This window comes from Martes martes (assembly GCF_963455335.1).
Source record: "Martes martes genome assembly, chromosome: 14".
Classification (NCBI taxonomy): Eukaryota; Metazoa; Chordata; class Mammalia; order Carnivora; family Mustelidae; genus Martes; species Martes martes.
The window spans coordinates 36,339,875-36,411,963 of NC_137902.1; positions in this window are offsets into that span (position 1 = coordinate 36,339,875).

A 72,089-nucleotide genomic window follows, 5' to 3' on the forward strand; every position below is an offset into this window, starting at 1 on the left:
TCCTCACCTCCAGTGAGTTTTCTCCGCCTTCAGCCACTCGGTCTTATGGCCATAAGACTTTGTTACATAAAAACTATTATACCAAGCAATCATTAACCATGCATCCCACCATCTGCGCACTTCCTTTTGCTTTAACAACAACTCCTACTTCAACTATTCTTTGACCCCCATGTGATCTTCAGTCCATTTATCTTTCTGATTTCCCCCATTCATTATCCACTTCCTTTTCCCCTTAATTAGAGTCAAGTGTCTATCATTTTCATTACACTCTTACTGATACCCTAAGATCTTTTGTCTCTATAAATTTATATAAACTTAGAAAAATGATGACAATAACTGAAAAAGTAGATTTAAAACTCACTATGAAGAATAGCATGAATTTTATAAAATATGTATATGGATGACTGTGTGTATATATATAGAAAAATATTCAGAAGAATATTCCCCAGAATATTAACCAAGATAATGTGGAGATTTATAGGTAAACTATATTCTGACTCTCTTTAACAAATACATACCAATCTTACAATCAGGAAAAGCATATTATTTTCAAAATGGAAACTTTTTTTTTTAAAGATTTTATTTATTTATAGGCAGAGAGAAATCACAAGTAGGAAGAGAGGCAGGCAGAGAGAGAAGGGGAAGCAGGCTCCCCGCTGAGCAGAGAGCCCGATGCGGGGCTTGATCCCAGGACCCTGGGATCATGACCTGAGCCGAAGGCAGAGGCTCAACCCACTGAGCCACCCAGGCACCCCCAAAATGGAAACTTTTTAATAAAGAATTGTGGAGGGATGTCTTGACACCTCTCTTTCCTTCTTGGGGAGTCAGAGAGTACTCTTGTTAGAAAGGTGTTTGACTAAACAGGCAGAATTCCAAGAGGGGTCTCACCCTGAGTTGTGGCTGTCAGAGAGGCAGATGGGATGTTGTCATTGTTCTTACAAGAGGTAATGCTGTCCCATGATGAAGGTAGGGGGCCTAGGATTCTACCATCTGTTGCTCAGTGATCCGGTTAGGGCCGCCTTTGCAATCTTCATGAAGAAGGCTTTTGGTTCCCCAAATGTAACCCACCCGGGAACACTTCTGCTAACAGATCATCCTTGGATAGAAAAATTTAGACGTTTCTCATTCCTTGGAAGCAAGCTTTCGCACATCAGGATTATACCCATACATATAATAAAACTTAGAAGCAGAAAGGACTAGGAATAAAGTCTGTCCTTTTGACTGAAAAAATATAAACCAGCATCCTTTCTCAAATAATATGAATGAGTCATAGAATCAAAGAATAATTTGTCCCTTAGCTGACATGAGAGAAGAGAACCTATAACAGAAGCTCTAACACTTCAGCCATTGCTTTTATCAATATCAAATAATGAGAAGAAAAAAAATCGGGGGATCAGATGGACCCGCATTTAAATTCTAACTCTTCTAGAGACCAGTTGTGTGAACTTCTGAAAGTGTCTACTATTCTTTCTGAGCCTCATTTTCTTCATTGACAAAGTGACTATGACAGCATTCACTTCGGAAGGCTTCTGTGAAAATAAAAGGAGGCAATGGTGTAAAACTCCCCGCTCAGTTTGGGGTGCCCAGTGCACATTCTAGGTACCTAGTGCACTATTAGTCCCCTAGCATTTTCTGTTCGGTCACTTGTCTTGAGAAAGCTTCAATGTCAACACGTGATAGATGTCTTGCTACCCAGAGATGGGAGGTTGGCTTGACCCCGTTATCACTAATAAATGTCTCTTTTGAATCCCTGTAATGCTTCCTGCCTTTACAGTTTCAATGATGGTAGTATAATTATACCAGTGTACTTTTGGTTTACATCATATACCTTTTTCTACTTTTTTACCCTCAATATTTCTATATAATTTTTTAAAGTGTTCTCCAGTAAGCAGAATATAACTGGATTGTGTTACTTTTACCTAGTTGGATAGACTTAGTCTTTAAGTTAAAGTATTATTTCATTTACATTTAATAGAACTACTGAAGTATTTGGAATTAAACATCTTATTATTTGCTGTCTATTTCTCTATCTCCTTTATATTTCTTTTTGTTTTCTTTTGCACTAATTTTTTAAGATTTTGTTTATTTATCTGGCAGACAGAGATCACAAGTAGGCAGAGGCAGGCAGAAAGAGAGGGGGAAGCAGGCTCCCCACTGCCCAGAGAGCCCGACTCAGGGCTTGATCCCAGGACCCTGGGATCATGACCTGAGGCGAAGGCAGAGTCTTTAACCCACTGAGCCACCCAGGCGCCCCTGTATTAATTTTTTTAAACCTCCCTCTCCTTCCATTAACTTGTTTACTATGCTTTATTTTATTATTCTTTTAGTGATTACTGCAGAGATTATAACCAGTATTTTGGCATATTTTAGTAGAATATAAATTAGTGTTTTTTTTTTTTACCATTTCCCAGACAATGCAAAGACCTCTTTCTCACCTTTTATCATTTTTGTTGTGTTTTTCAATTCTCTTCATTATTGCTATTTCTGTATAGTCAACATACACTTATATTTGCTCATGTTTCTCCTTTCCAATATTCTTCATTTCTTCCTGCATGTCTTTGCTTTCTCTACCATCATTTTCCTTCTACCTTTACTCTATTTCTTACTTGTCCACTGGTGACATTTTTTGTCAGTTTGTGCTTGCTTGGTTTTATTTTTTCATAGAACCCAGGTTGACAATTACTTCTCTTTCAAAACATTAATCCATAATCCTACTGTCTTTTACCTTCCACTCTTTTTATACATTAGCTGTAATTCCTTTGAAGATAATATATCTTTCTTCTCTCGCTGCTTTGAAGATTTTTTTTCTTTTTGTCTTTGTTTTTCATCAGTTTTACCATAATGTATGCAGGTTTGATTTTCTTAGTTATTATCCCATTTGAGTTCATAGTGGTTCCTGGATCTGTGACTTGATGTCTATAATTAGACTTGAGAAAAAAAAATCCAGTCATCACCTCTCCATTTGTTGCTTCTGCTTCATTTTCTCATTTCTTCTTCTGCAACTATAATTATATACCTACTAAAATTTTTTGCTATGCTCTATCTTCCTTGTATCTATTTTTTGGAATCTCCTATTCTTTCACTTCACTTCTCTTTAATCTGAATATTTTCTTCTGATCTTTCAGTTCATGAATTTTTTTGTTTAGCTGCTAAATTTAATATCCTGTTAAACATACCTATTGACATCTTAATTTCTGTTATTATGTTTCCTATTCTACAAATTTCCATTTGAAATAGAAATTTTACAGTTTCCTGTTTTCCTCTTTTATGGCTTTGTACATATTAAGCATAAAAAATTTTAAATCCCATGATAAAGAACTTCATTATCTGGATGCCTTCTGGAATTATTTCTTTTTGTTGGTTTGTTTTTAGTCAAGTATTCTATTTTTATGCATTTAAAAAAATTTGCTGGACATTATATATATAAAATTTGTGGAAATAATATGACAAGAGATCTTGAAAAGAAGGTTTGAGGATTTCCACTACCAGAAAGTCTTATTATAAAGTTACAATAACCAAGACAGTGAGTTATTAGCACAAGAATAAGCAAACAGACTAATGGAATAGAATGTCCAGAAACAGATCCTCACATAAAGATATTTGATTCATGATAAATGACTGCAGTGGAGTGGTGAAAGGATTTTCTTCTAATAAACTGCACTGAGTCAATTAGATATTTATATTGGGGGAAAAAATGAATCTAGACCCCTATCTTTGTGGAGTGCTGGTAATGTTCTGTTCTGGGTTTGGGTGCTTGTTGCATGTATGTGTTTTGTGAATATTCATTGAGGTGTATACTGTTTGTATATATTTTATACTTTAATGAGTGTTTTTAAATTACCTGTGAAAACCACTTTTTTAAAAAAAGATTTTATTTACTTCTTTGACAGAGACCACAAGTAGGCAGAGAGGTGGGGGGCTTGGGGGGAAACAGGCTCCCTGCTGAGCAGAGAGCCCAATGTGGGGCTCGATTCCAGGACCCTGAGATCATGACCTGAGCCTAAGGCAGAGGCTTAACCCACTGAGCCACCAGGCACCACTGTGAAAACCACTTTTATACAAAGCCATGAGTTCTCTTTAGAGCCACATTATAAAAGATAAATAAAAATTAAAATAAAATTTAAAAGTAAAAATATCAAATATTAGCTTCCTGAGCATGGCCTTATCATCTTGACCTGAATTGTCCAATATGGTAGCCATTAGCTACATGTGGCTATTGAGCACTTCAAACATGGCTATTAAGCACTTCAAATATGGCTAATCCAACTGAGAAACTGCTTTTAAATTTTTATTGAATTTTAAAACTTATCCATAACATAGTTATTGGGGGGGAAATGAGTGTGGAACAACTTGGGTATGTGAATTTACTTTTTCAACTGTAAGTTTTATAAAATCTTAAACACAAAGCAAGTATTTCTGAAATGCTAAAAATTTAGCAGCTGAATTGAGATGTACTCTAAGATACATGAGATTTGGTGTGGAAAAAATGTAAAAATCTCATTAATTTTTATATTGATTACATGTTGAAATGATAATGTTTTAGACATAATAGATTTAGTAACACATAATTAAAATTAATCATACCTTTTTATTTTAGTTTAATTTTCCCTGCGCATAATTGGTTTATTGAAAAATCTGATTCATTGTGATACAGGTATAGAATTGCTTTGTTGTTTTTCTTTTCCTTTTTCTTTTCCCCCTCCCACTCCCCCCAGTCCCATATGCTCCACACCAGTGGAGAGCCCAACACAGAGCTCAAAATCAACCATGAGATCAAGACCTGAGCCAAGATCAAAAGTCAGACATCCAACGAACTAACCCACCCAGGTTCCACTCTTTTTTTTTTTTTTTTAATTCCAGTATAGTTAAGTTACAGTGTTATATTAGTTTCAGGTATACAATATAGTAATTCAGTAATTCTATATATTACTCAGTGCTCATCGTGACAAGTATATCCTTAATTACCTTCACCCTTTCCCCCACCCACCTCCCCTCTGGTAACCATCAGTTTGTTCTCTATAGTTAAGAGTCTGTTTCTTAGTTTGTCTCTTTTTTTCTTTGTTCATTTGCTTTATATCTTAAATTCCACATATGAGTGAATCATATGATATTTGTTTTTCTCTGACCAACTTATTTCACATAGCATTATACTCTCTAGATCCATCCATGCTGTTGCAAGTGGCAAGACTTCATTATTTTTTATGGCTAAGTAATATTCCACTATGTATAGATATAGATAGCACTTCTTTGTCCACTTATCTAGTGATGGACACTTGGGCTACTCCTATAATTTAACTATTGCAAATAATGCGGTAGTAAATATAGGACTGTATATATCTTTCCAAATTAGAGTTCATTTTCTTTGGGTAAATACCCTGTAATAGAATTACTAGATCATATGGTAGGTCTATTTTTTATTTTTTGAGGAACCTCCATACAGTTTCCCACAGTGGCTGCCCCAGTTTGCATTCCCACCAACAGTGCAAGAGGGTTCCTTGTTCTCCACATCCTCACCAACATATGTTGTTTCTTGGGTTTTTTATTTTAGCCATTCTGACAGGTGTGAGGTGATATCCCATTGTGGTTTTTTATTTGTATTTCCCTGATGATGAGTGATGTTAACCATCTTTTCCTGTGTCTGCTGGCCATCTGTATGTTTTCTTTGGAGAAATGTCTGTTCATGTCTTCTGCTATTTTTAAATTACTTGATTTTTTTATGTTTTGAGTTATGTAAGTTCTTTATATTTTTTTGGATACTAATACTTTGTCAGATGAGCCATTTGCAAATACATTTTCCCATTTAGTAGATCATCTTTTAATTGTGTTGATAGTTTTCTCTGCTGTGCAGAAGTTTTTATTTTGAGGTAGTCCCAGTACTTTATTTTTGCTTTTCTTTCCCTTGCCTGAGGAGACGTAACTGGAAAAATGTTACTACAACCAATGTCGGAAGAATTACTGTCTGCATTCTCTTCTACGTTTTTTTATGGTTTCAGGTCTCACATTTAGGTCATTAATCCATTTTGAGTTTATTTTTGTGTATAGTGTAAGTGGTCCAATTTCATTCTTTTACATGTAGCTGTCCCATTTTCCCAACACCATTTGTTGAAGAGACTTTTTCCCTTTGCATATTCTTGCGGCCTTTGTTGAAAATCAGCTGACCATATAATTGTGGATTTCTGGGGTCTCCATTCTGTTCCATTTATCTATGTGTCTATTTTTGGGCCAATACCTTATGGTTTTGATTACTACAACTTTGTAGTATATCTTGAAATCTGGAATTGCAATACCTCCATTTTTGTTCTATTTTAAGATTGCTTTGGCTATTCTGGGTCTTTTGTGGTTTCATACAAATTTTAGGATTGTTTGTTCTAGTTCTATGAAAGTGCTGTTATTTTTAATCAGGATTACATTAAATCTATAGATTGCTTAGGGTAGTATGGACATTTTAATAATATTTGTTCTTTCAATCCACAAGCCTGGAATATCTTTCCAGTTGTTTATGTCATCTTCAATTACTTTCATCGGTGTTTTATAGTTTTCAGAGTACAGAACTTTGACTTCCTTGGTTAAGTCTGTTCCTAGGTTATTTTGTTATTTTTGATGTAGTTGTAAAAGGGATTATTTTTTCTTTCTTTTTAAGATGTATTTATTTATTTTAGAGATAGAGCACATGCACATGTGCAAGCACGACCATGGGTTGGGGTGGCAGTGTGGGGAGGAGATAGTTTGGACAGAGGGAGAAGAAGAGGGAGAAAAGAAGACTCCCCACTGAGCATAGGGCCTGACATGGGGCTCACTCCCATGACCCCGAGATCATGACCTGAGCGGAGATCAACAGTCAGACACTTAACTGACAGCCACTCAGGTACCCTGGGATTGTTTTCTTAATTTCTCTTTAGGCTTCTTCATTATTAATCTACATAAATGTAATGGATTTCTGTATATTGATTTTGTATCCTGTGACTTTACTGAATTCATACGTTAGTTCTAGTATATTTTTTTTTTTGGTGCAATGTTTAGGGTTTTCTATACATAATATTATGTCAAATGCAAATAGTGAAAATTTAACTTCTTCCTTGCCAATTTGGATGCCTTTTATTTCCTTCTGTGTCTGATTGCTATGGCTGGGACTTCCAGTACTATGTTGAATGAAAGTAATGAGAGCGGTACTTTAGTTTTTGCTAATGTGGCTCTTAGAAAGTTTAAAATTGCACATAGGGATTGCATTTTCTTTCTATGGGACAGAAATGACCTCGATGAAATAAACGTGGGAAAAAACGTGAGGGAAAGGTTCTCTTTCCAGTCTTCACTCATAAAATGCATCAGCCTAATTAAAGATAATAAACATCGGTAAATATTCCTCAATTTGGATTTAATCATAGGTCAGATTTTTCTCAAACACTTCTGGAATTGTTTGTTAAATGTAAAAATACTTTTACAAAGTAAAAAAAGTAAAAGTATACAAAAACAGGTAGAATCTGTTTTCATTTCAAGTGCATTATTGTCTCCTTTGCTAGACAGCAAGCTCCTTAAGACTTGAGACCAAGTCTTTTACCTCTATGCATCCTTAACACTGGCTTGTCTGAACAAGTGTTAGGCACTCAATAAGTCCTTGATGGTTAATTTCCAGAAGCCCTTCTGTGTAAAAGCTGAAAAACATCCAGTCTGTGAGAAGTGTTTTATTTGAAAAGCTGGGCTTTCATTCTTTGTTGCTACTATATTGACTAGAAATGGAAAAACCAGTATTTGCTGTTCTTGTCTAGAAATTTATCTGTTGCTGCTTTAGATCCTGTGAACTATAAAACTCCTACTGAAATCAAAGCCAAGGTATAAAAGTAGATAATTGGATAATAAAGGAGACCTAGTAAAGGTCTATACTCTGGACTTTGTTTAAAATGTTTACAGATTATGGGGTGCCTGGGTGGATCAGTTGGTTGAGTGTCTGCCTTCAGTTTAGGTCATGATCTCAGGATGCTGGGATCCAGCCCCGCATCAGGCTTGTTGCTCAGTGGGGAGTCTGTTTCTCCCTCTTCCTCTGTGATCTCTTCATTTTCACTCTCTCTCAATAAATTAATAAAAATCTTTAGAAATTAATCCGTAAACATTTTACTTAATTTATTACTCACATTTACCATTCCTCTTTCCTAAAACTCCACTATATTCCAGAGAAGGGATAAAGACATACACCTGTGAGGATGAAAAGAACAGAAAACAGCAAAGATAGCAGGTGCAGAACTTAGATTGGTGGAGATGGGGCAACTGTCTTGGCAAATCATAGAGTACAAAGCTAACTATGTAAGGAGCAAAGCCAAGAAGCAAGAGGGTTTATGGTAAAGGACCCCTGAAGTCTCATAAATTGGAGGTTCCAGGGACCTCTGAAGTATGGTAGGCACAGGAAAGAAGAGAGTGGTTGAAAGTCTGCATAGGGAGACTTGAGATTCTTTTCCTCACGATCTCCTTTTCAGAGGAGAATGCGTTTACCTGATATTATACAAAAAAATAGCAAGTCTTGGCCTGATAACCCTATAGTAAATCCAACCACTTAACCATGCATATATGCATGTGAACTGCTTCTGGAACAGAACATCAATCTTTTTTTTTTTTAAGATTTTATTTATTCATTTGACACACAGAGAGAAAGATCACAAGCAGGCAGAGAGAGGGGGAGAAACAGGCTCCCCACCGAGCAGAGAGTCCAACGTGGGGTTCGATCCCAAGACCCTGAGACCATGACCCAAGCCGAAGGCAGAGGCCTAACCCTCTGAGCCACCCAGGTGCCCCCAGAACATCAATCTTAAACATGAAATTACAGCTAAGAATCAGAAGACATTTAAGAAAACCCTGCATATAAAAGACAGATACTAAACAGAAATAAGTCTGACAAAGAGACAAAGAATAAGAGAAGAAAATTTACCCCAACACACTCACAATATGCAAAAGAAAAAAGTTTCCTTCTCCAGAAAAGAGGAGGAAGCTATAAAAAGGAACATCAGATTTTTTTTTCAAGTTTATAACTTTTGAGGTAAAGAGAAGATTCTAAGATCTCTCAGTGAAGGAAAAACAGTCACCTGAAAGGATCAGTAATCAGAATTTCATCGGATTTCTCAATCACGATACAAGAAGCTGCCATGTAGATGACCATGTGGAAGACAATGGGATGACATTCAGAGTCTTCAGGAACAAGATGTATACTGCATTTCTAGATGCAGCTAAACTCTAAAATGAGAGCAGTGGTAGGAAAAGAAATATTTCCAGATATGTCAGGTCTCAAATTATCTCGCAAGAACCCTTTCTCAGGAAATCAATGCAAGATATCTGACACCAGAAGGAAGGTACAGTCCAGGACAGAGGGAAACTGAGCTCCCAGAAGACAGGTGGTCTACCCAGCAGAGTAGGAAACAGAAGTCTCTGGCCAGTGGAGAAGGAACAATCCCAGGATGAACACTATGCAGCAGCCCAGATTCAAACAGGATGACAGTGAGCTCCAGAAGGAGAAGATAACACTGAGAATGTTTTAACATACATAGATGAGGTTTACTCTTCTAGTGCAAAGTTTGGCATGAATGATTGATAGGTACAGTAGAAATTCGCAAAAAAAATTTTTTTAAATGAAGCAATTGGTAAGTTCAGGCAAAACAAAGTTTAGTCATCGCAGGAACTGCATGATTCAGCTCTGAATAATAAGGTAAACAATGAATAATGATTTAACCATAAAGATGACACAACTATATAGGGGTCAGGGAAGTGTGTGTGGTGGGGGAAGAGCATAAGACAGCAAATTCTCGTTTGCCAGGCAGTTTTTTTTAACAGATATTAATATTGAAATATTAATAGATATCAGTAGATATCTGATACTGATATCAATAAATATTAATAGAAATATGCTATTTAGAAATCAGTAGATAGGGGCTTAGTTGGTTAAGCATCTGCCTTAGGCTCGGATTGTGATCCCAGGGTCCTGGCATTGAGCTCCACATTGGGCATCTTGCTCAGCAGGGAGTCTGCTACTCCCTCTACCCTTCCCCTTGCTCATGCTCTCTTTCTCTCTGTCAAATACATAATCTTTCAAAAGAGAAAAAAGTAATCAGTAGATAAATTCCAGAATATATATTCCCCAAAAACTTCATAGTGATTGCTTCCAAGAAATCACCCCTGGAAAATGAGGGAAGTATGGAGGATAAGGGACTATATCTCTCTCGGCTATGTGTATGCATTGATTTTTCTTTAAAAAAGAACATCTAAAATTTACTCTTTTAAGTAAAAAAAAATACACTTTATTCTTCAGCAGTTTTGAAATCATATACGTGTCTCATTTGAATGTGACTCCACTCCTTGGCGCCTTGGCGTCCCAACTTCATCAGTTTAATCCTGAACATGACCCATCCTCCTGGTGCTGGGAGAGATGCTTTCCTGATATTCACCCATGGAATCCTCACAACAACCATATGAGGAAGTTTACTGAAATTCTGTTTTCAAATAAAGAAACAGAGAATCTGAAACAGAATTAAAAAAAAAAAAATTTCCCAGCATTCCTTGGAGTCACCGCTGATTCAGTGACCTATTTCTGGCCAAGGAGATGTACTTCATGTTTCTGCATGTAGCAGAAACGCAGGTAAGGTATGCTGCAGCCTTCCTGAAACGAGGAACATACAAGCCACACACAGAGAATGAAGGCTGGAAAAAATGGAAAAAGCTTCTTAGTGAGCCACCAAGCCATTCATGAGTATCTACCTCCAGACTTCTTAAGTGAGGAAAATAGAAGTGTTTAAATACTTAAGCCACTCCAGTAAGATTTCTGGTGCACAACCCAGTAGATACAGGCTCCAAGCCTCTTCTCTTTCCCAGATCCTGTTGCCCCTCAGATGCCAAATTAAAACCATCAGGGGAGAAGAGCGCGGTTCCAAGTACAGATTTCCCTCTTGGAGATGTTCTTTCACATTCCTCTCAGAAGGTGCACGAAGGTGGGAGGCTCCTGAGAAAGTGCTGGTGAACTGCAAAGTCACAGAAGCAGCCAACTTCCTGAAGCATGAGTCATTATTTCCTTGGCTCAGTGGGCTAATCAGTGGAAACTTTCCTTTGGAAGCCTGTTGCTGGACTCACTTAGGATGGCAGAATGGCATGAGGACAGCTGTAGCCCAGAGCTAAGCAGGAATCATACTGGACTCAAATGGCTTTTTTTTTTTTTTTTGCATTTTTAAAGTTAACTTATTTTGGCATAAGTAACAAACATAGGAAGGACATTAAAGAGTAAAGAAAAAAATCACCTCTACCACAAATGTTTTCATCTTGAGTTTTGAGTTTATTTAGAATCCAGGTACTCACGTGTGCTTACTTTTCATCACTATAATCGTATATACACATTTCCACATTGCCTTAACATTATCACAACAAACCCTAACAGCTTTTCCACACTCCTCATTTTAATAACATATTCTTTTAATAAATATCTACTATGTGGTGGGCAATAATGTGAAAACTACAGACTGAATAATATTTCATCAAGTAGCTGTATCATGGTTTACTCAACTATTCCACTAAGAATGGATATTTAGTTCTTTTCTCCAGTTTTTCCTTTTATGGATAAAAGATGCTGCTGTGATCATCTTCATAGGCAGACCTTTTGGCTTCCAATCATTAGTTCCAATTGTGAGTAATGAGATTACTGGATCAAAGAGTAAGAATATCTGAAGGCTCTTAACCATAAATATTTTCAATGGGGACCTCAGCTACCTTCACCAGAGTTGCACTGTGCTTCCTTCTTCAGGTCAGCATCTTTTGAACCGAAATCTCAAATGTTTGACTTTGATTAGAAGAACCCAAGTTACGTGTCTTTGTTGTAGTAGTGAGGAAAGTTGGAAAAGAAGTGACTATCTAATTTCTACCTTGAGACACTGAGATATATGGGGGAAATTTCCCAACATAGAAATGTGTTTAGAAAGTATTAGCCCCTGGGTGGCACCTGGGTCACTCAGTGAGTTCAGCTTGATTTCAGTTCAGGTCATGATCTCAGGTTCCTGGGATTAAGCCTCACATTGGGCTCCCTGCTCAGCAGGGAATGCTTCTCTCCCTCTCTTTCCCTGACCATCAACCCTCTCGTGTGCATGCTTTTTTGCTCTCTCTCAAATAAGAAATCTTTAAAAAATAAAAGAAGTAGTAGTAGCCAGCCCAAACTCATGCTATCTTTTCTTATGACTGAATTGACTAGGCCAGTTCTCCCAGTAGACCCTACAATATGGCTTCATCTTTTACCACTCAACTGACATTATTCTTAAGACGGTCGCACTTGACCTTATATCCACCAAATCTACTAGTCACTTTTTAGCCTTTCTCTTGCCAAGTGCCCTAACTTTATTTTGGTAATTCCTCCTTCTCTTTGAAACTTAATGCTTTGGTTCCCATCGCATTATTCTTGACGAGTTCTCTTTCTTCATATCAGACAGTTCCTTCTTGGTGTCCTTTTTGATCTTCCTCCACTGATCCCCAAATATTGGTATTCTTTGATGTTTCACATGTAACTGTATCTTCTCATTACTGTAGATACTTTTCTCAAGCAATATCAATTTCCCTCATCAATTTAACTATCACCTTATATCAGTCAGGCTTTGGATAGGAAAAAAGAAACCACTTTATGTATGTCAAATATAAAGGGCTTAAAAACAGGAAACAACAAACCTTGAAAGGACTATGGATAGTGAAAGTCAGAGGAGCCACCACAGATGTTCTCAGAGGTCATTTTGGCTCTCTTGACTTGTGTGAGTAGTTATAAAGAGCTCTCCTACAGGCTGCTTTGAACCTCACATCTCCCCTATATCTGCCTGCCGTTGGCTCTGGAAAGTAATGGCCTCTTCTCTTCTGTCTTCCAACTCTCTAGTGCATCCTGTCTTAAATCTCTGTACTATACTTTCTAGAGCAAGAGTATCCAGTCACAGAATCCCCAGAAAAGATGAGATTCACTGTGTTTGGACTCTTCTAGGTACACATTCAATTCTAAACCAATGCCCAGCTCTCTAGGTGACACACATGACTTGTCTATGCTCATCAGTACATGCTCCCAAACTCAAGGTGATTGGCTTAACCTAAGTCACATGCTCTACACCCACGGAACCACAGGTGGAATCAGCTTCCCAGAACCAAATAGATCCCAGCTGAAATCAAAGTCTCTTGTAGAGGGGGAAGAAGGAAAACAGGAATCCTCAGGTGTCCACTGTCCAACCCTACTTCCACTGTCTTCATTTTCTCCTGCAAAACCACAGGAGTCTTGTCATAACCAGTAACTCCTTCCCTATTCCATGTTTCTCACTACGGCCAGTCACTTATGTAACATGTAAATCCGACGCTGTCAGTTCTGTCCCCTTCACCTAATTCTAGATAAAGTCCCTGTGATCTGGTCCCATTTACCTTACACTCATCTCTCTCTAATCCCAGCCTCACTTTTTATGCCCCAGTAGCCTCCAAATACAACATGCCTGCCACCGTGCCTGGCATGCGGTATGTGCTCTACCAGTGGTTACTGAGTAAGTAAATAAATGAATAAATGAAACGAGAGGAGAATATTGACTTTCATTCTAAAATAAAACTAAGGCTAAGGTAGATTTCTGGTTCTTTTTGTATCTCACTTCCCTCCCATCCTGCACAGGGGCTCTATGCACAGTGGGTGTTCAAAGATCCTTGTTAGTTGACAAAATTAGCACATTCATTTTACCACCCAAGAAAGAGCTCCATTGAATTTTGATTCCTGGCAATTTAAAAAGATTTTCTGGGTGTTATAATTATTGGCCCGTTGTAGGAAAAAAAGTGGGTGAAAGAACTCATTAGCTCATTAAAATACAATGAAAGGAACATAATTAAAACATTTAGCAATTTCTGGATCACAGAAAATGAATAATCAAGAGGTACAAAACAAACTCTCTACCAGTCCTTGGCTGCGGCAAGCGACACTTCCTGCTTTCCCTTAACACTGTCAACTGGCTGGCTCAGAGCCCTCTCCTCTACCCCTCCTCTACCCCTACCCACAAGAGAATGGGTTTTAATGAGCTTTATTCTTAGCCCAGAGCCTGGAAGTAGGGGCAGCATGGAGCTTGGCAGGGAAGCCCTTGAATACCTCAAGGGGAGAGCTGGGCTTTCTTACCTCTGTCCCTGCTCTTAGAAGTTTGTTTTTTGGCCCAACAACTGTATTGGCCACTGGGCTGAGCACCTTACACATACCCCACTGAGTCCCCACAGATGAGTTACATATAATTCTTTCTTTCGTGGATGAAACTAAGGCTCAGTACTATGCCCAAAGTCACACAGGCTGCTGATAGAGTCAGAATGCACTTAAACAGTACCAACCAGACTCAGGAGCTCCTGCTTTTAATCACTATGCAAACCTGAATAATCAGAGGATTCTCCTTCTGTGATTTCAGTAGTGTTTGGTCCTGCAGGTCGTAGAATGGGAGGATTCAGTCTGCCCCACCTGTCCCACACCAGCAGGCACAGAGGCCAGCTCTCTGCATGTTGATGGGTGGCTGATGTCATTTCTGTTGTCCTCACAACCCTACTCCTTGAAGCTTTCACCCTCACACCTCCTGTTGCCCCATCATCTCCTCACTCCCTCAGGTCTCTTCACCCCGCCCCCACCCACAAGTTCCCAGCAATCACCAAATGTCCTTGAGCTCCTCCTAGTGACATGGACTCTCTGGAGATCTGATGACGCAGAAGGAATAGCAGTGTCTCATCTGAAGATGCTCAGAGGAAGAACACAGGATTACAAACCTCTGGCAGCAAAACCCAAAGGGAGAAGTACTGTCGGGCAGGTAGGCTGGGACCAGGAAATGGGAACAAGTTTGATTTTGACTTTAGACCAGTCTTGAGGACATCTCGTATTAGACATTATGCCAGAAGTTTTCATATTCACTACGTCATATATTCCCACTATGAAGCCACATAACTCATCTACTTACTATCACATTGTGCCACAAACTGAGATTTTGACCCCCAGGGCAAGCCAGTCAAGTCAGTTTTCTAAACGAGACCTGGTTCTCAGTGGTTTATTTTTTTTTTTTTAAGATTTTATTTATTTATTTGATGGAGAGAGAGAGATCACAAGTAGGCAGAGAGGCAGGCAGGGAGAGAGGAAGCAGGCTCTCTGCTGAGCAGAGCGCCTGATGCGGGGCTCGATCCCAGGACTCTGAGATCATGACCTGAGCTGAAGGCAGAGGCTTAACCCACTGAGCCACCCAGGCACCCCTCTCAGTGGGTTTTAATAAAATTTTTTATCTTCTCATTTAGGTTAATTATTCTTGCTAGGGAGAAACAGGGTCTGGCTCAAGGCAGTATGTAACAAAATTTTTAAGTGTAAACTATTTCTTTAAATATTAAAAAATTATATGTCTCTGTTATTAATGCCCATATATCAGTCTGAATCTCAAAGCAGAAAATAGTGACTGGCACATGACAAAGATGGACTTATTCCCCTCAGCTTCACTAATATTTATACAGGTTTTTTTCCTTGACCTCCCTTTTCTTAGAGCATAGACTTTGGAAAACTTGCAATTATAAATTCTTTCTCTGGCTCTTTGAGATGTAAATCTTCTCCCAGGTTTTTACCAGTTTTACAACCCAGGAGTGGCATTCTCAAGAACCTGGGAGTCAGGGTGCCTGGGTGGCTCAGTGTGGGTTAAAGCCTCTGCCTTCGGCCCAGGTCATGATCCCAGGATCCTGGGATCGAGCCCCACATCAGGCTCTCTGCTCCACGGGGAGCCTGCTTCCTCCTCTCTCTCTGCCTTGTCTCTCTGCCTACTTGTGATCTCTGTCTATCAAATAAATAAATAAAATCTAAAAAAAAAAAAAAATGTAAGAACCTGGGAGCTATCCCTTTGGAATGTAATCATGGAAAGAGCTAGCACCCCTATCCCCTCCCGGTCTCTGTGGGATGGTAGGAGCCTGTGTTAGTCAAGGTTTTGCAGAGAAACAGGACACAATCCAATCCATAGAATGTATAGACATACCTTTCACACTCTTCTCCTTGACACAGTCCCAAAACATTCAAGACAATAGATGGGAAACCGAGAGTGGAATCGGGAGACAAGTTCAATCAATCATTGGAAAGGCCAGAGTTGAAATTGCAGCTGCCTGAATTTCTGCCTGAAGTCTTGAAAAAAAAAATGTGTCTGAAGAAATAATAGAGCTAATATCATAAATGTTCAGTGAAGGGAGACATGCAGAAATGGCAGAAAGAAAAATGTATCAAGGTAGAGGATGAACAAGACTCTATTCTTCCAGAAGCACTGAATAAAAGCAGACCGGCCAGAACTGCCCAGCCAGGGAGGGATCCCTGGTTCCATCAGTGTGAAGAACACCTGGGCCTCTTGCTTCTCTCCTTTGCGTTGTTTCCCCTATGATGTAGCACCCATGAGATGCTAATCGCTTCAGCTCAGAAAGAACAAGGAAAGGAGGGAGGAGATAAAAGGGATGATGAAATTCAAATCCTTTATTAACAGTTCTGGGCAAGGACCAAACTTCCTGTTAACCAGGACAAAGGCAAAGCTAGGAGAAAGGGGTTTCCTTCCCGGTAGATCTTGGATCTTCCAGTTGGTGGAATCCAGGAAGAGACCCCTGTTACCCATTTTCTTCGAGCCACCTTATGTCACATTCCTCTGGCGCAGTTAAACCTCCCTGGGCTCTGACGGCAATGATGGGGTATGTCCCTTTCTCTAGGAATCATCTGATTGTTTGGCATCCAGTTCCTGGGTCTCCCCTCCCTATTCTGGTGGCTTAGCACCCCAGAAAGTTTGGCTCCCTCCATAGTTCTTTTTTTCTTTTTCTTAACTAAGGTACATGCATATAATAAAAAAAACAAAACAAAACAAAAAAAAAACCCCTGAAATATCCCCCCCAATCCTCCTGGTTTTCCTCTCCAGAAATAACCACTATTCCTGATGCATCTGGACAGAGAAACTTTATACTTTGAAGTGCTTAATAATCAGTGCATTTTACATACAATTATACAACAATCTGTGCCCATGGGCAGTGGGTATATGTAGACCCCATATTATCATTTACTTCAGGGTTGCTGTAATTTGTTTTACTATTATAAGCAGACACTACCAGGGTGAAGTACATTAAGGTTATAGCTATGAATCAACTTGACACTTTCAAAGTGCTAGACAAATGTGTTATCATTTGTTGTTTGTTTTTATTAACGGGATTAAAATTTTATTTTACTTGCCATAAGGAGTTCTACACAAAAATGAATGGGCTCACCCTGCCAGCTCTCGTTTAATGGCACTTTAGTTAGCTAGAAGAATTATGATGGGGGAAACCGTTTGCCACAGTCCTCCCAAGCCAGGCCTCATAACTGAATGGAGCAGTTTATAAAGAGCAGCATTTTCATTTATCATGTGTAGTAAACAAAGAAGACAGGGGTACTGACTTCCCATGTTCAACATACCCCACCCCTGTCCAAGAAAAGGGTACCTGTATAGACCTGACATTCTCTTCTTTACAGTGTACATGGTTGGTGACCAATGCATCTTTTATAACCCTTCCTAAAACTTAACTCAGTTTCCCCTGCAAGGCTCCTGCTCAAGAAAGGGAGTCAGAAAAATAAGATCAAGACTCAGAGCAGGAGGGGCACCTGGGTGGCTCAGTTGGTTAACCATCTGCCTTCGGCTTAGGTCATGATCCCAGGGTCTTGGGACTGAGCCCCACGACAGGCTCCCTACTTAGCAGCGGACCTGCTTCTCCCTCTCCCTCTGCCTGTCGCTCCCCCTGCTTGTGCATTCTCACTCTCTCTCCCTCTTTCTGTCAAATAAACAAATAAAATCTTAAAAAATAAAAAAAGAGCAAGAGAATGAGATACCTGAGTTCAACAGTCTCCTCACCTGGGGCAGCTGGCTCTGAAGCCCATTCACAGGGTAAAAATCTTATATCACCAAATTGTCCTTGAAAATTTATTATAAAGGCATTACCTTGTTGTTGTACAATCTCTTAGTAAATCCAATTAGTGATCCAACGCATCACTGATTCTTCAGTTGAGCTTCCGTGGAAGTCTTTGGTTTGTGTTTAGAGGCATATTCATGAGGAATGCAAATCACCAAACACTAGAATCACCCTCCACACGGTGGTTCGCTCACGCTGGAAGATGCACTTGGGGAACGAGAGAAAAGCAGATTCACATCTCCCATTCCTTCTTTCTCTTCGGCGTAGACTCACCAAGTGCAATGGGCGGCAGAATCACCGGCACTATGAAATGACTTTTCTCCTGAGTTCCACTTCCATCCACTTTCAGACTGCTGGCTGAGTCTGGTTGATTACCTAACAGTTAGAAGCTTAAAAGATACAGCAGCACTCCACAACAACCAACAACCCCAGACTTGTAACTATGGTTCAGATATTTTACAGTGCTCCCTATACATCCTGCATTATTGCCCACCAGATCCCCCAAGAACTGCCCTCCCCTGAAACTGCAATATACGAAGAGTGCTCACTTCTCACTGGCATTCTGTGAGCCTCGGATACAAGTGGCAGCCTAATTACTAGTGGCTGAACAGCTGTGTCTTCCTAATGAGAAATCCACTAATTCTAAGAATCAGTATTTTTATAACCAGGTAGGTCATGATAACCAGTACCAAAATCGTTTCTACTTTATTTGATTTCTACTTATTTATTTCTCATTAAAATAAATTCAGTACATTTTCTACTCCTTTCCCCTGACAAAATCATCTTTGAGTAATATTCTGAAGGGACCTCCTTTAATTTCTTCTCCTCCTAATGTGAAATAATCACAAATGGAACTTTAGGAAATCTCCCATACAGATGCAAGAGGGATTCTATGGTCATAAGAGTGTGATACCAAGAGAAGATGTTTATTTTCAAAGTACATTTTATTCTCTGCTAGATCTGATGACTATCAGTAAATCTCGCTTAGCCTAACAAACAGAAAACCTAATATAAGCTATGCTCTGTGACTGCATTTTTCAAAATTTGTTCTCTGGAACACTATGTCCACAGAATTCTTATAGGTATTAGAACAAGTCACTTTGGGAAATGTTTTTGGTTTTGAAGAGTTCATTTACTGCGGGACTTCTCAGAGCCTTTAGTGTGCTAATATTCATGGTATATCTCCAAGAGGAAGATACAATATGTTCCCAAATGTATATGGTCATAGAACCCTTTTCACAGAATATCTCATGGGACTAGTATTCCATGGAGCATACTTTTTTAATATATTGAGCATAAGCCAGGATAGGAATGGTCCAGAGACAATGGAATCATTCAGAAGTACAAATATCAACAACCACTATCTTTCCAAGCCCATTTACAGAATTGGGCCCTGCCTCTGGGATCTGCAGGAAAAAACTGTAAATGTTTATGGGAGGTCTAGATCCACATTCAATAGGGCTAGTTAATGAAGATTATTCTCTGGGGAAAAGGTACCAGACACCAAACATCAAAAGTCAAAAAATGTTCTGGAAAAAGAAAGGGATAGAAACAAGATTAGAGGGCGAATGGGATCGAAAATAAGAAAATAAAAGGATAGAGTACAAACAGGAAAGAAGAGAAGCTCTGGAATTAATTCCACTATTATTGGAGCTCCCACCAGGTACTTCTCACTGGGTAGATGGGCACATTTTTCTGGACTAGGGACCCTCTAGCTAGGTCTGTGTAGCCCTTCACAGATTCCAGGCAAGCCTCTTCTTCTTTCTCTGTGGCCCTGCCTGGCTGACCACAACTGGGTCCAATCACAGATGTCCTTAAAATCTTACCTTATCTTACTCCCTGACTAATCCAACTCAAAGCCAAGTGTATATGAGCTTCAGCATGCCAGTGATAAGAAGTATGATTCCAGGTTGCTTCCCAAAACCCTTTTGCCAGTTAGAACTAGGAACAGAGCCCCAGGAATGACTATCCAACATCTGTGTCCCTTCTACACTGATGGACCTCAGATCACCTTCAACCCTCCAGCCCCTGCCTTTGGCTCAGTCAAGGTTCCTGACTGACCGCTACACCCATGCTCCAATGTAAATTCCTCCCAGGACTGTCATCTTCCTTGAGCCAGAGCCTTGACTTTTGATTTCTCAACGTCTGAATAGTACCATTTACCTGAAAAAAGTTCAGAGAATAGTCCATCATGAATTCATCATTGCTATGCCCTTCTCAAATGGTAGAATTTGACTATTTCATCTTTAAGGCCCATTTCACTACACCTCTGCCTCTCATAGAAGCCAGCCCCTTAAACCTGTACCTTGCTCACTTAGGTCAGATCCCCAGAGCCGGAAAGCTTGCTGCTGTCTTCTGCAATGTTGTTTTACAAGAGTTGTTGTCTAGCCTTCTGTACCCATTCCAAGATGCTAGAGTGTTTCATTAGTCAAAGTTCATTGGTGACACCTTGAGGCCAGGATTTTCAATCTTTCTTCCAGGATAATTGAGGATCACTGTACTTTTTCTGAGGTCCACATGCGGGTTCCGTAAGTTTCCTAACAGATCTGGTATTCCCATATCTGAGATCAAGCATTTGCAATTACCAAGCAAGAACTGGGGCCTCAGTGTCCCATTATTGTCCACCACCTAATCTATACTCACATGAAAGAAGACATTCACATCCTTTGTCTCTTCCAGCTCTTTAATTCTATGGGAAAACATACAGACTTGATAATACCCCACAGCTCATTAAAATTCTTCCACAAGAGGACACAAATCTAATATCAAGATACCTCTGTATTGCCACTTACCTTATGTAAGGTACCTAACTTTTTGGAGCCTGTTTGTTTTCCTATAAAAAGGAGATAGTGTTTTAGAAGGATTCAAACAGATAAGGTATACGAAGTGTTTATCATATCGCCTTCCTCGTGACTAACATTTATTAAGTTCTACTGTTTTTATTATTATTAAACATGTGTGGATTTGTGGACTTCATAATTTGAAACAATCACTTCCATTTCAAAGATGAATAAGAAGAAAAACTCACAGTGATGGAAGGCCTGCATGTCCCTACTCTACAAAGCCAAGTTGAAAAATGATTATCGATGTCACCTGACCCACTATTCCTCTGTCCCAAAGACTTCCTTCCTGAAAAACAAAAATCATGAAAGCAGAAAGCAAAAAGCAAAGCAGAAAGTGACATATGGTTAGCAATAAACCATGAATTGAAAAGGAAGGAAGGCTTAAAGGACAGGGGAGGCATGCAGAGATTTGCTGGGAAGTAGCTACCGAGCTGCCTTGAAGAAGTCTCTGGCCAAATTAAAGGCAGATTCGGTTAAAAATCGGAATATATGAGTCACAAGTACAATGATGTTCTTCAAACATTTTGGTCATGATGGAACAAGAGAAAAAAAGCAGTTGAGAGAAATTACAGAGTTGTAATGCTGTGTTGGGGTAAGAAATTGATACCAATAGTCCTGGGGTTTTTTTTGTTGTTTGGTTTGTTTGTTTGTTTGTTTTTTCCCATGTACAGCTTATTCCCAGAGGCAGAGAAAGGACTTTTATTCCAGCTATCAAGACTTAGTATCCCATTTCCTTTTCAAAAGTCCATTGGTCCAAACGGACTTTCCCCACCTCCGTCTGTGGACACCTAAGAATCAGTCCTGGCAGGAAAGAGAGGACTGAGGGTCACCTGGTCTCACGGCTGTGCTGCTCTGCTCTCCAACCCCAGGTGAGGCAGTGGCCACTGAGCCAGGACAGGCTGAGGGCGGCCAGCCTCGGCATCACCTACTACAGCCAGGACACCCAACACCGTGTCAGAGAGCTTCTCCCCTCTCCCCCTGCTGTTTCCATACATGGCTTGTGTTGGGCCAAGATTTGGATGATGAAAACAGCCCCTAGAAGAAGAAGAACAAATCTCGTATCTTGCACCTGTGGTCCAAGCATGCCCCCCCCACCACCACCACCGAGGAGAAGGTAGGATGCTTAAACCTCGGGCTCTTCAACAATTGTTACCAGGCTTGCATACTTTATGTTTCCTTGCTCTGAGGCAAAGTCCTTGTTCACTCTCTAGTGGTAAAATGTCTAATGTTTTCAACAACTTTGGCCCTGTGCGATTCCCCAGAGCTGGATTTGAACACTTCTTAAAATGCAGTAAACAGTTACTCAGAATTCCCTAGAGATATGTTTGCAGGTTTTCTGTTCCAATGGCTGTCACCTTAATGCAGGTCCTAATGAGCCCAGGCCTGACACTTGCCAGCTGCCCTGAAAAAGGATGTTGGCTAATGGGTTGCCCTGCACAACCCCACAAGAATCATCTTTCCAACCAATACCTTTGGGGCCTTCTTCATGCACACCCCCAGACTCCTGGCTCACATTCCTCATCTCCAACGTCCCAACGCCCTCTCTTATCCTCAGTGATGCAGACCTCCTTCCTGGCCACACCCCCTTCCCCTTCCACCTTCTGTCACTGCACCTGCCAGCCCCCAGCCTGTGGCCAGCCCCTAGCTTCCCACTTCTCCATCAAACCTCAGTCCCCATGTCTTCCGAACTCTGCCTGAGACTCATCTTTAATCACAAGTGAACTTCCTCTTTTCTGCACCTTAGACTGGCATATGAGAGCCTCGGAACTCCAAGAGGGTCTGGGAGATTTTGCTCCAGTGGTTCTCAATGTATGCTTGCAAACACCTGCATCAGAATCACCTAAGAATTGACTAAAAATACAGATTCCTTGGACCTTATCCCAGACATACTACATCAAAATCTTTGAGGAAGAAGCCCCCAAATACTTTTTTAACCATTTCCCTAGATCATATGCCCATTTGATTTAAGGACCCTAGATTGTTCCAACCTCTTCACTTGATAAACAATGGCTTCCGTTCACTAAGCACAGACTATCTGCCAAGCATGTGACATGCTTTCATTTATTTAATCCTCACAACATCATTATGAGATGTGTGCTATGCTCCATTTTACAGATAAGGAGTCTGGAAGTGGCAGAGACAGAACTCAAACCCAGGTATGACTGAGGCCCTGAGAAATGTAGTCCTAGACCCAGAGGCTGCAGAATGGAAGGTACATTGAGCCTCATTAGAAGTTTACTTCGAAATTTATATTCTTCTGCTACAAAAGCAGCACTGACATGCTTGCATTCACCCAGGAGGAGAAGAGACTGAGAGCACTCAATGGGTTCCTGTAGATCCTGGGCCTGGATCACTCTGAAAAAATCATAATGTCAGTGTTCCTTCAACAACAGAACCTTTGGTCTTATTCATTTCAGATTCTTGCCTCTACTTCTCACTCCCTGGCTACATAGAAATAACCTCAAGGAGACTTAAAAAGGAAACAAAACAAAACACCCAGCAAGTGTTTCCATAAGGATCTTCATGCTTGGGAGAAAGTGTTTTTGTAATGATGAACAGTTTCATTGCCTCTTCAGTAAGGCCCTTTATTAGTAATGGCTTTTGAGAAAATTGCTGACTGGGGTTCAACTCAAGCACCACTCAGAGATATGAGCCAGGCACCCAATTCTGATTCAGACAGTTCTAAGGAAAGCAACCTTTCTGATAGGAAGCCCCTCTGGAAATTATTTAATGCATGCAAGTTTTCTCCAATGACATAGTTTTCATCCCAACGTATCCCTTCCTTGTGTCTTCTAAATACTCTTTGATTGAAAAAGACAAAACAAAGCAATATGGTAGTTGTTTCATTAATTTAGTGGGTAGATACCAAGATCCCAAATACTTGAATTAGGTATTTACTGACACAATGGTTCAAGCCAGAATGCTAGGAATTTTTGCCTACAATGATTTAAAACCTGAAAACATGACTAGTTGGGAAGGGCTTTGGGGCTCAGTGAGTGTTATTTTTATTTGATGGATAGCAAATCAATCATGTCCCTGTGGAATCTGCTTCTGCCCCTGAAGGCAAGGAGGGTGAGACACTCAATCCCTTGATCTGAGTATCACCGTCACAAGATGGACAGGGTGTGATGGGACACAGGCATTAGCCAGAAGAAAAACTTTGGATCTGGGAGAAAAGAAGCCCAAATTTTAACAAGTTCTTTCATCATAGCATCTCTGAGGTTCAATTATACTTCAAATATACCTCCATTATATAGAAATAAGACTTTCTCCCCCCACACACTTAGGATCTCTTTTGTGAATTTTACTTCCTTTACTCTCTCTTAAAAGTCAGTGGGTTTGGGCTTCATTTTTCTATATGGGGGCCTCTTGGGAAACTTCATATGCACTCATAGGACATTAACAAGTCCAAGTTAAGGATGCCTGAATCTTTATTTCCAGCAAAATCTTTATCTCCTGAGCTTCAGATCCAAGCATCCAACAAAAATACTTCACGGGCATCTCTGCACTGCCCATAAGGCCTCACTTTACCACATCTGAACCATCTTTTCCCAAATACACTGCTCCTCTCTGATCTTGTCACTGTCAGCAGCTGAGCCAGGAATCTGGGCATCCCAGGAAATGCCCCCGCCCCTTACCAAACACATCTTCCGGCCAACCCCACACATACTGGCTTCCCACACCTGCCTCCCCATCCTTCCCATCCCGTTAGCCCCAGTACTTAGTCCTGCAGCTCAGGACTCATCTTGCCCTCACTCAATAATTCCCCAGCCCTCTCCCTGACCTCTGCATCTCTGGTCTCTCACCCTTCAGACCATCCTCCTCTACATGGCTCTGGCCCTAGAGAAAGTTTTCTTTAATAACAAATTTATATATATAAGCACATAAAATATATAATGACACCCATGTTTAATGATCATTATATAAGCACTATATGCAAATAGTAAAAACTTCAGAACATACAAAAATACATGGATTGAGAAGTGAAATGGATTGAATTATTAGCTCCAATACTTCACCCTTGTGTTATGTGGCCAAATAAGCAGTGTTATCTGGCTTTATTATCCTTCCCGAAAAGCACAGTGTGATCCCCATCTGATTTTAGGCTCAGCCAGGGGGCTTGTGGTGAATGAGTGGAAGTCATCACGTGGCCATGCGGGACCTAGCCTGACAAGGCCCCTCATGTTCCCTCTGACCTTCTTGCACCAACATCATGCCATAAGAAGACTATCCAAGGAAGAGTGAGAGACTCGTAGAGTCTACCTCAACCCAATCGGCAGAGTTGCCCAACAACATGTGAATGAAATAAGAGCTTATTATTTAATTGAGTTCTTATGGTTGGTTATTGGCTGCGATAGTCAACTTGGTCCAAAACTACCTATCACCCTCTTTATTTGCCTGTCCATATATATTTACACAGATACCTGTTTTTCTAATGGAATCTTTTTGTTCCTTTTCCATCTATTTCATTTTGTATATCTTTCCATAGTAGAAAAAAATTAAAAATAGGGCACCTGGGTGGCTCAGTCTATTAAGCATCTGACTCATGATTTTAGCTCGGGTTGGTCTCTGTGCTCGGTGGGTAATCTGCTTGAGGATTCTCTCTCTCCCCATCTCCGTCTGCCTCTCTTCTCTCTCTCTCTCAAATAAATAAATCTTTAAAAAATTAAAAATATAAATGGAGGCTTTATGGCTGTCATATGTAATAATGAAAACCAGGCCTTGCTATAAGTACAAATTAAACAAATTTTCTCTATCAGTCAGGATGCTTTTGCTTACAAATTTTTAAAAACTGAGTCAAACTGACTTAAAGAATAAGGATATTTATTATCTCATATAGCAAAAGGAGCAAAGATAGGACAGGTTCCAAGGACTGTTGATCCTGTGGCTTAGTCATGTCATCAAGCACCTAGGTTCTTTCCATCTTTTGACTCTGCCATTCTTAGGGCTGGCAAAATGAAACAAAATGGCCAACCAGTTCCAAGCATGATATCCAGAAATATCCAGAGGAACAGCTGCATCATCTCTTCCTGCTGTCTTTTACAAAGTGAAGAAATGTTTTCCACAATTACCCCCAGAAAACTTCCCCTCACACTTTGTTCCCATTTCTAAACCATTCTGCCAGCCCACTGCTCAGCTCCAAGGCTATAGACAATAAAGTGATAAAGCACAGGCCTGACCTCCAGGAGTTACCCTCTACACACTTTACTATTTGCAAAAATTATTTATATAATGATTATAAGTATAATCGTTACATATATGTTTATAAGATATATATATATATATATATATATATATACACACACACACACACACACAACTTTGTCACAAAAGAAAAATTGGATGACAACATGTTACTCATCACAGGAATATTTAAATTTTATTACACATTATGATTTCAAATGAGTATCTAGTTTAGGAAGGAAATAAAAAGAAGAGAGAGACTATAGTTAATATCCAAGAAATCATTAATAATACTGGAAATTCAAGCCCCAGGAGTTAGTTTCCCCTAGTTCTCCCATAGCAACAGTTATTTGCAAGTTGACCCTACTTGAAACCATATCCAGGGCTCCCACCTGGAGTCCAGTTCTCTTTCTCTCCCTTAGATAAGTGGAGGAAAAAGAAATGTGGGTTGAGTTTGGGGGATGGAGAGCACAGGAGGAGAAATCTCAAAAGTTTACAGAAGATCACAGCCCAAAGGACAATACAAAAGATTCATTCTTCATACCACCCAGGGAGAGATGGCACAGGATTCCAGATAAAGACCCTTAGTCTTGATTCTCAAGAGAAACTAACAGCACCTACTTACACACACACACACACACACACACACAGAGTAATATTCAAAATCATCAGACTCAGATGCCAGCATCAAGGAGTATCCCCTCATGCATCATTAGCATGCTTGGCTCTATAGGTGATACAAATAAAATCAAAAGAGAGCAGGAAAACAGCTGAGGTGTGGAGTGAATCAAAAGGTCTGGGCTTGAACCTGGATCCCGCTTCTCAGAAGCCGTGTGTCCTTAGGCAAGTCAGCTACCACCTCTAAACCTTCTGAAGTCAGCTACCACTTCTGAACCTAAATTTAGGAAAATCCCAACATCAGACTTTTTGTTTTATTTTGTGAGTACAATGAGCTTACCGATGTGAAAACTTCTGGAGAACACCAGCTGAGTGTTCTTCCTGGTTTGAGTAGCAGGCCAGGAGTAGGCTACACAGACTTGCTTCTTTTTTTTTTTTTTTTAAGATTTTATTTATTTATTTGACAGACAGAGATCACAAGTAGGCAGAGAGGCAGGCAGGGAGAGACAGAGAAGCAGGCTCCCTGATGAGCAGAGAGCCCGATGCGGGGCTCGATCCCAGGACCCTGGGATCATGACCTGAGCCGAAGGCAGAGGCTTTAACCCACTGAGCCACCCAGGCGCCCCACAGACTTGCTTCTATTCTGGGCCCAGAATGTGATCATAATTCATGCCCAGGGCTCTTCCCCACCTTGGGGACGCCATCCGTTCTGCAGAGCTGTGACATCCCTGACCTCTGTGGTCCCAGCATATCTATGCTACCCGGATACTGCACACAGTTCACACCAGAGGAATTCTCTTGGTATCATCATGTGGGACATTTCCTGGGTCATTTGTTCCAGGAGAGGGCTGGAGCACAGTCCCAGTCCTGGAAGAAAAGAACGAGATTTTATGTTGTTTACAAAAGAGTGGGATGACTTTTGCACAGCAAAAGAAACAGTCAACAAAACCAAAAGACAACTGACAGAATGGGAGAAGATATTCGCAAATGACCTGTCATATAAAGGCCAGTATCCAAAATCTATAAAGAACGTATCAAACTCAATGCCCAAAGAACAAAGAATCCAATCAAGAAATGGGCAGAAGAGGGCGCCTGGGTGGCTCAGTGGGTTAAGCCGCTGCCTTCGGCTCAGGTCATGATCTCAGGGTCCTGGGATCGAGTTCCGCATCGGGCTCTCTGCTCAGCAGGGAGCCTGCTTCCCTCTCTCTCTCTCTCTCTCTGCCTGCCTCTCTGCCTACTTGTGATCTCTCTCTGTCAAATAAATAAATAAATAAATAAATAAATAAATAAATAAAATTTAAAAAAAAAGAAATGGGCAGAAGACATTTCTGCAAAGAAGACATCCAAATGGCCAACAGACATATGAAAAAGTGCCGAACATCACTCAGCATCAGGGAAATACAAGTCAAAACCATATTGAGATACCACCTCACACCAGTCAGAATGGCTGAAATTAACAAGTCAGGAAATGACAGATGTCGGCTAGGATGCAGAGAATGGGGAAACCTCCTACACTGTTGTGGGAATGCAAGCTGGTGCAGCCACTCTGGAAAGCAGTATGAAAGTTCCTCAGAAAGTTGAAAATAGAGCTACCCTATGACCAGGCAATCACACTACTGGGTATTTGCCCTAAAGATAAAAATGTAGTGATCCAAAGGGGCGCGTGCACCCAAATGTTTATAGCAGCAATATCCACAATAGCCAAACTATGGAAAGAACCTAGATGTCCATCAACAAATGAATGCCTAAAGAAGATGTGTTGTATATATGTATATATATACACATTATACACACACACACACACACACACACACACACACACACACACACACGATGGAATACTATGCAGCCATCAAAAAAGGAAATCTTGCCATTTGCAATGATGTGGAAGGAACAAGAGGGTATTATGATAAGCAAAATAAGTCAATCAGAGAAAGACAATTATCATATGATCTCTCTAATATGAGGAATTTGAGAGGCAGGGCAGGGGGTCGTGAGCGGTAGGGAGGGAAAAAATGAAACAAGATGGGATCAGGAGGACGACAAAACATAACAGAATCTTAATCTCATGAAACAAACTGAGGGTTGCTGGGGGGTGGGTGGTAGGGATAGGATGGCTGCATTATGGACATTGGGGAGGGTATGTGCTATGGTGAGTGCTGTGAAGTGTGTAAGCCCGATGATTCATAGACCTGTACCCTTGGGGCACATAATCCATTATATGTCTTAAAAAAAAAAAAAAAAAGAGTATGGTGACCCTGACTCTATTATAATTCAACACAGACTGAAATCTTTATTGCAGACTACTACCATCTCCAGACTTATCTCGGGTAATCTTGAGAAGTTTATCTTAAAAGGCCAGTCACTCCACATTCTTCCTTTCTATGAACTGCATAACTCATCATATTTTCCAAAAAGTAAATATGAAGTTTATGTATATCTGTATCATATTGGCCAGCTTCTCCTTGACTTTGATATCAGGGAAAACTGACTTGTATGAGGACTAGATTAGCTACTAAGAGCACAATACAGACATTCACACCATCTCCAACCACCCACACATTGGTCAGAAGATCAAACAATGCCAAAGCATCTTTACAATACAGAGAAACTTCTACAAAATGCTACTGACTTTCCATATTTCTTTTTTTTTAAGATTTTATTTATATATCTGACACAGAGAGAGAGAGCACAAGTAGGCAGAAGCAGGCTCCCCACTGAGCAGAGAGCCCAATGTGGGGCTCAATCCCAGGACTCTGGGGTCCTGACCTGAATGGAAGGCAGATACTTAACCAACTGAGCCACCCAGATGCCCCAACTTTCGTATTTCTATAGCTCTCTACCTGTTACACATCAAGAAAAAAGAGCTCTTTTTAGAGATAACTCCTCCTAACATTTGTTATGTCATAAGTTTGGATTTGCAGAGCTAATATTTCATGGTTTCCTTGCTCCGGAGGGCTAGTTCTGTAACTCCAGCGCTACTGGTCAAGGACCATAGTCTGAGGATAACTGGATCACAGGCGACAAAGCAAATGTTTCTATTCAATTATGCTTTAAAAAAATATATTTAACATTTTAATATGAATTAGTCTTAATTAATTAAACCTCTTAATTAATAAGAGGTTTACTGAGAAGTTTCACCTCCTTGGAGTATACACGTGACAGGATTTTATTTTTGTCCAATAATTTTCCCAATTACAGTATGTAAAATTCCCATTGCCTACCCAGCAATGTCATTTGCAGGGGGATTCCAGAAGTTTCTAGTCCAGTTTAATTTCATATCCCATCCAAAACACTCTCATCATCCCTACTGTAGGTTAAACATATAATTTGAGTGACTCAAAATGTCTTACTTTTACATGCCTTCTTTTCCTCGCTCTTCTAGGCTCTAACTCTTCTGGGCTTTAAGGCAAGAAAGAGGGATAGGAAGTGAATTGTGTGGCTGGATAACACATAACCCTCAACACATAATGATTTAATACTATCACAATTCTATATTACCTTTCAGAATTTGTGTGGGACAAGAAGTCAGGAGCCATTTAGCTGGGTGTTTCTGTCTCAGCATCACTCATAAGGATGAGGTGGTAGTCAGATCTTGGCCAGGGTCGCCGTTACTTAAAGGCTAGACTTGGGCTGGGGTAGCTCACTCCTATGACTGGCATGTTAATGCTGGTTGTTGGCAGGATGCAGCAGTTGCCCTCTTCACAGGCCTCTGAGAGCTACTTGAGTGTCTCATAGTATGGCGGCTGGATCCTCCAGAGTACACCACATAAGACAGGTGGAAGCCATAATGTGTCTTGTGACATAGTCTAGCAAATCTCACACCATTTCTTCCACAGAATTCTACTAGTCACACAGATAAACCCTATTTCCATGTGGGAAAAAACTATACAAGACCATGATTATTAGAAGGTGGGGAATTATTGGGGACTATTGAGGAGGTTGGCTATCTCAATTGGAAAAGGCCAATGTCTCTTTATTTTTCTGAGGGAGGATTCACTTTTCTTCTTGTTGATTTTCTCTTATGACACTCTCTGACCATCAGTATCTCCTGTGTGGTCGGTATCCTAACGATATCTTGTGGAGTCCCGGGTGAGGTTGTCTGGAGGGCCCTGTGGGACTTCCCCACTGCAGAGTAGCTTGACACAGGAGATTTGACTCTGGCTTCACCTTTTAATCACTTCCTCAGTATCTCCCACCAGCAGTCAATGCCACAGTGTTCTGCTACTGAGGTCCCTAGTCCCAGAAAGCATCCCTCCCAGGTGAGGATAGGCAAACTGGACTAAGCTGCCCTTTATTGTGTCTGCTCAATCCTTGGAAAACTCCTGTCTCCTTAACATGCCAAGTGTCAGCATGCAGGTTTTCTGCCACGGTCCTGTCCCTCTGACCTGCCTCCTCCCTACAGTTCTCATTTCCCCTGCTCAGACTTGCACAGAAGCCTAAGATCCCATTGTTGTAACAAAAGGAATTCAGTCTTCCCTGCTGGAAAATACCCACTATCTTCACAGGTGGGTATCTTGGAGTGTCATCTCCCCACTTGCAGGGAGGAGAGGGGAAATTTCCTCTAAGTCCCAGAGGACTAGTGAATCTTTTCCTCTCCCCAGATTTCTTCCATAGACCAGGAAGGTAATGGTGATTAGTAGACTAATTTGATGAATTCTTAATAACCCTGTAAGGAAATTTCTGACTTCAGCTCTAGCTTGTTCATCTGAAGCTCTCTCTTGAATGTGGGAGTATTTAGCAACTTCGGTGTTCACTTTTGCCCTGGGCATAATTTAATGCCTATAAGAAAAGTTTCACCCAAGTTAAGCATAAATAATACTCAATCAGCTATGTAAAAGGATCATATCCAGTTTAAAGTAAGATTTTCTTTGTACCTGACCTTCTCTTTCTCCTCCTATGACATTTTGGAGTCCTCAGATACTTGGACAAAGAAGGCTTTCAAGTCCACCTGAAAGCCTTCTGTGGTGACTTCAATTAAATCAAGAAGATGAGTAAGTTGTCTCTCAGATATCAAATTGTATAACACTCACTGGCTACTTGGAAAACTATATTGATCTTTGCAAAATTAACTGTAGGCTCAGTGGAAAGGTGAGCCTTGATTAATTAGCAGTGTTTGCTAGGGGTACAGATTGGAGGGAACAGGCAAAATTCACATTGAATATTTGCTAGTCATAATCAATACTCTTCTGATATTCCAATGGAAAGTTCGTGATTTACTTTGTCTTTTTGTTCATTTATGAGCCAGCATATGTGCGGACTATTTGTCCTAGAACAACCCCAACCCTGTGTCTGTGCCCATCAAAGTCCACAGTTGTTGTTTTTTTCTTTCCAATTTTTACCCAAAATTCCTTTGGCTTTTATTTCAAACCCAATTATATATTCTGCATATCTTTAGTCTGAATGCAGGAACCAAACTTAAATTCAATCAAGTTGCAAGGAGCTTCTAAAATGATGTTCCAATTATCTTGCACAGGATTGTCAATTATGAAGCCCATGAATAAACCCAAAGGTTTATTTCACCTTGACATCAGTCTGGAGTTTGTTTTAACATATCTTTGGGTTCCTCTTAAAGAGAAAGTTTCCATAAATACGAACCCCAGGAAAAAACTGTAAGATTTCCCCTTAAATGATTAAAGAAGATACAGGTTTCACTACAATAGGTTTTAAGCAATCCAGTGCAAGAGCTGAGTGACCAAAAGAGTGAGACATCAATCTGTAAGATGTTTCAAAATTGGGGATATACTGTTTCTCAACCTTCTGTAATCAGAACGAAATAATATTCTGCCTTCTTCCTCCATGTAATAGCCAGTGTACTTATCAGCAACATGAGATGCAGAACCATGTCTTCCTTCCCCCAACTCACTTCTTTTCTTCTCATCACTCCTAGTTGGGAGGGTTTTTGATGAGAGTGAAGAGAGTGCTCTTGGGATAGTAGAATAACTCATCAAAGTTAAGCAATGAGAGCCTTTCAAGAGGAAAATTAGATCTTATAACTGTTCCTCTCTGAAGACTTAAATGCCTAAAACCTATTACTTTGACAAACAGCAGGGTCCAATCCCCTCCTGTCCAGGTCAGGCCCAGTGATTATTGTGATCCTGAGAACCATGTGGCCACCTCCAAGATGGAGCCTGGAGACCACTGCTGGGGAGGGGAGAGGTGCAGAAGTACAAAAAACAAGGTGAAAAACCTAGAGAGGGACAGACAAAAGATGGGAACCAGCAAGATAAGGGATTCCTGTATACATACCAATGACAAATTCTGTAAAAGGTTTACAAGCAACTTTAAGGGGAAGGTTTTGTTTGTTTGTTTGTTTTTTTAAAGCCACATATTTTGCACCATTCTTTGGACTGATTATGTTTTTGGCTAGGTGGTAGTATGATTCTTTTCTTTCATTTAACTATCTGTACCTGTTTGCTCTTCTAGAAGTTACAGGCATAACTCAATTGTTCTATAAGGAGCTATCATGCTAGATTCCTTGAGGCCTGGATTTGACTGTGAAGGTGCACTTTGAATGGGTTCCAATTGGCTATAGTCTTTCATAGAAGGAGCTCAGCTCCCTCAACATCCCCCATCTCCCCACAGTCAAGGCATGGCAAGTTCTTAAAGCCTCCCTCCCAAAGTGCCCACTTACTGTGTCATCTTCTTGCCTCAATCTTTTCAGGTCTCCTACTTGCGTCTTTCCTGACCCATGTTAATCTTTTATCTTTGGATCAGATCAAGTTTCATTTCGGGCCCCTCAGATTTGTTGCTTAGGAACATCTTTTGATTCCCCAGCCATTATTTGGTTTCTAGATTCAATTCCCCTTTCCTCTGCCCTCAGCCGAGGGGTAGCCCCACATTCAGGCACCCCAGCCTGGGCACAGTCCAAGGATCTCTTTTTAACAAGAGGGCAAGTTCAGACACAGTCCTGAAATATTGTTAAGTTCCTCACTTCTACACGTTCTGGGCCAATACTGTGAGAAGGAAAAGAAAAGTAAAGAGGATGAGAAGAAGAAAGAGGAGGAGGAGGAAGTGGAGAAGGGAAGGGGGAGAAACAGAAAGTTTAGGAGGGAGGAGAAGAGAAGAAAAAAAAAGAAAAATTCAACCAACTATTTGTTATTCCTCTCTCTAGGACCCACATAGAGCATGGATGAATTAGGTGAGTGGCTATTACACTGATCTTTTCCAAGAGAATTGCTTTTCGGGGCTCATTCTTCCAGTCATTGGGTCTGTTAGTCAGAGACTGTGTCTATACAGCAGTGAGTTAACAAGTTAGAAAGTGAATCCATCAGTCGAAGCATGGTCTTTGTCTTGTCACATCGGCCAGTTTACTGTTTTACACTAAGTTGACTCAACTGGCTTCTTTTGACAAAGAGACACGGCTTGAAAATGACTTCTCTTTGTTTGGTGACATGATGCGTTTATTACAAAACCAGCTCTGAAAGGAAAGAGAAGCAGCATGGATTTCAAACCCACCCTCCTCCCAAAATAGCCCCTCGTGACTCATGTAGAACGAGATGCAATCCTGGTGTTTATACTCAGAGAGAACATGGGGAGTTTTTCCATGCAACATAAGACAATTGTAATAACATCATGAGGTAGAACTGGTCATAGAAAGACATCCTTAATTAATCCCATTCTACAACTGAGTCACTTGAGAGGCTTCAACTACTCATGTGGAAAGAAGTCCAAGAATTATGACCAAGCATCAGCCAACAGTTGCCTCTTGAGAGCTTTCTCTGTAACAGAATTGTAATAGGAGTTCCTGTGGGAAAGGGAAGACCCAAACTCTGACCTCAAATTGCCTGCAGTTTCTTGAGCCAAGACAGGCAAAATGAAATATTATAAGGGAGGAACACAGGATTGTATAGACCTCATATGAATACAAGTTCTTCTTTACAAGAAATTCAGCCTTAGGGAAGGAATATTTCCCAGTCCTGGCTGCCTATAGATGGTATGTCCTATGTTTATTCATGTATATATATAGGAACTCTTCACCATACAAAATAGAGGTGGCTGTCATTTGTTCTCAGTTCTCTCTCAGACTCTACTTTCATTTATACTGCCTTTCTTTCTTCACACAATGCCCCAAATCCTGTCTTTGTGACACAACCACCCAAAAGGTCAAAACAATCAAAACTGTTGCATGTGTCTCTAGGCTGCTCTGTACTTTAGAAAGCTCTTTACACAAGTAATTTTATGCAATGCTCTCAACAACCATTTGAAGATATAAGTAATATTCCCATTTCACACATGAAGAAATTGTGACTCAAAGACTCTGTTACTTGTTCTCAAAACTGGCTGAGCATTAGAGTCACTCAGGAAGTTTTAAAAAAAATTAAAATTCCCAGACCAACTGCAAAGATACATTAAGTTATTTTGCCATAAATTACCAGTCTTCGGTGAGGGGGGAAATGGTTGTCCAAGGACACACAAGCCTTAATCTGGCAAAACCAAGAATCAAATATTTATCTTTTGCATCCAAATAAAACAAGACCATCTGATATCCCTGCAAGTCCTATAACTTTCAGCTATACCTCATGTGATCCATTTCATGCCACACAGTGAAGGTTAATCAAGGCACACTTTGGTGGCTTGTTGTGGGAAGGTTTGAGAGAGTGTGTGTGTGATTTTTATCAAACCCAGAGTTAGAAGGTGAAGGCCCAGATTTGCAAGGCCCTGACAGAAACAAGATTTGTTCCAGTTGGTCAGTATTTTATTGAAAAGCAATGAAGGAGAAAGAATTCCACAAGCTTCCAATGAAAAGAAGCTTTTAAAAATCTTTGAAAAATAAGGCTGCCGATGATGTAGAACTGTACTTAATTTTAATCTTCTCAACCCCATCTCATCAAGAATTTGGAGCATGAATGGGCTTATGCATGACCGTGCCAATCAAAGCCACCTTATATCTGTACGCCCTGCCCAAAGGAACACAAATATGGGAGACATTACAACCACTATCCTTGACCTTTATGGCATTTCCTTAATTGTGCCACCCCAAGGAGACACTGTTTCCTAATTAACACTAAGTGATGGACGTGTTAATTAACCAGATGGTAGAAATCCTTTCACAATGTCTATGAATATCAAATCACTGTGATGTACACCTTACGTTTCTTAAAATTTTATGTGAATTATACTTCAATAAAACTGAAGAAATAAAAATTAAAAGTTTTTTAATTAAAAAATAATCAACATTAAGAGACAAAATAAGTTAGTGAGGTACTTCAAAACTCTGTTATCATGAATTATCTGGGGAATTTGTTAAAATGTAGCTTCTGATTCAGTCGGTCTGAGGCCCTGAGACTCTGCATTTCTAACCTGATCCCAAGTGATGCCAACGCAGTGATAGGTCTGACCACATTTTGAGTCATAAGTTGCTAACCTATACCCGGATGCTGTTTCACATGAGAAATGGCCACTACAATAGCTAAGGTAACACAGTGACAGCAGTCAGAGGCCACCAAACCGAAAAAAAAAAAAATCAGAAAAGAAATTTAAACAGTTCTTGTAGGGGAAAAAAAAAATCCCTCACACGTTGGTCTGTTTAAAGTGTAGAGTGGGCTAAAGGTGTTTTCGTGTCCCAGATTGCCAGGGAGGGCACTGGGGGCTAAAAAATTAAGGCACTTTTCCTAGAACTATATATACAGCTGGCAGAAATCAACATCTCAAGCATCAACTGATACCCATGTTTCAACACTGTCTTTTACTGGATCCCCACCGTGACTTATCATTGTGGATCAATGTGGAGACAGTAAGGAGAAATGTCTCCGGGACTGGGAAGTAAGAAGGACCAGGAAGCAGGGTGGGATTGGGAAATAAGACATCCTCTGAGAGTTAAGCCCTAGGTGAACTGAAACAGTGATCCATGAAGTCACCTTAAGAAGACAGAAAGCTTCCTAAGCCAGTAACACTTGACCCTATTCTAATTGTAGAAATTGTCACATCTAAAGAAAGAAAGTTCTTAATCATAAGAAGGCTGGCCATCACAGAGGCTTGCAAAAAGCCAAGTCACAGAAATTAATTCTGAGTCTCTTAACTAAGGGAGGGACAAAGCCTGCTTTGAGAATATGGAGTCTCATGTAGAGAGACAGTGTCTATATCAACAAGCTAAAGATGGATATATCAGACATTCGGGACCTGGTGCCACAGAACAGGGGATGGTCAACTCAGCCTGTGGGCCAATTCCTGTTTTTGTAAATAAAGTTTCATTAGACTACAGGCACATCTGTTCATTTACCCATTTTCTGGGGCTGTTTTTGCACTACAGTGGCAGAGTGAGGTCTTGACAAAGGAGGCAATATGACCAACAATGCCTAGAATCCCTACTATCTGACCTTCTACAGAGTTTCCTAACCATGTCAAATATCTTTTCAATCATGGAGTGAATTCCCTTTGCTCTGAGTCTGAGCTCGCCAAACAAACTCTGATTATAATTTGGTTTTCTAGGTAGAATACCAGCGAAGGAAACAGTGCATTGGCCATTTCTTATTTCTAGCTATATTTGCATCCTGGGGTTTTTAGGACTTTTTTTTTTTTTTTTTTACATCAATGTCTGGGACCTCACCTTATCTGAATCATCCCATAGTGATGGTTCCTTTCTAAATTTGCTTAAAAAAAAAAAAAGGAACACTTTGTTAAGCCCATAGGACGAAGGGCTAAACATCTAGATGGTGGTGGGTTAGCTTTTTTTCATGTTAAAGTACATTCTTAATAATTCTGGTGAAGATCCTTGGGAGTAAAATGCAAGCAGTAAGCCTGGGCCCAATTCCCCATCCCACAAGGAGAACATTTCCTTTGTTAACCACAGAGCAAAAGTCACAAAATCTTACTTCTACACAGGGAGCCTCATTCACTGCTTTGTGATTGTGTTCCATTTCTGATCCATATAGGTGTTTACCTGGCTTTGCCATTCAATCTTGCCTTTTTATCCCTTTCTTAAATTTGTATTTTATATTGTCTCATATATTTGGAGCAAAAGAGGAGTACCTTGTTACAAATGTGCTATAATATCTTGAGCAGAACCACCCCTTGTTGACCTCCAATAGGATTCTTTTATTGAGTTTAATTGACTGGGTATTTTACCATTCATTGTTCAGCTGACATTTATTGAGTGCATACTATGTTGCAGGTACTACCTTCCTCTCTGGGCATTCAGAGGTGACATTTACCTGCATGTGCTGTTCTTACAAGTTCACAATTGAAGGTGAGCTAAACCATTTGAATATCCACCTCTAAGACTGAACAAAATTGCCAAAGTGATAGCTCCCCAGCTCAGGCTCATTAGCCACTAGGACAAAATTAATCTTTCCCCTTCAGTTAAGTTCACGTTCCTCTTTACTCCTGATAAGCCACCCATCCCATCAAAGTTTACTTGTCATCTAAACTATTCTCATTTAGGAATGTCCTAAATATATAGTTCTTCTACAACACCTTTGATAACATATCCACAAATTAATGCTTCAATAACCAAACTAAAAAAAATCAACAATACTGAGTCGTTAAACCAACCTCAATGTCTTGGAGAAGGATATTTATATTTGCATTTTATGGTTCATTTATGGCCTTCTGCAAAGTTCAAGAAACAACAATTCTCCCAGCGCAGCATCCTTGAGCAGGGTGGGGAATAACCAGGTTCCCCTAGAGTGTACCCAGGCAGTTCTTTCAGGCACTCATTTGCTGCACACACAACCACTGTCTTACTGTCTTCGGCTCCCTCCTGGTAGAAACCCACAGAGCCTTTGCTCCAGCTCCCTATTGAGGTTGGCACATTGTTGACTATCAGTACATCCCGCCATGGCTACAAACCAGTAATTTTGTTTTTAGTGCACAGAGGTGGCCGTTAACTTTGCAACATCATTCAGAAAGCTCAGCAATAACTTTCCTAATTTAAGAAAAATAGAAGGAGCATGGTGGGCCCTTACTGGACACATAGTTGAATCAAACATGATCTCTTCTAGGATTTTCCTACATAAAATAATGAAAAGGCCTTAGTTATTAAATCACAACTTATAAATCAAAATGCATGAAATTGCTTTTCACCACATGTTTTTACTGATATGAATAAGGCCCACACTGTGTATGTTTCAAATTAACCTTAATGCCATCTAGTGGTCATTGAGAAATTTCTGTCTCAGAGAACTGGTAACAATTTTAGAAATAATTATTAGTAATAACACTCTGCCATTGAAGAAACTTACTGAACACCTACAATGTTCCAGGACATTATGCTCAGCACTTATTGTGTTTTATTTCATTTTCTCTTCACAATAACCTTGACTGACACCGTATCTCCATTATACAAAGAAATGAAGGCATAGTGGTTTATATTGAATAACATGCCATATTCGTGGATATAGCAATCCTAGCTGGAGTTCCAGTAGTCATTCCATGGCCTTCATACTCAGCCAGAATGCTAAACTACTTCTAGACCTCAGCTACGGTTAACACTAACACCCACCCACATGCAAGGGCACACACACTAATTAATGTGTTTGAAGGAAGGCGCAACCTTCACTTTTTCACTACACCACTGACTTCCACCATGTTCTAGTTCTCCCTCAAGCTAGATTTCAATTGTGTGGGGATTTTTATACATCTGAAATTCACATCTGGCATCTCTAAAATGAATGGATTCATCATTCATGCAAATAGGTACTGAATTCTCATGCAGGAGACTCAAGGTGCTGACAGCACAATAGGGAAACAGCCACTGTCTCTCCTTTCATGGAGCTTAAAGGGCAGTGGAAGGACAGGTGGACATAAATTACGTGGAGATATAATCCCATTGTGGGAAGGGCTCCCCGGAAAAATCCAGTGCAGTGCTCACTTCGGCAGCACGTATACTAAAATTGGAAAGAAATACAGTGCAGCTTTCCTTTAGGACCTGATCAGTGAGTGACAACAGAAGCAATGGAAGACTTCCCTAAAAGAAGGAACTTTCGGGCTCCTGAACGAGTGGGAGTGGGAGCGAGTTGGGTGCAGGGAGATGGGAATAGGGCATTCCAGACAGAGGTTCTCAACTCCAACCAGAAGGGTGTCTTCTACCACCATGTTCCCCAGCATTACACTCACACAGTGCACATCCAACAGGAAGTCAACATGCAATCTAGGCAACTCTCGATTCTTTAGCCATAAATGGAATTTGGATAAAAGGCCATAACTAAACCATATTTTTTTCGTACTTTGAGCAAATTGCTTTTACTGAAGATAATAAAATTGCATGATAATGGAACCATTTTGAATACCCAAGCATAATGGTGACTCTGCTAATTGAAGTTTCTGTTGATTCTAATGAATAATTCCAACGTTTCTCAAATGAAATTTTTTACTTTGGTTATGAAAATAACACTAATGAAATATGAATAAGAGAGAGAAGAGCTAAAAAGGAGGGGGGGGGAGGGGAAGGGGGAAGAGGAGGGAAAAAGCTCACGCTCATATCTTGTAACCCAGAGACAAGCAATGTAACATTTTGGAATGTTTCCTTCCAGCCTTTTTTCTATGGATATTTCACAAAGATTAGATTGTATAAACAATTTTTTAATTTAATTTACTCATTTAATATAACTGTTTCACTTGTTATTATAAACTCCTCATTAACATCATTTTAACAGCTACGTAATATTTCATCATGTAAATATATCTCAGTTTACCTAACTCATTTCCCAATAGTTGAGCATGTGGATCATTTCCAATGTTCAATACATAACAAATAATATATGATAATAAATAGTATATAACAAATAATAGAAATAATACATTACATAAAACTTACTTCTTTAAAGCATAAAAAGTTCAGAATAGAACTCAGTAAATAGTAGACATAATTGTCAAGTAATTAAGAGCTCATTTGTATATCTGAAGAGAACTGAAGATAGTCACAAAGCAGATTACAAACCACAATAAGCACTAGTGAACACTGACCTTCAACCGCACCCACTCCCATCTTGAACTATTAACTGGTTTCTACATCAATCTTAAGACAGGCTGCGTTAAACATTAATGGGTGTTTCTGTCATGTTGGAGAATCCAAGCAAGTCATCCTAACATCCCATTTGTGAAATGATGTGCCACATTAGCACATTTTATAAGCTTAATCTACCTCATTGAATAATGTAATATTTATGACACTAGCTTGACTTACACAATTACACACACATAGACACACACATCCATACACACACACAGACACAGAGGAGTTATAATTAATTACATCTTGGTTCTTCTTTACTTTGAACATGTCCTGGTGTTTTTCAAATTGATATTTAGTGACACTTTGGTGAACTCAAGAGCCATTTGAGTTGCCGTTTTTCCATCTCTTTGACATAGGATATTTATTTAATGTGAAAGTAAATTTGAATTGAAACTTTTCTTCTTCTAATTTGGTTCTGTTGAGCAGGGAAATGTCTATTTTCCAGATGCTAAGACCCTTGGATAGACTTTCCACAGAGAGGCATTTACAAGAGACAGACAATACATCCACTGTGCCATGAGTAAGGATGGGGCTAGATGAAAGTGGTGACTGGACCTTTCAGACGCTTCAACAACACTCTCATTCCATGCCAGCATCTGAAAAGAGTAACAATGTAGTCTGATGCATGGTGACCACACAGATGGATGCCACTTAGCCTGAGTCTGTTGGAAGCAAAGGATGTTTGGGGCTAATACCAACGTTTCAGAGTCAAACTCACTAGGTTTGGTTCTGGGATCATCCATACACTATTAATGCCCTGGGACAAGTTTCTTAATCTTTTTGTAAGTCACTCTTCTTTTCTCTTTTCTTTTTTTTTAATGGAGATGACAATAGTGCCTACTACATGCGATTGTTGAGAGAATTAAATGAAATAATCCACTGAAAGCTCTTTTTTTTTAAAGATTATTTATTTATTTATTTATTTATTTGAAAGAGATTACAAGTAGGCAGAGAGGCAGGCAGAAAGAGAGGAGGAAGCAGGCTCCCTGTCGAGCAGAGAGCCCAATGTGGGGCTCGATCCCAGGACCCTGGGATCATGACCTGAGCCGAAGGCAGAGGCTTTAACCCACTGAGCCACCCAGGCGCCCCTCCACTGAAAGCTCTTAATGCAGTGTCTGGCACATGGAAAGCACCCAATAAATTATTACTATCATTATAACTATTATTCATTTATATCAATGAGATAAATATTTTTATTCCATTATATCAATCTCATGAAGAAAATAATTCTTAAAACTTCCTTTATTCTTCTTTAATACCCTGTCAGAAATCTGTTCACCCTGGTACAAATCTATTTGAAACATACAAGTTGTTGGGAGAGCAGAGGATGGGTAAGGAATACCTTAACATTATCTCCAACCAAAGAATTATTTCCCTCCTTTCATCCCAAAGCTCCTTGAAAGCAGGAACTTTGTCTGCCTTGTTGACCAGTAGCAAGTACAATGACTGGCACATAATAAGAACATGCACAGTCTATCTTTGAGTAAATAACTCAAATAAACTCAAATAAACTCAAATAACTCCCCAATTTTACAAATGCCTATTTCTAAGCTCAATTCAAGTGAACATGATTTCTTTCTTTTTATGGAAGTCACCAAAATGGAATCTTTTCAACAAGATTTTCCTTGACCTCGGGTATGCCACTGCCCTCGGTGAACACAGGTAGTCTTGGCTTTCTCAAGAAAAAGCACCATATGTCAACCTCAGAGAACTCCGTGGGCCTAGCCCAAGATCCATAACTAACTCTTCAAACAAGCATTACTCGACTTTTCAGAAGTTGCCAACTTCATAAGCACTTCTCCATGCAAACTGGAGATTGCATCTGAAATTTGAAGTTTCATCAGATCTGCTGGTTTCTGAGCCCTCATCCAACTGGGACATTTGTCTGTAGCACCAAAAGGGGATGAAATCCCCAAATTGTGGCTGGATTTTTATTCAAACCATTACAAGATGAATTCATGGCATTTCCCTCTAGCAACAGTCTAATCTATATTACTTTCCACATCTCCCCTCCTCTAGCCAAACAACCTTCCTCTTCCCTTACAAATCTCTCCTGCCCATTCTGCATTTTTTTAGAATGCCCATGCCAGAGCAATTTACAAAAATATCTAAAACACATTCCAGGAAATCACCTTCCTTCCATAAATTCTGAAATAGATCTCCTGTGATAATATTAAAGATGCCCATATCTGGGGTGGCCATAAAACCTAGTTTGTTCAGAACAGTCTGACTTCATGACAGCCCCAGAATTCCATCCAGCTTAACACATTTCCAGATTTTTTTTTTTTCATTTGTAATGAAGTACCATTAATAGTAAGAGTTGCTTTGAAATAGGTCTGGATTGCTCGAACTTCACTTTGAGTTTCCAACTTCTGCCATGCTCTCATTTAACAGCATGTGAGATGAATTTGCAGAAAAAAAGACCTTTCATCTTAACTTGTGGTTAAATCTGGAGGAAAATCAACAATCAGTCTCTTTCTTTTTCTGACCCTTTACAGACCCTTTCAAGGACAGCACACAGGGTGCTAAAATGAAGTGTGCTTACTTCTTCTGGTTTCAGGAGGTGGCATTTCATGTATTAAGTGCCAAAATTTTTAACTTTTGAAGCTTTTAGCAAATTGCAATTATTGAAAACAAAGCTGTGAGCAGGAAGACATTTGAATTGATCCTCACAAAGGAAAGGAACAAAACAATGGAAGCAAGGGGTCAAATGGTTTAGAAGATTTAATTCTGAAATTCTATAATTGCACACTTTGGAATATCTTGACTTAGGAAAAGAAAATTTGACGGAGTCCTGGCAAGGAAAGAAGAAATAGCTCACATACCAAAAGACAGCTAACCAAAGAACAATGGACCTTTTGAAAGCAATGTAATTCTGGGCAGAAATCATTTTCGATCTAGAGACTGAAACCCTAAAATACTATCGGTTAAGTAGGAGATAGATTAAAGTCATTTTAAGGCAAGTAAGCTCTTGGAAAATTTACCTCCTATGCACCTTCCCCTGGAAGCTACTGAAAGTATGCTTCATCAAAATGAGGACCAAGCGAGAAAGAGAGAGAGAGAGAGAGATGGAACCAAAGATATACAGCATCCCAGATAAGAGAGGGACAAAGGGAATTCCTAGAATAAGAAAGAGCAGACCCAGAACAATAGTGTGTAGTTGGTCTCAAGAGCAATTAGTCCAGACTTGATGATGCAGGAGACTTGGGGGTGGGGCACACTCCAAGGAAGAAAGAAAAAATAGCTGGCAGATGACTTGATTTGTTGCCTTCATTGTGAGATATTTTTTAAGAAGTTTGAGGCAGATTTAGTTAGGTAGAATTAAAATAAGCATTAAAACCTGAGGCATTTATTAACTCAGAAAAAAATAAAAGTTGAACAAGAAAGGAAACATACGACTATGTTTGCACCCAGTGATGATATAGTCATTTCGAGGATTTAGCAGAGGTGGTGAGGGGAAAAGTAGGGATTCTCAGCTTATTAAATTGAGTTTATGGAAAAACAACTGATAATGTATTAAAATCAAAAAGGAAAAATAAGCAGATTATTTAGAAATGGAGGTAAATGCCAGGAGAAACTGCTAAAATAATTGTGTCTGGGTGGCACAAGAAGGAAATGAGGAAGAAAAGAAGCAGATAACTTTTTGTTTTTAGTTAACCTTGGAATACTCTTTGACGTAAAAAAGTTATGTATGTGTATTATTTTGATTTAAAAACTAGTACCTTTCCAATTTCTACCCACCCTGCATCTCTAACCCTTTTTGAACTATTATTGGGCGAGACATTTTGCACAGGTTTGGGGAAAAAGGCAGGAGAGGAGTTGGATGAAAAAGAACTTGGGGCAGCCCCGAGAACAAACAAAGGAAGAAGGCAATTGACACCACACTTAGCTCGAGGCCAACCCTGCAGAGAACAGTCTCAGAGCATCCCAGCTCAGAATCCTGGGCTTGGCACACTCATCACTAATGCCTTTCACGATGACAGCTAAGACAGGAGTTATAGCGTGTCATCAGAGCTCCTCCTGCCAGTGATCTGGAAGAGGGAACAAATACCTTGGCAGGCTCTCGCAATAGATAACTGTCCTAAGGTTGTCAGTCTGGTCAGGGACTCTCTCTTTTTTGTGGTAAGTTCCTGCTTGTGTAGCTCTCTTTGGTTTCTATGTGTTCAATAATTTAGGAGACAACTGTTGAAGAGCTAATTAATGGGACATGAATAGGTGCCTGGGTCTTTAGCTCAGCTGTCATCCTTCTCACAGTTCTAGGTATGTTTTATGCATTTTCATTTTTCCAGTGATTCTTCATTTCTGTTTTATTGCAGGTACTAAGGGGATAAGTTTCCAAAATGCTAAAGCAAGACTCAATGGGAATATTCGAGAGCCCCCATGTAGGAGATTCCATCCCATTCCATTAAAACAACATGTAGTAAGCATTATCAGGGCACTGTAAGACATTTAAAACATGAGAATCTGACCTGCATCCAGCTCTCTGAGGATGTACCACCTAAAGAGAGACTTGTATAGAATTATCTCTATCCACCAAACTCTCTTCAGTGCTAAAAGAAGGTGGCTGGCCAGAGGCTCTGGGTGAGATCCCAGCAGGGCCTTGAAGAATGGGTAGTATTTCTCAGTGGAGATGAGTTGTATGGAAACCAAGTAGAAGGAGTAGCATGGAGAAAGGCAAGGGGGATGAGAGTGCTTTTGGAAAAGGACGAGTGGAAGGGTATTGTAGGACCACGGTATATGCAAGCACATGGGAGTATATGTTGAAGACATAGAGAAGCTGAAGACAGAAATTTTGGGAGGAAAGATAATGACTTCAGTTCCCTCTTCATTAAATTTTTCTTTTGTACTGAACTCTTGTTGCCTGGGAGATTGAAAGAATGCCCAAGACAGATATAGATGAGTGGGAAATGGGAGTGGTCTGGAACTCAACTTGAGCTATGTTGATTTAGAGAGCATGGTGGTGCTTTCCATGCGGAAAGCTCCAGTGTTTATAAATGTGACATGGAGGAGCAGGTGAGAGGGCAGAGGTGAGTTTAAAGATGTAAGCAGTGCTACATAGGGGAAATGGGCTTCCATGAGGAATGAGCACAGAGGATGGAAGACCAAAAATAGAGGCTGTTCATGGACAGGAGCCAATAAAAGAGGACAGAGAAGTAAAGTTAGAAGGGTCACAGCAGGGGCGCCTGGATGGCTCAGTGGGTTGAAGCCTCTGCCTTCGGTTCAGGTCGTGATCCCGGGGTCCTGGGAACGAGCCCCGCATGGGCTCTCTGCTCGGCAGGGAGCCTGCTTCCCCCTCTCTCTCTCTCTGCCTGCCTCTCTGCCTACTTGTAATCTCTCACTCTCTGTCAAATAAATAAATTTTTTTAAAAAAATCTTAAAAAAAAAAAAAAAAGAAGGGTCACAGCACTGCAGGAGAGAGAGGATGTGTTGTAGAAACCCAAAATGCGGTGACCAGTGGGTGGTCAATGAAGCCCTTCAGGCACAACTGGGTGATGACAGGGAAAAGGCTGTCAGCCTGGCAATGAGGAGGTCACTAGTACATGATGAAAGCAAACGTGGTTGGAGCAGGAGTGAGGCATCAAGGACAGTCTGGAAGGAGATGAGAAGAGCAAGCAGTGTAAACCTCTTGCTTAAGGAAACATAATGGTGATGGAAACTAGACCAGTAATTAGCCCCTTGGTAACTGGGGTTAATTACATGAAGCCTGCGGGTTCAATGACAACTGTCAGCAAACAAACAGATGTGTTTTCCTGTGGTGATAAATACTTCTATTCGGTGTATCTTCTTACTTTATTGCCTTCTCTGATTTTACTTGACATTTATTGATTGATTTCAGAGAGACAGAGACTAGACAATTTGGGAAATTAATGTGATTACTTCCTCTTCTGTACATTGCCATTATTTAGTCAATTTCATGTGGTTCAAACCAATTAAAAGGGAGTAAGAAACTATTTGGGTAGTGACGATTAGCAGTACAGTAGGTAACAGGCACATTTGGAGCACTGGGGACTTGAGAATGGTTTTTAGATTTGTGGTCCAGCACCCTATTTGAGGATGGCTGGCCGGTGTGCCTGGAAAGTGTGAATAAGTGTGGCTGGAACAGAGTAAGCAAGGAGAGAGGGTCAGGAGAGGAGGTTACAGAGGAAAAGAGGCCCAGGCATTGAGGGAGAGCCTCACGGACCAACCTAAGGACTTGGGCTTTTATTCTGAGAGAGAGCCTGCCTAGCCATTTCCTCAGCCACATCTGCCTTTCATATCATGTCACTCATACCTCTCTAGCAGTTGTTTTTTTTAATATAGTTTTATTATTTTAAGTTCTTTAAAAAAGGCCTATAACCCTGAAAGTTATACTTTATAATTAATAAATCAGAAGTTGTTGAAAGTTTCAGTGGACTCTTGTTTATCATAAAGAGCTGCAGCAGTTTTAACTGAGAGAAGACTATCTGGCAGTGCTGGCGTGTTCAGTAAGTTACGTGTCAATTCTGCTAACGGTGACGTTTTCACCTCTTGTTTTCTTCATAGTGAAATTTTGAGTATTTTCATCCCATATATTTTTGCAAGTTTATCTTTTTGCTTTCATTCCTATACATGTTCTTTGACAAGTATTTTTATAAAACAAAAGCTGTTGAGCAAGTTGTCTTTAATTATGATTGTTTGGAATCTGTTACCATAGTTAGACACTCCAAAAGTGTACACTGAGTCCATATCATTTCAGTCTGGTATAAAATATATGGCTTTGTCCTGTTTAACTGGAAGTCCTTTAACTAATATTTTTTTAGCAACAATTCTCTGCTAGTCATTACATTACTTTAATGGCTTCCCAGTGATTTTTAGTATCACAATTGACTTTAATGTTAATTACCTGGAGTTAGGTCAGACTGGGTAAGGGCACAGTACTCCACTAGTCTTGCCTCACTTCTGACCAGTCACAAGATAGGGTGTTCCCAGGCCACATTTTTTTGACCAACTGGTTTGAGAACATATTATGTCTGGTTAAGAAGCTAGCAAATTCAATCCCTTATATAGTATTATGACTTCCAAGACTGCTCTTTTTATGATTCAAGCCCTTTCTGTCTCCCTAAAAAGAGAGAAGAGTAGGGAAAAAGGTGTCTTAAATTTGTATAAAATGTGCACATTTTAACTCAGATTTAGACCCCTTTCTCCAACAAACATTTTTGCTGTCTTCCCCAATTCCCCCTTTCCCACATTGTAGCCACCCACATCTTCTGGTCATGGATCAAAAAAGGTCATTATTCAGAGACATACACAGACTAACTACTGCAAATCTCACCTTCATCCCAAGAGAAACCAGCTCACCAGCTTGCTAGCTCTTGGTATCCTCAGTGTCCCCTTAAGGACACAGACTTTTATGGACATCTTTAGGCTTATGGACCTCCCATATGCTTGGCAAGAAAATGCTCAGAATTCACAGATTCTAGAGACAGGAGAGTTTCTACAGATGCAACAGAGAATTGTTGTCTTGTGATTTATAGATTGTCTATTGCAGAATGGCAGTGAATAGAAACACTGCGTATTACTGGAGCAGCAACTTCTTCCAATCCCCAATGCTGAACTGGAAAACTTCAGTGGCCTCCTGGTTCTGTTGACACAATCACCACATTAGCTGGCAATTGTATTTGCCACGAGTAAAGTGCTCCACTGATGAGGGCCCTTGCCACAATTGTCCACTACAATGAAGTCACTCTTTAAGAATTCTAAATTCAAGGATAAGGAAGATGTGGTCCATATACACTATGGAGTATTATGCCTCCATCAGAAAGAATGAATACCCAACTTTTGTAACAACATGGACGGGACTGGAAGAGATTATGCTGAGTGAAATAAGTCAAGCAGAGAGAGTCAATTATCATGTGTTTCACTTATTTGTGGAGCATAACAAATAACATGGAGGACATGGGGAGATGGAGAGGAGAAGGGAGTTGAGGGAAATTGGAAGGGGAGGTGAACCATGAGGGACTATGGACTCTGAAAAACAACCTGAGGGTTTTGAAGGGCCGGGGGGTGGGAGGTTGGGGGAGCCAGGTGGTGGGTATTATGGAGGGCACGTATTGCATGGAGCACTGGGTGTGGTGCAAAAACAATGAATACTGTTACGCTGAAAAGAAATTAAAAAAAAAAAAAAGAATTCTAAATTCAAGATTCAAGAAATTGATGCTAGAGGGAGAATAGACTGATTCATCTCTCATACTTCCTGCCCCTCAGGTTAATGTTTTAGAGCCTCAGGATTCAGAAGGCAAGAAGCTAGCTACCCTAGAGGTACACAAAACCTCAACTCCCACTCCCTGACCCACTGTTGCCCGTGTTGAGATACCAAAGGGAAAGGGAAGAGCCATCTGGAGAGACGGTTAGGGTGGACATGGAGGTATATTTCAACAACAACCAAAAAAAAAAAAAAAATGTCTTCTTTGATTTCTGAGGAGGAAAGTAAGATAGAACATGAAAGATCAAGGTGACAGTCATTAAGAAAATACCTAAAGAAATTTGACTTTCACTTTGACATTATCCTTTTTAGATGGAGAATATGTATAGGGCCTCTTCTGAGTACTGTCATCTCGGAGCATCACATGGCAGATTTTCTCTTGAGGAGTCAACCCTCCATAATCCATCACCATTGTGAGTTAGGCTGACAATTTTTAACTGACACCAATCACAAAGGACTCTGACACAAACTACTTTTAGCAGGTCCGGGAAAATACCAAATGCTGTAAAAGAACTGTTTGAAGAATAAAATATGACAATTCAATTATATGTCACTTTCTGATCATTTTTTTCCTGGTTAACTCAAAGTGCTTGTATGGGATAAATATCTACTCAAAACTGGAAATATGTTAAATATATCATTTAGTTTCTTCTCTAGAAATGTTCAATAGGTATACTGAGTCTATATCAGCTGGACAAACTATCAAAAAAAAAATGAAGGCACACTGTTTCCCACCACCTCCCGCCCCACCGCCCCACCAAGGACCCACAGATGAAGAAGAAACTTCACCAAAAATACTTTTGAGGGGGAAAAAAAAATAATTTTACTGTGAATGAATTCTTTAGAACCTGTTCTATTTCAGCTTGCCTGCATAAACACAGCCAATGGATTGTCATGGAATTTTTTAATGCATTCCCTTGAGCTTAAAACTTATCACTTGGTAATAAGCAACCAAAGAGTCTGAAGTCCCATCTGTGAAGCTGTCCCAACAGGCAAGGCTCCGTCACACACACAAATTCTAAGCCCACCAAGTTGGCCAGAGAGTCTGAAAGCAGTTCAGCCAATCCTCATATAAAAATTAATCCAAAAGAAATCATCAAAGGGGGAAAATATATATATTCAAGGAGATTCAGTGAACATTTTCTTTAATGGCAGCAGAGTTAGAAACTTCTTAAATGTCAGAAGATAAATGATTGTTAAAGAATGGAGAAATCAGACAATGGAATACAGTGCAGCCTTCATCAATAATGGTACAGAGATACACTTACTGATCTAAAAAGCATTTTCTATTACTAAGCGGAAAAAACAAGGTATACTTCAGCATGCTCCTGTTTTTGCTATATGAGTTTGGCTCATTTTTTCACATAAAACACATCTGAAGAATGCATATAAAATTAATATGATTTTATGAGGTAGAAAGATGGGCAACTTTTTTTCCTTTTACTATTCTGTATTTTCCAATTTGTCTGCAATAATTATTGATTCCTTATATAATGAAACTTTTAATATATCAAAGAAGGATTAGAAATATTGAGTAAAATTACAAATAGCTCATTTGGGAGCACCTGCAATGGCGCACTCAGATAAGAGTCCAACTCTCGATTTCGGCTCAAGTCATGATCTTGGGGTCATGAGACTGAGCCCCATGTTGGGCTCCACACTCAGTATGGAGTCTGCTTGGGATTCTCTCTCTCTGCTCCTCCCCACTTGCACCCTCTCTCCCTCTCTCTCTCTAAAAAACAAAACAAAAGAAAACCAAAACACGGGTTTCTCAAGAGAAGATGTAATAAAGGACTTCTTTCTTCAGTGAATGAAAAGTAAATGTGGCCTTAATGGGAAAAGACTTTTCTTTTGCTACTTGCCCTGAAAAGTGGAAAACTAATATGGAAAATGCTGCTATATCTAGTAAGGATCATCAAATGCTTTATGCCTTGTTCAGTATTTATTAGCCACTCGCTGAGTCACAACCACTGACTGAACGCCAGTGGAGAGTTGGTAGCTGAGGGCTGGTGGCCTGAGGCACTGGTGTCTTCTAGGGGTGTTGCTGGTCACCAGGGCAAAATTGTCTTGGGCAAGGCCTGTATCAGATCAGCATATTCTGAGCTTGGCAAATCCCAAAGTTTGTTTCTGTTTTGGTTTTGGGGGGGGGGTTGTTTGTTTTCTTTTTTTATGATACTCAAATGTGACCCAACCCTGAGAAGACATCTATTTGCTAAAATTTACCCCAAACTGTAAGAGATACAAGCATCTGATTGATTGATTTATAAGAAAGCCAGCCAAGCAGAGCAGAACGCTCTAGTCATTAGAACAGTACATGCTTTCCCCTTAGACACACTATATGGGAGAGCAAGTGACAGGGGCAGACAAGTGTTCTAGAAAGCACACTCTGACAGCTGTGCAGGGTAAATTAGGGGGTGTCCATATGTCCTGGTTTGCCTGGGACAGTCTTTGTTGATGCCTGCTTTCTGAGTGTAATGTTTAATAAACATCCTGTTTCGCTTTCAAAAGTGTCCTGGCTTGGTTGACAAATTATACGTCAGCCTGACTGGAGAACACTGTAGTGGGACCTCGGAAATGAGTTGTTAGAGAACAATTCAAAAATCCTCCAAAGAAACAAGGACAGCCTAAACCTATGCTGCAGAAACAAGATTAGAGAGAATGAGATGGATGGAGGTAAAGCAAAATTAGGTGGTAGAAGCTGTAGGAATCTGACGAACTAATGCAAACAAGTGAAGAAGAATAAGAATCTGATGTGACCTCAACATTTCTGCCTTGGGGAACTGACATATGGGGATTCTAGAAGGAAGTTTGGGAAGAAAGGCTTTGAATCTGATTTTGTAATGGTTGGATGTGAGGTGTTTGTGGGATGTGAGGGAAGAGGTTCCTAATAAGCAGCCAAGGTTAGGTGTCCTGAGGTCTGAAGGTGAAGTCTAACCAGAGTCAGGTTTGGAAAGTCCTCTGGGACACAGCATGTGTATAGGCCCCAGGGCTGGTGTGGGAGTACACTCTTACACACGGGAGTGGAGAACCGTGTGGTCAGAGCCTTACAGAGAAGGAAAAAAAGAAATTGAGAAAGAGATACATGAACTAATAAAAAATATATTAAATATACAGCAAAAGGATATTAAATTAATTATTAATGTATATTGATCCCTAGTATGTGCCAAAAAATGTTTATACATTTTACCCATAGTATCTGATCTCATCACAGGACAACTCTCTAACGAAGGTATTATTTCATGAAGAAAGAGGCAAACAAAGAAGACTAGAAACTTGATCTGGATTCACTTCAGACAGTCTTGTCCCAAACCCAGACTCTTCCCCACCACACTCAGGACATCTGGGGATGTAACGCATACACTGTGGGGCTGCCTTGCAGAAGTGGACTGCATCACCAGTGTTCTTCTGCAAAAGGCAAAACAAGTAACTAGCAGCCTGTCACTTCTCCAAAGAGGTTATACAAATGGCCAACAGGTATATAAACTACTGTCTACCAATTGTCAGGGAAATACAAATCAAAAACCTAGTGAGTGAACACCTCATACCTGTCAGGATTACTGTTATTTGGGAAAAAGAGAGAGAGAGAATGTGTGTGTATGTAACAAGCTTGGCAAAGATGTGTAGATTTTGGACTCTTTCTATAACTTTTGGTAGGAATACAAAATGATTCAGCTGCTATATGGAATTTCCTTTAAAAATTAAAAATAGAGCGACCATATGTTCCAGTGGTCCCAGTTCTGGCTATTTATCCGAAAGAATTGAAATCAGGATCTCAAAGAGGTATCTGTAGTCTTATGTCCCCTGCAGCATTATTCACAAAAGCCAAGATGTGGGAAGAATCTAAAATGTCATTGACAGATGAACAGATAAAGAAAATGTATGTATGGAACAATGGAATATTGTTCGGGCTCCAGAAAGAAGGAAATCCTGTGTATGTGACAACATAGGTGAACCTAGAGGGCATCATGTAAGTGAAATTAGCCAATCACAGAAGAACAAATACTGCATGCTAGCACTTATATGGGTGGTTGAGTCGGATGGTAGTTGTGAGGGACTGGGGGGAGGGGAGGTTGAGACGAGGAACTGTTATTTACCAGGTATAAAGTTTCAGATATGGAAGATGAATAAGTTCTAGAGATCTGCTGTCCAACGTCATGCCTGTAGTTAGCAATACTGTATTGTTCAAAGGGTAGATCTCCTATTAACTGTCCTTACAGTTATGTGTGATATGTACATATATTATATGTATATATAGTAGAATCACAGTGGAATATTATTAATAATATATAACAACTGATATATTATAATACAACTGATATATATGTGTATATATATAAATTATATATATACATATAACTGATTTTTGTATATTGATTTTCATCCTGAAACTTCACTGAATTCATTTGTTAGTTCTAACAGGTTTTTGGTGGAATGTTCAAGGTTTTCATTAAGATCATGTATTCTGCACGAAATCAGAGAGGGAGACAAGCCATAAGAGACTTTTAATCTAAATTGAGGGTTGCTAGAGGGGAGGGGGAATGGAGGGATGGGGCCCAGGGTGATGGACATTTAAGGAGGGCACGTGATGTAATGAGCACTGGGTGTTATACAAGATGAATCACTAAACTCTACCTCTGAAACCAGTAAATTTAAATTTAAATTTTGAAAAAAAGATGTCTTCTGCAAACAAACTCTTTTACTTCTTTCTTCCCAATTTTAATGTCTTTTACTTCTTTTTCTTGCCTAATTGCTCTGGCTGGTAATTCCAGTAATATGCTGAATAGAAGTGGTGAGAGTGGACACACTCACCTTGTGCCAGGTTTTAGAGAAAAAGCTTTCAGCTCTTCACCATTGAGTATGATCTCAGCCATGGTTTTGTCATATGACCTTTATTATATTGAGGGACATTCCTTCTATCTGATGTTGGATGGAATATTCGGTATATGTCTGTTCAGTCCATTTTGTCTATAGTGTTATTCAAGTGTACCACTTATTGATTTTCTAGTTAGATGATCTATCTATTATTGAAAGTGGGGGGCACTTATGTTTTATAGATTTTTTTGTTCAATTTCTTGGTATATAACTTTGTAGTGGAGGGGTGTTATGGACCAAGTATTTGTGTCCCCCTAAAATTAATAGATGATGGTATTATATAGAGATGGGACCTTTAGGAAATAATTAGGTTTAAATGAGGTCATGAAGTAATTAGGGTTAGGTGAGGATTTGTATTCTTGTAAGAAGTAGAGAGACCAGAACTCCCTCTCTGTCTCCATCATGTGAGGACACAGTGAGAAGGCAGCCTTCTGCAAGCCAGGAAACAAATCTGTCAACACCCTGATCTTGGACTTCTAGCCTCCATTAACTGTGGGAAATGCATCTGTTGTTTAAGCCTCCCAGCCTGTGGTATTTTGTTATAGCAGCTAGAGCTGACTAAGACAGGGTGCAGTCATGAGATTCTAGGCCATAAAAGGTCTCATAAAGGGAATATGCTATCTAGTAACGGCTTTGCATAACTATAGGGGAACCCAAAAAAGAAAAAAAAAATAGTATGGTGGGTTGTCCTACATATACAAAGCTGAAGGCTTGAGTGAAAATGAGATCAGCTAGAACATGAATGTAGGTTGAGAGGAGAAGAAGGCTGAGGCTGGGACCCCAGGAAATATCATTTAAGTAGGAAAGAGCCAACAGGAGCCCTTCAAAAGATTTACAAGGAGTTTCCAGAAACATGAGTGTCTAGAAATTGCAGACATTAAAATATGAAAATTAGGTTTGTTTGCACTATAAACAAAAGTCAGCCAAAGTTTGCTCAGTGGATGCTTTGATCCCCTGGCCCTTTCAGAACTGAAACACTCTTTCTCCCAGCTTCTTGAAGTGTTGACAGCTGACAGCTCACCCCAGAGCCCCACTCCTTGTGACTGCTCCCTGGTGATTGTAAACCAGAGCCCCTTTTCAGGGGTCAGCTCACACTGCAAAACTAGTTCACACAGGGGTTCAAAACCTCAGAGCTTCTGAAAATATCAGCTGAGGCCTTTGTCCTATAGCTTCACACCCCAGCTTCTCCCTCTGACCTGTCCTGCTTCCTCCACTTCCCCAAGATGTTGATCCCACAGGAGACCCCTGGTTGCCTTCCTGCACACACCTCTCAGTCTTGTAGCCCTCTTCCCGGGAAGTCAGCCTGACCTATAACAGCTGCCATCTCCTTTATTATAGAACAAAAATGTAACCTAATGTGATCTTTTTCCTTATGAAAATGAATTATTACAGGTAAATGAATAGAAGAGCTCCAGGCAACAGCAAATGTGCAACAACCATTAGGAACAATAATCATAATGGGGGTAGCATTTCCAGTGCTAGATTTAGCCCCTGACTGCCAACTAGATAAATTTCAGTACAAGGTAAGCAATGTAAAAGGCAAGGTGGCCACATTTATTTTCTTCCTTGTTTCTGGAAATTGGTAAGACCAGGTAGTCTCATTAAGAAGAGTCAAAGTGGGGGCACCTGGGTGGCTCAGTGGGTTAAGCCTCTGCCTTCGGCTCAGGTCATGGTCTCGGGGTCCTGGGATCGAGCCCCGCATTGGGCTCTCTGCTCAGCGGGGAGCCTGCTTCTCCCGCTCTCTCTCTGCCTGGCTCTCTGCCTACTTGTGATCTCTCTGTCAAATAAATAAATAAATTAAAAAAAAAAAAAGAGTCAAAGTGAACTACACTTTGTAGTGTATTTCTACCTGAGGTCTGAAAGACTCACAGTACTATGCCCCACCCCCTCACCTTGCAGTTTCAGGACCCTTTTCAAATGCCACTATCAGAAATACCAGGGGAAGAGAATGAGCTTTACCTAAATAGTTCAAAACCAATGCATTGCTCTAAATACCTGATATAAATGGCTTCACAAACAAGATCCAATTGTAGTCACATCACTTCTACTTTTCCAGTGGATCACTGGAACCCCATCCTTGCCACCATACCCTATTCCCTTTACTAAGCACAGAAAAATTTCAGGATGCCATCCTTCTCATGAATTGCCCAAGAGCTTGGAAACCTAAGTGGAATAACAGAGGCACTCAATCCACCTACTCCACCAGGGTGAGATACTTTCAATTTTCTCTCCAACATAGAATCACTCATCGAAACAGATCCTGAATCAGCTTGACAGAGTATCAGAAAACTGACCCTTTCAGAAATAAAGAATGAACACACGCCAAAGCCTTATTCAATTTATTCATGGGAATTCTGGGTCCAAGACCACTGGCAGAATTTGGGATGTTTAGGATTTGATTTTCTTTAAATGTTAGAATAAGATACTCAGTTGGATATAAAACTGGTAATGTCTGACAAGGCATTAAAAACATGATACTTAGGGTTATCTTTTTATCTTTTGCATAAGACCCATTTTCATCTGTACCAAACAAAAGGCCCCTTCTCCTAGATAATTAAGTAATCTGGGTGAACCTGTTTGTTAAGCAACACCTTAAAATGACATAGAAAGAACATGATTCCCTCCCTCTGTCGTATATCCAAGGTTTTGGATATTGTCAACAGGTGCATGGCCAGCCCAGCTCCCTGCCTAGACCACATTCATTCATGGAGATGAAACTCCCAGTCTGTTGGTGCTAAGCTTAGTCCATAATGACCCATGCTTGGGATCCCCAGGTTTAATGACCCCATTTTTCCTCTTCACATACCCATTCCCATTCAGAGCATCAGCCCACCCAAGAAGACTGTGCCACCATTTCATATACCTGAAACCAAAGCCATTTGCTCTCCATCACTGATGAACCCACAGAAGCAGGTAACTTCATCTCAACATAAAGGATGTAGCTATACTCCACTTCCCTAGATAATGGAGCTACATACCCTATACTGACCCCTGGGGAGGCTGCCCAGAAATCCCAAGTTAGTCACATCTTCTCTTCTAGTGTGTGGAATGGATTGTGGTTGCCTTCAGTGATTGTGAAATGATTTTTCTGGAACCTCTCTCAATAGAAGGGAGAGGAGAAAAAACTAATCTCTGGAGGCACACACTGCTAATGAAGGGAAATGAGGTTGTCCCCTGATTGCTCAATAGCACATAATGGACCAATAAAGAGAAATGGAAAGCCAGAGATACTCCTGGGCCAGCAAGATCTAACTTGTAAATGAAGTAAACAATTAATATACAGTAGAAGTTCCCTCTACTAACCCAACTTCCCTAAAGCTGGGTCTAATGTCTTCAACATTACCCCAGCATGCTGAATGTGCACTTCTCACTGGCTAGCTACTCTCTAACATACCAGGTTGAGTGTAAGCGTTGAGTCAATTATGGTTTGTCTAAAATCATTTATTTAATTAAACATTTTGTAAACAAATGAAATCTGTGAAAAGAATAATTGTTGTTTCTATTAAATTTAAAACTTTGGAAAGACTAAAACAGTTGAGTAGGAAACAAACTGCTATCAGATTAAGTGCATGTAAGAAAATTATAAGAAACCCTATGATGGTAAGAATCATAAAAATCAAGGCAGGAGGAGCAAGATGGTAGAGGAGTAGGAGATCTAAATATAATTGGATCCCAGGAGTTCAGCTAGATAGTTACTGAACCATTATGAACACCTACAAACTCAACAGGAGATTAAAGAGAAGAGCAGCAATTCTAGGAACAGAAAATCGACCACTTTCTGGAAGGTAGGACGTGCAGAGAAGTGAATATGAGGTGATATACAGGAAGATAAGGTGCAGGGGCCAGCTCTCGGGAAGTAAGAGAGCAGTGGAGCCCAAAATCAGAACTTTTAGAAGTCTGCTCCACTGAAGGGTGTCGTTCCACAGGCTAAGCAGGGGATGGAGCCCTTGCAGGGACAGTGCGGTCTCAGGACCGGTGGGGTCACAGAAAGACTGGTGGTGTCAGAGCGTGGCAGAGCTCCCAGGTATCAGAGCGGGGAAGCTGCTGCAGAGACGGAGCCAAGGAGTAGGCTCTCAGCTTAGTGTTACCTTAAACTATAATCCGAGGCACAGTTGAACCACTACTCTTCCAGCAGGGACCCTACAATGGCAGATCTGGGGAGACTCACCTTCCTCCTCTGGGAGGAGCAGTGCAGGAGCATGCTACAGGAATCTTCTGGGATTGGGGACTTCAAACGGAGCCGTGCACCAGAGATAGAAATGCTAGATCACAGGCTGGGGGGAGCACGGAATGCAGCCAGAGACCAGGGAGATGGGAGGAATTGACTGCTTTTCTCTGAGGGCACACTGAGGAGTGGGGCCCTGAGCTCTCAGCTCCTCCTGGCCAGACACTGGGAGGCCGCCATCTTCATTCCTGTCCTCCAAAGCTATTTGGAAAGTGTTCAGGGAACAAAAGCTCCCGAGAGTGAACCTGAGCAGATTACATAGCCTGGCCCCTGGCAAGAGTGGTGCAATTCTGCCTCCGGCAAAGACATTTGAGAATCACTGCAATGGGCTCCTCCCCCAGAAGATTAGCAATACCATCCAGCCATGACCAAGTTCACCGATCAATGAGAACTGCAAAACTTCAGAGCTACAGGAATAGTACAGGAATACAGCACAGAGAATTCATGGCTTTTTCCCCATGATTCTTTAGTCTTTCAAAATTAAATTTTTAAATTTTATTTTTTTCTTACTCTGTTTTTTAAAATGTTTCCTCTTTCCTCTTTTCCTCTTTCCTATTTTAATGTTTTAACTATTTTACCTTATCAATACCTTTCTAAAAACATTTTTAAATTTTCATTGTTATAGACATGTTCTATCCCTTCATTGTATTTAACCTTAATTTTTGTATGCATATTTATTTTTCTTTAAAATTTTGGGATATAATTTCCTCTAATAAATCAAAATATACCCTAAATCTAGCGCATGGCTTTGTTCTACTCTCCAGCCTGATCACATTCTTTCTTCTTGTTTTTTTCTTTTTTCAACCAACTTCTTATTTTATCAATTCCTTTTTTAGAATCTTTTTTAATTTTCATCTTTACATTCATACTCCATCCCTATGGTTTTACCCTTATTTTTGTATATATACATATAAGTTTTTTCTTCTTTAAAATTTTGGGAGGCAGTTTCTTCTAACAGACCAAAATACACCCAAAATCAAGTGTGTGGCCCTGTTCTAGTCACCAGTCTAATATATATATTTTTTTATTTTTATATATTTTCTATTACATATTATATATTATATAAATCATTTTATTTTATATATCTTATATATTATATATATTTATTATATTTTTGTATATTTTACATATTTTTTTTTCTCTTTTCTTCTCCCCTTGGTTTCAGGTCTCTTATGATTTGGATAGTGTATATTTTTCTGGGGTCATTGCTCCCCTTTCAGTATTTTGTTCTCTCATTCATCTAGTCTTATCTGGATAAAATGACAAGGGGGAAAAAAACCTCAAAAAAAAAACCAAACAAACAAACAAGAGGCAGTACCCATGGCTAGGGACCTAATCAATATGGACATTAGTAAGATGTCAGAACTAGAGTTCAGAATGACAACTATCAAGGTGCTAGCTGGGCTTAAAAAAGGCATGGAAGATACTAGAGAATCCCCTTCTGGAGAAATAAAAGAACTAAAATCTAACCAAGTTGAAATCAAAAAAGCTATTAATGAGGTACAATAAAAAATGGAGGCTCTCACTGCTAGAATAAATGAAGCAGATGAGAGAATTAGTGATACAGAAAACCAAATGATGGAGACTAAAAAAGCTGAGTGAAAGAGAGACAAACAACTCCTGGACAACAAGGGGAGAATTCAAGAGATAAGTGATAGCACGAGATGAAACAATTAGAATAATTGGGATCCAGAAGAAGAAAGAAAGAGGGGAGCAGAAGGTATACTGGAGCAAATTATACCAGAGAATGTCCCTAATTTTGCAAAGGGAACAAGCATCAAAACCAGGAAGCACAGAGGATCCCCCTCAAGATCAATAAAAATAGGTCAACACCCCATCATCTAATAGTAAAACTTACAAGTCTCAGAGACAAAAAGAAAATCCTGAAAGCAGCTTGGGACAAGAGGTCTGTAACATACAATGGTAGAAATATTAGATTGACAGCAGACCTATCCACAGAGACCTGGCAGTCCAGAAAGGACTGGCATGATATATTCAGAGCACTAAACAAGAAAAATATGCAGCCAAGAATACTATATCCAGCTAGGCTGTCATTGAAAAGAGGAGAGATAAAAAGTTTCCAGGACAAAAAAACAAAAAACTATTTTTGCAAACACCAAACCAGCCCTACAGGAAATATTGAAAGGGGTCCTCTAAGCAAAGAGAGAGCCTAAAAGTAACAGACCAGAAAGGAACAGAGACAATATACAGTAACAGTCACCTTACAGGCAATACAATGGCACTAGATTCATATCTTTCAATAGTCACCCTGAATGTAAATGGGCTAAATGCCCCAATCAAAAGACACAAGGTATCAGAATGGATTAAAAAAACAAGACCCATCAATATGCTGTCTGCAAGAAACTCATTTTAGACCCAAAGACACTTCTAGATTTAAAGTGAGAGTGGAAAAAATTTACCATGCTAATTGACATCAAAAGAAAGCTGGGGTGGCAATCCTTCTATCAGATAAATTAGGTTTTAGTCAAAGACTATAATAAGAGATGAGGAAGGATACTATATCATACTCAAAGATTCAACAAGAAGATCTAACAATTTTAAATATCCATGTCCCTAACATGTGAGCAGCCAAGTCAAAGAAACACATCAACAACAATACAATAATAGTAGGGGACTTTAACACCCCCCTCACTGAAGTGGACAGATCATCTAAGCAAAAGATCAGCAAGGAAATAAAGGCTTTAAATGACACACTGCACTAGATGAACAACACAGATATATTCAGAGCATTCTATTCCAAAGCAAAAGAATACACATTCTTCTGTAGGGCACATGGAACAGTCTCCAGAATAGATCACATTCTGGGTCACAAATCAGGTCTCAACCGGTACCAAAAGACTGGGATCATTCCCTGCATATTTTCAGACCACAGTGCTTTGAAACTAGAAATCAACTACAAGAGGAAAGTTGGAAAGAACTCAAATACATGGAAGCTAAAGAGCATCCTACTAAAGAATGAATGGATCGAGAAAATTAAAGAAGAATTTAAAAAATTCATGGAAACAAATGAAAATGAAAAAACAACTGTTCAAAATCTTTGGGACACAGCAAAGGTGGTCCTGAGAGGGAAGTATATAGCAATACAAGCCTTTCTCAAGAAACAAGAAAGGTCTCAAGTACACGACTTAACCCTACACCTAAAGAAGCTGGAGAAAGAACAGCAAAGAAAGCCTAAACCCAGCAGGAGAAGAGAAATAATAAAGATCAGAGCAGAAATCTATGAAATAGAAACCAAAAGAACAGTAGAACAAATAAATGAAAGTAGGAGCTGGCTCTTTGAAAGAATTAATAAAATTGATAAACTCCTGGCCAGACTTATCAAAAAGAAAAGAGAAAGGACCCAAATTAATAAAGTCATGAATGAAAGAGGAGAGATCACAACCAACAGCAAAGAAATACAAACAATTATAAGAACATACTCTGAGCAATGATACCCAGCAAATCTGACAACCTGGAAGAAATGGATGCATTCTTAGAGACCAAAACTGAGCCAGGAAGAAATAGAAAACTGAACAGACCCATAACCAGTAAGGAAATGGAAGCAGTCATCAAAAATCTCCAGATGGCTTCCCAGGGGAATTCTACCAAACATTTAAAGAAAAATTAATACCTATTCTCCTGAAACTGTTCCAAAAAATAGTAATGGAAGGAAAACTTCCAGACTCATTTTATGAGGCCAGCATTACCTTGATCCCAAAATCAGACAAACACCTGATCAAAAAGGAGAATTACAGACCAATATCCTTGATGAACACAAATGCAAAAATTCTCACCAAAATACTAGCCAAAAGGATCCAACAGTACATTAACCGTATTATTTACCACGACCAAGTGGGATTTATTCCTGGGCTGCAAAGTTCATTCAACATCTGCAAATCAATCAATGTGATACAATACATTAATAAAAGAAAGAACAAGAACCATATGATACTCTCAATAGATGCTGAACAAGCATTTGACAAAGTACAGCATCCTTTCTTAATCAAAACTCTTCAAAGTGTGGGGATAGTGGGTACACACCTCAATATCATCAAAGCCATCTATGAAAAACTGACAGTGAATATCATTCTCAATGGGGGAAAACTGAGAGCTTTTCTCCTAAGGTCAGGAACATGGCAGGGATGTCCACTATCAACAATGCTATTCAACATAGTACTAGCAGTCTAGCCTAAGCAATAAGACAACAAAAAGAAATAAAAGGCATCCAAATCAGCAAAAAAAGAAGTCAAATTCTTGCTCTTTGCAGAATTTGTAGAAAATTCTACAAATTCTACAAAAATTCCTTTTGTAGAAAACCCAAAAGACGCCACTACAAAACTGCTAGAACTCATACAGGAATTCAGTAAAGTGTAAGAATATAAAATCAATGTACAGAAATCAGTTGCTTTTCTATACACCAACAGCAAGGCAGAAGAAAGAGAAATTAAGGAGCTGATCCCATTTACAACTGCACCCAAAACCATAGGATACCTAGGAATAAACCTAACCAAAGAGGGAAAGAATCTCTACTCAGAAAACTATTAAGTACTCCTGAAAGAAACTGAGGAAGACACAAAGAAATGGAAAAATGTTCCATTGCTCATGGATTGGGAGAACAAATACTGTGAAAATGTCTAGGCTACCTAAAGCAAATTACACATTTAATGTAATCCCTATCAAAATACCATCAATTTTCTCAAAGAAAGGGAACACATAATCCTAAAATTTATATGGAACCAGAAAAGACCCCGAATGCCCAGAGGAATGTTGGGAAAGAAAACCAAAGTTGGCGGCATCATAATTCCAGACTTCAAGCTCCACTGCAAAGCTGTCATCATCAAGACAGTATGGTACTGGCACAAAAACAGACACATAGATCAATGGAACAGAATAGAGAGCCCAGAAATGGACCCTCAACTCTATGGTCAATTCATCTTCGACAAAGCAGGAAAGAATGTCCAATAGAAAAAAGACAGTCTCCTCAACAAATGGTGTTGGGAAGATTGGACAGCCACGTGCAGAAGAATGAAACTGGACCGTTTCCTTATACCACACACAAAAATAGACTCAAAATGGATGAAAGACCTCAACATGAGATAGGAATCCATCAGAATCCTTGAGGAGAACACAGGCAGCAACGTCTTCAACCTCAGCCACAGCAACTTCTTCCTAGAAACATCACCAAAGGCAAGGGAAGCCAGGGCAAAAATGAACTATTGGGACTTCATCAAGATCAAAAGCTTTGGCACAGCAAAGGAAACAGTCAACAAAACCAAAAGGTAACTGACAGAATGGGAGAAGATATTTGCAAATGATCTATCAGATATAGGGCTAGTATGCAAAATCTATAAAGAACTTATCAAAACTCAACACCCAAAGAACAAAGATTCCAATCAAGAAATGGGCAGAAGACATGAACGGACATTTCTGCAAAGAAGACATCCAGATGGCCAACAGACACATGAAAAAGTGCTCAACATCACTCAGTGTCAGGGAAATACAAATCAAAACCACAATGAGATACCACTTCACACCAGTCAGAATGGCTAAAATTAACAAGTCAGGAAATGAAAGGTGTTGGAGAGGATGCAGAGAAAGGGGAACCCTCCTACACTGTTCGTGGGAATGCTAGCTCGTACAGCCACTCTGGAAAACAGCATGGAGTTTCCTCAGAAAGTTGAAAATAGAGCTACTCTATGACCAAGCAATCGCACTACTGGGTATTTACCCTAAAGATACAAATGTAGTGATCCAAAGGGGCAGGTGCACCTGAATGTTTATAGCAGCAATGTCCACAATAGCCAAACTATGGAAAGAACCTAGATGTCCATCAACAGACGAATGGATAAAGAAGATGTGGTGTATATATATACAATGGAATACTATGCAGCCATCAAAAAATGAAATCTTGCCATTTGTAACAGCATGAATGGAACTAGAGGGTATTATGGTAAGTGAAATAATTCAATCAGAGAAAGACAATTATCATATGATCTCTCTTATATGAGGAATTTGAGAGGCAGAGCAGGGGGTCGTGTGGGGCAGGGAGGGAAAAAAAATAAAACGAGATGGGACTGGGAAGGAGACAAACCATAAGAGACTCTTAATCTCAGGAAATAAACTGAGGGTTGCTGGGGAGTGGGAGGGTAGGAATAGGGTGGCGCTCAGTTATGGACACTGGGGAGGGTATGTGCTATGGTGAGTGCTGTGAATTGTGTAAGACTGATGATTCGCAGACCTGTACCCCTGAAGCAAATAATACATTATATGTTAATTTAAAAAACAGCATTTGAAAAAAAAATCAAAAAAATCTAGAGAGATACTGCCCTCAGATTGCTTCATAAGTGTCCTTACACAATTGTAACACACACAGCCTAGAAATCATAGACACTGAATAATGCATACTATTTATGCAGTCCAAAGCAAGAATTAAGAAAATATGATAAGACGATCCTACATTCTAAGACTAGGGGATAAATTTACATTGGATACCTGTTAATTTTTTAATTAAGTATGTATGCATCATTTTTAATAATTCTTTAGCCAATTTTATTGTTTGACTCACCATCTTCCACTTCCAATCCCTCCAGAGAAAAGGAGATTCTACCATAATAAAAGAATGTATCAATCCAAACAGGAGCAGAAGATCTGCAATCATCCAGAGAACTATACAAGAAAGCTCATCAGAGGCCACGATGAGTGGTGCTGGTCTACACAGTGGCCAGAGGAAAATTGGTTCTATCATGACTCAAGGATGCACCCTATGTGTCTCTATCACTAAGGATGCCTTCATTTAGGAAATGCATGCAACATGATCAGGTATGAGACCATCACATTTTGAAAGGATAACTAAATACCCTGATTCTGATTCCATGACTTCAAACAAACTTCAGTCTACATAGGACTATAAGGAAAGAACAACTCTGGTCAGGCTAAAAGAAATGTCGTGTACAGAAAGGGTTATAATTCCCATATGGATTAATAAATTGGTATTCTAGATTTCTACATCAAACTCTTACAAGCTTTGTTAAACTGAGTCAGCATCACTGAATCCAATTAACTCTGGAACACTGAGAAGTCAGTTTTTGATACAGAAATACTGTAAGCCACTCCCTGGGACACTAGAAAATTCACCAAGGTAAACATCACATTGTGAGGCCCCACATGGGCCTCCAGCTATCCCTCTTGCTCTGATCTGCCAAGTGAAACAGTGTCCTCTCTATAAAAAGATCTATAGCTACACACACCCAATAACACACACATTTTCATCTAAACATACTCTTCTGTAACCCACATCACATTTTTAGTTGTGCGACTCCTGGGGCTTGTTGCACACTGAGCTTTGTGTTAAACCCCCCTGGCCCCTTCTATTATTGTAAACTATTTAAGGGCACAGCTAGGTTTTATACATCTTTCTCATCCCTGAGTCCATCTTGCACCATGCCCTCAACATGAAGAGTTGAATGCAAGTGAACTTGACCCTATGAATACTTTATTTTTCCCCTATAAGCTTATACCTCCAGTTAATAATGGAAATTGTCGGGGGGAGGGAATGAATGTATATTAAATGTGTCTTCACATATCTATCTCATAAATCTAAAGATACCAATATTCTTGGGCCACATTCTAGAGAGGGCTGTGTTCTTTAAAAACTGTGATTTTTCAGTTCATCTTCCTCCCAGTAATGCCAAAATACCTTAATTTCTTGCTTGGAAAAAAAACAAAAAGCTTGATTTACCCAACTATTTCCTGTACCACTTCTGCCTAAATTATGTCAGTATAATTTTGTCTGGATAATAACACTCTTCATCTGTAAAGACATAAAATTACTCATACCCAACCCAGGGCCCTTAAGGTAGACTTTTCCCTACTTATACCTGGAAGAAATCTACTAAAGGAATACCAGCCCTTTAAAATCTGTGGCTATTAAAGAGTCCCCTGTTGCAAGAGAACAGTGGCTTGTAGGTCAGTTTTATGGGCCGAGCACCTCAGCTATTTATTGTAATGCAATTACCATACCAACTCAACCATTACATGATACCAGGGCTGCTTCTCATTAGAGTGAGAACATTTAAAAATAGCAGAGAACTTTGCAAAACCTGAAATCTTTTCAGGAAAGCAAAAAATCACAGGAAACAATTATGTCTAGCCTCTCTCTCCACCCTCCCTACTGCAGTTCCTAGGTTGTGAGTTCATTATTTTGGCAAGGAGGCTCAGCAGAAAACAATGGGAACTTCTAAGAACACCACCAGAATCCCAAGAAATTAGCAGATTTCTTTACCAGGATGCCATCTCGGGTTTCTTTAGGAATGGCATTGAAAACAGCCCACAATGAGCTGATATTTTCCAGAATCTTCCTTATGGTCAAACAGCAAGCTGGACTGAAGTCTCCACCCTGCTTCCTCTGGTTGATCTCAATGGAGATATATGGAAAGTTCAAGAGCCTGAGCCTTTCTCATCAATCTTGGCCATCAAACCCAAACCAGAGAAAAAAGGAAACCCAGTGACTAGGTGCAAATTAACACCAAAAGATAACTCAGGATAGATTCAGTGCTGGGAAGTATACATATTTGTTGTCAGCTGAGGGTGTCATTTGAGAAGAAAGAAACAAGGGCTGTAAGACTTTTCTCTGCACTATCCTCCCATCTTTATATATTCCTTTCAGATACGCATTTTGTTCCCAGTTTTTAACATTTGCTAATATACTTATGACTCAAATTCAGAAACAAATGAATTCTTAACATGTACTTGTCCTTTATAGATGCTACTTGGTAAGAGTTTGGAAATAAGAGTCTCCCTGGCTCATTTCTGGACTGGGGCACAGATAGTACAAGATGAACCTGGAACATCTTACTTTATGCCACAAAGTAAGAAAATAAGAAAAAAGTCAATGAATGAAAGAAACATGTCACAAAGAGGCTCCCATTGTTCAATTTCTGGAAAATTTGAGCATCAAATAAATAATGAAAGTAAGAAATTACAAACCACTAGATAAAATAGGAATCCATGGGTCGTGGTTAATTTCATGTAGCAATCTGACTGGATCACTGGATGCCCCGATAAATGTTATTTCTGGGTATGTCTGTGAGAGTTTGGGGAAGATATTAGCATTTGAATTGATGGAGTGAGTAAAGCAGATCCCCTCCTCCCCAGTGCAGGCGGGCATCACCCCATTCACTGAGGGCCTCAAAACAACAGAGGAAGGTTGGATTCGCCCTCTCTCTGCCTAATTGCTTGAGCTGGAACAGTAAGCTTGTCCTGCCCTCTTTGGCACTCCTGGTTCTCATGCCTTCAGACTTGGACAGGAATCTATACCATCAGCTCTCCTGGGTCTCAGGTCTCCCAACTATACCCTCCAGCTTTCCTGTGTCTCTGGCTTGCAGATGGCAGATTGTGTGACTCCTCAGCCTCCATAATCACACGAGCCGGTACCTCATAACAAATTGAGAGGGAGAAGAGAAAGAAAAAGAAAGAAAGAAAGAGTTGCTAACTAGCTAGCTCTATATATTATCTATCTATCTACCTATGTTCTGCTTTTCTGGAGAACATTAATATGCCAAGGGAAAAAAAAATACACACACATACACACACACACACACACACACACACACACACTCTAAAGTTCTGCTTTAGAATGGCAACTAATAACATAAGAAGGCTGATGGAAATGGGGAATCACCATTTGGCAACCATCATAGAAGTGAAATAATATTGGTATGATCTTGGAATACCTCCCACAAAATTCAAATTAAGTACAGAGGTAAAAGCAATGGAGAGACATGGCAGACACCAATAGGACCAGCTGATCAAGGTTCATATCATCACTGGTGGAACAGGTCCAGAGCCCTGCTATGAGACCCTGAGAAGGGGCTCTTTCTGTCGCATGCTTATCAAGAACGCATGACATGAGTCTGGTTATGAGGAACATCAGATGCTTGAATGCCATTCTCCAAAATGAAATGACTATATTCGTTAAAGTCATCAAGGATGTGGAGGACAGGGAAAAAACCGGGAAGTCTTCCAGCCTGGAAGAGACCAAGCCCTAATAACACTGCATGCACCTAGTTCCTGACCAAGAACATAGAGCAACAGAGCAAATGTGATAAAATATTATCAGGTGGAAAATCTGGGTGACGGGCCTATAGCAGTTCTTTGTACTGTTCTGGCAACTGACCAGAAATGCTTATACAGACAGAAGTTTCCTGATGGCAACCTGCCTTTCCCTCCCCACTCTAGACCTTCCAGCACTCAGAGAGAGGGGTTTGTCCAAGAGGAGAGCTCTAAAGCTCAAGCTTCATTAGCTTTATGGCCACTCTGCCTCTGATCAATAGACATTTCAGTGAGCCACACATTTTAGAGTCCGGAAGGAAGCATTACCCGCAGGTGGAAAGTGTCCGGGCAGAGGGGCGGGAGGCTTCTCTATGCAGGAGCAGAATGGGCCTCACAGAGCACCAAAGACCAACGTCTCAGCATCTGTCACCAGTCTTGTACTCCCAGGTGCTCTGTAGTCACAGGTGAGTACTAGTGGAAAACTGCCCCATTCACCTCCCTTTGCCCGTGGCCTTTAGCAGGGACATCGTGTCACATGAGACAGCACACTGTTCCTTGTGCAAACTATCTTATGCACTGCAGGACATTTGCATCCGTGAACTTCACTGTGGTCATTTTGGTGACCAAAACAGCAGCCCCACACATTCCCAAATGCCCACAGGCCCAGCCACAGCTGAGCACCACTGAGAGGCTCATGGCTCAAACAAGAGCAGAATGACCTATGGGGTCAACCTTAAATGTGTGACTTCAAGGGACACACTGTCCCTAGAGCTCATAAGAGCCTCTCTGCTCCTGCTTATCAATGCCTGGGACATGGTCCCAAATGCTCTCATCCCACTGTTGGAAGTCAGGCCAAAATATAAATACCAATGATAAGGATGACACATTGGCTGCCCCTCTGACACCCATAAGCATAACCTCAGTGACTGTAAGAACTCAGTATGCATGAGAATTACCTGGGGAGCTCATTAAAAAATGTGGCTTCCTGGATCCCACCCTCAGAGATGAGTGACTTTGGAGTGAGCCAGGAATCTACATTTTCAGTAAGAACTCCAGGTGATTCTGATGGAAGTTATCCTCAGACCACATTTTAAGAATCATTCCTTTGGTGTTTTAATAGAAGAAATGGGTTTCAATAATAATAATGACTCATAATTCTCATTTATTGAGCCCTTATTTTATATTCATATGGGGAAGGGGAAGTAGTATTATTACCACCACATTAGAGCTGGGGTTGAAATTCAAATATGTCTGACTCTGTGGCCACTCTCAACAATTACAGTGTTTCAAATAGCTCAGAAAACTGAGTAGCAGGAATTAGGAATTTAGGGGCTTAGGGGTGGGAGAGGTTTCACAGCAGTCAAAGTAAACAAGGAGTACCAGGAAAAACAACTGGTTGACCTTAAACTCTTCTTATGATCAGTCATCTTTACCTCAAACTGTGAAAAAACAAACAGGAGCAGGAAAAATTTTACGACCTTTTTTGCTGAGTGTAAGTGCAACTGTGGGGCCAACTTGGTTTGTTATAATTAGTTCCTTTGGATAGTTTGGGTAATTAAACCCCCTGGAGAGGGTCTATGGATTTCCTGGCTGAAGTGAGGCATAATATAGCAAAGCCACCGCTCAGTTTCAGAAGGTTTTCTGCAGCAGTTTTTCCAAGGGGAGAGCAAGGCTGTGGGAATATGTCACAAGGGGCAGTGCGATCACATGCCCTTCTCTTGTTCTGGTTTCTTCAGAAGCATTAGAGCATCATCGAAGCTTTCTTTTATACCAGCATTAGAGTAACACTGTGTGTCTGAAAAGCTGACTTCATCCACTGTCTTGTACCAGTTAGGTGAGCAAGCACATTTCTCCCCTATATGTAGACTTGGTTTGCATTAGAATAATTGCTAATATTTATTGAGTGGGTGATATGTGCCAGGTGCTCAGCCCAGGACTCCATGTGTAAAGTTTTCTTTAATCTAAACAACACCCAGTGAGGCTGCCATTTCAAGGATGAGAAAACCAAGGCTGAGAGGAGTGAGAAATTGGCACCAAGGCCACACAGCTGCCCCTAAACAGCAGAGCTGGGATCAGTCGCAAGCTTGAACTGCTGGAGAACCTGGGTGGGTGACTACCACACAGTACTTCCCAATCAGAGCCCCTAGAAATAGCCATGGGAGTTGATGGGCTGGGAGTGTGCTGCCTGCTATTGGTGTGAAGGCTGCAAATGCGGGTACAGGATAGGACCTTGGTAGCTGAGCCAAATGTGTGGTCTTCTAAGACTCTCTGTGCCTCAAGAGACTTCCTGATGGGCCAGCTCACAAAGCAGGAGATGGGTGAGCCTCAGCCTCTGTCCAATGACTCTGTGCCACCTGGTGGCAGTTCAGCAAGCTTCTAACTACCTATACTGCGTGCTTGTCTTCACCGAGGCTCTTAGTTGCATGAGACAAAATCCCTCCTTGATGTAGTGTAGGCAGAGCACAAGGAATTTATTGAAAGAATACTGACCTAGGTCACATAACAAACCACAGGACAGACACAGAAATAATGGGGCCTTGGAAACCCTGAGAGCCAGAGGCATACATGTCCTTAAAATGCTTGCCCACTCCCTACCCATCCTCCTTTTTGCCCTCAGGCTGGTATCCTGCAGTGACTGCCACCTTGAGAGACTGATTCACATTCTCTCCTGTCCCAACTCAAAAATCCCTGAGATGAGACAGGATCAGCCCAACTTGGACCAGGTATCAAGCCCTGAATCTGTTAGCTGTAGCCAGGATAGAAGTACCATTGGAGACTTCTGGAGGCCATCCACTGTGAGTGGACATCATCCCAAGAAAGGGGAAACCACCCTAAGCTGGGCACTCACCCTTTGGTATATTCACTACAAACCTACATGTAATTGATTATTTAACTTTGAGAAGCTCAAACTTAATTCCAAAATATTATGTCACTACACTGAGGTTTCAATCAGATTATTAATAAGCAAAACATAATTAATAAAAACCATAACGGTGCACCAATGCCAAAGAAAAGGCCTAGGTTCTCTCTGTAGGGGCTATTGGCTCTCTCTGGTCCAAGAAAATAAAGGCTCTCTCCCATATGAACCTCCTGATCAGAAGCCCATTAACATATGAGCTGCCTGGATGCCTTACTAACACACTGCTTTTAGAGAGCATTAACTCTTAGTGTATGATCATTGAAATTAACCTGGGTTAACTATACCTGGAGACTTTCTTCACCCCTAAACCATGCAGATGGTGGTCAGACGGTGGAGATAATGATTTAAAAATAAAATAAAAATAGTGAATGGAGAGGAGAGGAGAGGAGAGGAGAGGAGAGGAGTGACTGGATGGATTAGGTCATGACATCTATTTCTAAAAGAAGAGATACCTAGACTGGCAATGTGGCCAAAGAAGAAATTGATGACAATTGATAATGTTCACTCACCTTTCATGGATCACTTAGGCATCATATTCTCCAGAAAGCTTTCCCTAACTCCCCAGCTCTGGATTTAGCTCCTCACACAGTCTCATAGCCCATGTCCTGTTATATTGCATTTGCCTCTTAATTTGTATGTATCACCCACTGGCCTGGATGTGGGCCCTATGTTGACAAGGGCCACATAGATACAATTCACCATTGTATTCCCAGGGCCTAACATAATGCCTGGCATATAGAATGCACTCAGTAAACATCTGCTATGTTATTAAGCTGGGTGTAGGTAACCTAAATTAACTTCCAGGCTTAGGCAAGGAGAATCAGAGTCCTCATGGCAGCGTAAACACCCATTTCCATGCCCCATTTAGGAAAAATTCCTCTATCCAGAAATATTATAAGATAACTGAAGAAAAGTAAAATGAATACACCATTCATGCAGGTGTTATAAAATACCACAGATTTACATGAATTAGCCCTGAGAAGTCTTGAGAGGTCAGCAACGAAGGGAGGTATAGTGTCTTTAAATGCCTTTGGAGGCTCTGGCTAATTGGGTTCATGGTCTTCTCCCTTGGACTTAGCAAGTCAGGAGATGAATATGATCTAACAATTTACTTAGTTAAAACATCCCCTCACAGTGACCTCACAGGATTGAGGGGACCACAACACTCCTGAGAGGGTGTCCTAATGCAATAAACAATTTTCAGATAGCCAGTGGCTGCTACAGTCCCGTGGGCAGAGGATGAGAGAGGCAGCTCGTTAAGGTCAAACAGGAAAATCATC